The sequence below is a fragment of the Rhamphochromis sp. 'chilingali' genome, assembly GCF_963969265.1.
Source record: "Rhamphochromis sp. 'chilingali' genome assembly, chromosome: 5".
Classification (NCBI taxonomy): Eukaryota; Metazoa; Chordata; class Actinopteri; order Cichliformes; family Cichlidae; genus Rhamphochromis; species Rhamphochromis sp. 'chilingali'.
The window spans coordinates 2082747-2153931 of NC_137932.1; the positions used below are offsets into that span (position 1 = coordinate 2082747).

Here is a 71185-nt window from a genome sequence, read left to right on the forward strand (position 1 = left end):
AAGTTGTTCAACAATTTCCAGGTGGAGTTAATTGCAGATTGGTGAACTTCCCATTTTTACTTCTTAAAAACTCTATAATATAAACTTTTTTTTTTTTAATTTCATAACATTTCTTTTCTCCCTATGATATTTAGCTTCCATCTTCTTGTGCGTATCCATTGCAGGGTCATGGGCGGGGCTACAGGCTATCCCAACTACCTGAGAGGGAGGGTACACCCTGCACAGGTCACCAGGCCATTGCAGGACTAACACATAGAGACAGACCACCGTTCATATTCACGCTCTTGGATTCACCAATTAACCTAACCCCAGTAACTGCATGTCTTTGAAGCCATAGTACCTGGAGAACATGCAAATTTCCCACAGAAAAGCCAGATGGTGGATTTGAACCCAGGACCTTCTTGCTGTGAGGAAACTGTGCTAACGATCGTGCTGTGCAAATATTTTTATGACTGATTGTGTTTCAGAAATGATAACAAACCTTCAAATAAATGTGTCACAATAAACTGCTGTAAGCAGGAATAAGAAGCTCGACAGAGGCGACAGCACTATTCATAAATCTTAACTGAACACTGCATTGCGGTCACACAGAATTAAGCTTAATGCATGCTTGACTTGGACTGTCTGTCACGTATGGCTACAGAAGTTTTGAGTACATCTTTTAATTCCCTTTTTCACAGAGAAGAAGGGATTATTTCTTGGACATAACTCTGGTGGTTGATTAGTATTGTATCCAGTGGGAAGGAGCAGTTCGGCTGTATGACAGGGAATGTCACCGTTCACTACTTCAGCCTTTCAGTGTGGCTAACCTTGAGCTGAAATACGGGCAGAGCACAATAACTGCCGGGGAGGTGCTAAGACATTTGTTAAAGTGTGACAATGAGCGAGGAGTTAATGCGAGCAGAAGAAAAGTGAGCGATTCATTCGCTGGCTGACTACTGTGACTGTCATTAGTGAAGGGAATGGAGCGTCGAAGCAGACTGAAAAGACTCATGAAATATTTTTCCTTTCAGAAGGTGGCTACGTTTCTGCTGCAGTGCCTCTATAAGCATATAACCAGAACTGATGGATAAAGGAACACTGGTCAGTTTCTGCCTCACTGAGCCCCAGAAAACTTTCCACAATGGCAGATAAATATCAAAAAGAGCTTTTTGTGACGTAATAAGACTTCTAAACTAAAAAAAGAAAAAAATCATCATATAATGCTTCACAGCAAATGCAAATGGACAAATGCATCTGATCTAAAATGTGAGCTGCTCATGTACCTTCTACTTTAGTGCTAAAAGATGCTGAAAGGTTAGCCTCGCGCTGGCGGCTACAAACCACATGGGTGATGACTGTGGCACGCATCATATTTCTAAATATGAATCCTCATGCTAAGCTGACGAATAACAAGTTAACATGAGACAATGGTAGAAATAAAATTAAAAAAGCATCAGATCTGCTACTCATACTTTTCACTGTCAGAAACCACAGCCTGGTTTTCTTATTGAAATCACAGCGTAACATTCAAAGCTGGGAAGACGATCACATCCCTTTCTAAACTCACGTGTGCTGGTCTTTAAATAATGTCAAAAAAATCAGAAAAATTATCTGAAACATCCAAACTGAACAGTCTAGTAGTGCAGGCGCATGTATAGAGTAGAATAGAATAGAATAAACCTTTATTATCCCACAGATGAGAAATTTTGGTGCTACACAGCTCTTATAGCAAGGGGAATATAAAATATAAGAGGGAGACACAAGGTGGTCCTATAAGCAACTTATTGAGCCCTTATACTTTATACACCCTGTTGTCTTAACAACAGGGTGTATAAAGGTTGGTTTTATTATTATGAAACATGATATATATGCTAAGCAAGAATAATTCATAATTTCCTAATAATGTTCTGTTTATATCTTTAAATCTTGAGAACATGGAAACAGCTTAGCTACCCTTCCACCGCCTGCCTCATATACTAAACATCAACAATGACAAAGTGACATTATTATAGTCTCACATACAGATATTCGAGGGTTCAGGAGCCCAAAAAGAAAACTATATTTATGGCTTTTCTATATATAAAAATGGTGTTTTAACTTCCAGTTCAGGTCATGCAGTAACATTTTACCTGATCATAAATTCACATGAAACAACAGTTCTGTCTCAGTCGAGTGAAGCTTTAAACTCGTCCTTACATTTGTCACCGTGTAGAAGTTTGGAGATCAACCTTTAAAACTGCTGCAACTTACTACAAAAAACCAAAAAGGAGCCATATTAATGAGGCTGTTGTTAGATAGTGCAAATAATTTTCCAAACAAAATCAAAGTCGCTCCTACAAAAATGTACCGTTTCCCTTTTCTGATTTTCAAACCAGAGGAGCACAGATGATTGCAGCGTGGGGGTATTTAAAGTGTCACTGTGCAAAAAGCTAGAAAACAGAAGGGGGTTAAAAAGAGATCCATTTGTGTTGCGGAGGTTAAATTATGGAATAATTCAGATATCAGTTTTAAAAAGTTTCCAAATGTATTTCTGAGGCTTACAGGTGCCGTTTCATTTACTTCCATTTTTAGATGGTAGGGGAGCTTTAATAGAGACTTTGGGCCTGACATGTGTAAGTGTGAGCCTGGCCACTCACTCCTTGGTACACGGACTGTGGAGTTTATGCGATTAGTGAATAAAAGAAGTCTAAGTAATCTAAAAGTTAGAGTCTGAATGTGCTGTTAACGCCAGAGTTTGGAGAGTCCCAGCAGTGAGCCAGACTCTGCATGTGGATTTAAGCCATTTCTGCCACGTAACCATGTGTCAGACAGCGTATTTTTATTTCAGCTGTCTTGGTTGAATCATCACCTCTCAAGATCTCCCTTGTCTGTTCCCGTGTTTTGCAGAGCCGTTAACGGTACTCCTACAACCTCAATGAAAGGTATGCGCGAGGCCGTATAAAGCTATAACTATCTGGAAGCAATGGGCCAGCGAGAGGGATGATTCATCTCGACAGCAGAGCTCATATCACTCCGGGTGTAAAAGGGACATCGCTGAGAGAGAGCATGCCATAATATGGATGCCATCATGAAAAGCTGAGACAATGCACTCCTTAGCGAGGAGCACACATACCGTGCAGCGCACAGGATTGTCCTGCACACACACATCATTTCCACAGAGTTTGCTCGGAACACCTGAATAAACTTTGCTCAGGGTTTAGGAATAATAGCTCGGCGCAGTCCTAATATCTGCGATTATACTGGAACTGATTTCATAAATATGCTCTTATCCAGTCCGGGAAGTCAAATCAGTGAGTCCTTATTTAAAGCGCGAACAGCTTCTCTCAAAGCCAGAAAAGGTGAACACATCCACAAACGCAGGTTGTTATTTGGCTGCTGTTTTTTTAACACCTTATTTGGTGCAGCTGAATCAAATCCGGGACTGTTTACCCTCTCGGTGTTGGCTCCCGGCAGGAGTGGAGCACGAGCCAATCAAATCAGATCAGCATGAAACAACAGCTCCCCAGCCAGCCCGACACAGGTGATTTCATGCCACTTCCAACTGAATCCTGGAGAGGACAATTTAAGGTGAGGATCCAGTCAAAAAAAAAAAATTTTAAGTGCTCTCTCTGTAGAAAATCCAAAGCCTCGATCTCTCTCAAGTTTTAAAGACAAAGTAAAAAAAATGAAAATAACTTTTAAACTGTACCTACTTATTTAATAAGTAGTGCTGTGCAGCAATGCAAATTTTGCTATAAACACAGATCCCGTCTTTAAAGAGCTTACACAGCTTATGTAGGGAGATGAGGGTCACGAGATGAATCATCATTAATTTGGAAATTCTGGACACATTTAGTTTATTTAACATTAGTTAAACACACCTTGGTTAATTTTGAAACTGTGTTTTTATGAGCCCTGGAATGTAAATGTGTCTAACGCAGCTTCTGTTGTTCAAATGTGCTATAAGCTTTAAAGAAAATAAACATGACAGTCAACACAAAAAGGTTCGACATGTTCCATGCTGCATGTTTATGTTGTCATTTTTCATTTCCAACAGTAAGAATAATTTAGCACAGTTCACTGTGCTGTTTACTGAACTTAAAGGACAGAAACAAAGTATCCTATTCTGCTAGCATCTGCTACCACCTCTGTTAATTAGTGCTTTATTGGAGCAGGTATAATACAAAAATCCTTAGTGTGGTAGCAGATTCTTGGATCTGCAGTGAAACAATATGTAACAACTTCTAACAGCAGTGACCTTTTCCATAATTTTCCACAATGTTTTATCTGATTTCCAGCAGCCGACCTGAGTAATCGTGTGACAGATTACAAATGGCCTGTTTAAGTGCTATTGTCCGCTGTTAATGGGAAACAAGACTGAACAAATGAAAAACAGCGAGACAATTTATGATTTGCTCTATTTCAAGCAAACTAGGTGGGAAGAGGTAAAGCTGTGAATCCCGCGAGAGGGCAAAAGCAATATCCACAGAAAAGGAGGAGGATGTTAAAAGAACCTTAGCGTGAGAGGATCGAGGGACTTTCTAGATATGAGGTAGTCTAGTTTGGCTCAGAACTAATAAAACTGTTTTTAAATGAAGCTGATTTCCGACCTCAAGCAAACATTTTTGTGAAATCACAAAATGAGGCAGACAGGGATTTTTTATGGGGTGACTTTAGCTTTTAGATCTCATGACATCATAGCTGTGAGAGTTAGTGGCTGCTGGCCCCCTGAGCAAATCCTTCCTGTTGAAGTGATTTCTTTTTTCAGCTACCCAGGGAGGGAATTCGTGACTAAACAGGATGAGTGATTATTCGATGTGCAGATATTCAGGTTCCTGCTCGTGATTTGTATAAATTGGCACCCAGAGCCAAATAATTCACCACCGATTCAATTGCACAGCTGCCTCAGAGAGTTGGATGAATGTCTACTGACATCTACTGGTTGAAAATGTAATTTCATGAGTGGGACCAATCACAAGCAGAGATGATGCAGTCAGAGTTCTATCAGCTGTTACAGTTTTTTCTGAATGCTTAAACCCTAACTGTGATTCCTGTAGCACAATCTCTAAAACTATTCAGACTTATAGCAAAACCACTCACTGAGTTTGCAAAACTAAAAGCACAAAAACTGCTTTGCACTCAGTTTGCAATTTTGTAACACACACTTTGCAAAACTGTAGGCACAATTCACTGCACAACACTCAATTACCAAATTTCCAACACACTCCTAGCAAAAGCATACACATGTATGGCTATCATTAACACTAATTTGCCAACTGTCTGGCACACTTTCACATGTGAAAACTTCTTTAGATAATTAGTTCACTTTGCAATCAGCCTAAGCACTATAATACAGGTAAGCTGTGTGTGCGGAGTACAATGGAGGGAGCAGAAAGAGTGAGAAGTAGAGGAGGCCGAGGAAGAGGACGTGGAGGTGAAGAAGTAGGATGAAGAGGACAACAAGGACAAGGAGGAGCAAGAGGAAGACGAGGAGGGGGGAGAGGAAGATGAGGAGGGGGGAGAGGAAGGGTAGGAAGAGTAAGAAATAGAATTGCTGATGACATCAGAGCTACAATAGTGGACCATGTAATCAACCGTGGAATGACCCTGAGGGTAGCTGGCCAACGGGTCCAGCCTAACTCGAGCCGCTACACTGTAGCAAGCATCATAAGGACATCTTGAAATGAGAATCGGTGAGTACAGTCACTTCGCACAAAGATTTGTAGCACTGCCATATGCCAATGAGAAACACACCAATACCATTGATGTAAAAATACTGAAATTGTTACTTTACAGAATTGCTAGATGACCAGATGCTGGGGGCAGAGGAAGCATGTTCACTGCAGACCAAGTAACCCATAGAGTCATTATGGCGATTGCAAATAATCCTATACTTGGAAATAAACACTTGTGTTTGTTTTGATGTGGTTGAATAAACAGCAGTACTTGAAGTTTGGATCCCTCTATGCTTATGGATCTATGACAGAAGTATGAGCTCACACTGACATAGCCTACCTTGTGCACAGAGAAAGCAAAAGCCAGATGTGTTTTGTATTCATACCATCAGTGTGCAGTTGGCGCATTGTGTGCTTAGTAGATGATGGCTTGTGTGTACTGTTTGATACGGAAACACCATTTTTACGAAGGTGTGGAGTTAATCTAGCTGTGTTTGCTTTTGCAAGAGAACTACAATGTTTTGATTATTGGGTGACAGGTTTTCTTATTTGTGTGAAGAGTTTTGCAAAATTAGCCAATAGTTACAAAAAATGGGCTTAAGCAATCAGAAAAAACTGTAAACGTATTCAAAGTGCCATCAGTGTAAAGTGCTGTGCAGAAGCCGCCAGTCATGTCTTTATATTTTTCTTGCAAAGACACAGACTTTTGGGTTAAAGTGCTCGTGGTAAATAGTTCTTGAGGCTTCCTGAAGGTCTTTCAAAGTTTTTCTTTGGATATCGGCTGTTTTTTAACACATTTCAGGCCACTCCTGGTACGCGATCACTTTCAGAGGAATGTCTTTTTGTTTGTAAGCCACTGCCACTGACCTGTGAATCATTCAAGCATAAAAAGGCGCCTAACTCAAGGAATGAACCAGCATTGTTTCTACACATGAAAGATAACTTAGTGAAGAATTTTAAATTGTCGCTATGTTACTGTAACAAAAACATGTCATTTGTTTTCATTTTTTCCAAAGTCATTGAAAAATGCCAAAGATAAAACTGTTTGACAGACATAAGATAGTATTTTTCCCACAGTCAAAGAGCTATTAACTGAAAACTTGAAACATCTCTGCATGGTGTGGAGGGCAGGTGGGGGACAAAAGCAGAAGTGTCAGGCCTAAAGAAAACTATCTACAGCAGACTTTATCCGTCTACTGTTCACTGAAGCCTTATGGGCTCAGTGGAAAGGTGGCTGTCAAGAGGCCATTGTTAACTGGGACAAAGGGGTGAGTGTATGTCAAGATACACAAAAACTAGACTGAAAATGAGTGACAATGCAGTGATGAATCCAAATTTGACATTTTTGGTTCAAATTGTCATCAGTATGTCCAGAGGAGGTCAGCCGAGAGGTACAACACTGAGTGCCTACAGCCATCTGTAAACCACGGTATAGGCTCTGTCATGGTTTGAGACTGCGGTCAGCCAGTAGTGTTGGGAATGTTGTCAAATTTGATGGACGTATGATCCCAGAAAGGTACAGTCAGATTTTGATCCTGCAGCACCATCAGGAGAGCATCTGATTGCAGATGGCTTCATTTTGTATCATGACAATGATCTCAAACACACTGTCAATGCAGTAAAATCATACCAGGATAGAAAATCCACACAATGGAAAACTATCAGTCATGGATCGGCCCCCTCAGAACTCAGATCTTATCATTACTGAGGCAGCGTGGATCCTCGACAGAAAACAAAACAAAGGGCAGCCAGCACCCAAAGAAGATCTTTGAATGTCCTTCAAGAAGCCTGGAGAACTAGTCCTGAAGACTACCTAAATACATTACACGGAAGCTTGACTAAGAGAGTTCAGGCTGAAGAATAAAGGTGGTCTTACCAACTATTTGACTTTCAAGCTTTTTAGAATTGTACAAACCAATTTCAATAAATCACTGTAGCTGGTTCTTATGTTCCCAGCAAAACGTTGGTTTTAAATACAGTTGGTCTGGGACTTTTGCACAGCAGGGTAATAATATAGATAATTTATAATAATAGGCCATAATAATGTACTTATACATGAAATAAGGTTCAAAATGAAATGTTACAGCCACTTTAACAGATTCTTTGCCTCTTGGAATATTCCAGCAGGCTGTTCAATAATTCATTCATGGTTAATCCGTGGGTTAACATTAGTTTAAAGCTTTTTTAATGTTCTTTTTCTCTTAACTATAGCTGAGATTTAGTCCTATATTATGGACATGTTCTCTTCTTCCACTGTCTGTGATTACATGAACTAATTCTTTTGATTCCAGGATTGGAAAAAAGAACACTATCGCGTCAAGGCTTTAAATGTGAGTTCAAAGGGGACCAATTATGCTTTTCGTTTGTCTCTTTTATGTCATAAACAGTGTAAGAGGTCAGTGTATGCCTGTGAGCCTAAAACCCAGCGTGATCTAAATTCTCAGACTGTTTCTTCTACTCTTGGCTCGATAATGTCAGTGGGAGTGAATATCCTTAATATGGCCATCTGCCTGTGAGCACAGATGTCCCACCAGCGTGGCTGATAAACACTGTGTTTGTGAGGACAGACAGTCAGCAAAAATTTAAATAGGAGATCAAATGTATGTATTTATGTATAACTGTAAATAATGCAAACCTACTATAGTACAGTGCAAAGGTGATATTAACACATACCGTACAATATTTGTCTGAAATAAAAATTTTAAAAAGCCTTCCTGTTTGACATGTCCCCTAGATATTTAGGTTGATCCACGGATATCCCAGTTTAATGGCAGGTCTTTTCTGGTTTCCGTGACACTGAGCACAAAACCAGGACCCTGAAACTTCATCACAGTCGCCTTTATTTGAATCCTGTGATTTCTCTGCTGCTGCTGCAGCGGGGAAAGCCTTGTTAAAATAACATGTAGTTGTAATGTATATTTTTTATAATGTTACACCGAAACTATAAATGAAATCTAACAATAAACATTCAATATAAATAAAATAAATCACAACAAATACATAACAAGTCTGACAATAATTTACAGAAAGATTTCAGAATATTTACATATCTGTTTGTCAAACAGTAAAGACGCCTTTTATTTTCTTTTTATGTATTTTTTTATATTTTATTTTGATATTTGTCGAGGCGCGTGACGGCACTTCCGGGCCGGGCCGTACGGAGGCGCGGCGTTGCTGTGGGCGCAGCATCCCGAGATACAAAGAAGACGCAACAATGGCCGATATATCCCTCTATCTCACCAACGTTAATGTGTCGATAGGACGGAACATGGACGTGCGGCCGGTCGGTAGTCTCGCCTCCATAATTACCGCCGTTAGCGAGGTGATAGCAGCCTTGCTAACGATGAAAGTGTAGCTTGTTGTCACTTGTCAGCTGTGTCATGGTTGTTCTCCTTGGTGAAGATGTTACTATTAGATATTTGTCGTTTTTGTTTGTTTGTGATGTGTGTTTGTTCACAAAGGCACCTTCCAGCTCCTGGTTTCTCTTATTTCACTGACCTGCTGTTTAGTCTGAATATCTCTGCTTCCTTGCTATGTCTCCCCAGAATCACAGTCCAAACCCTCCCAACGACTTTGAGAGTGTGGAGCTGGAGGAGCTGGATAAAGGAGTGCAGCAGAAGGAGAAGGCACCCCGGCGGATCATCCATTTTTCCAGCGGTGAGACGATGGAGGAGTACAGCACAGACGAGGAGGAGGATGGAGAGGAGAAGGAGCAGGAGAGGAAGGACCTGCTGTCCTCCCCGGTCGATGCGGTGAGGGTGAGGACCAGTGAGCGGACAGTAGATTAGATAACAGAAACTGTGTCGTCTCTTTTTGTTCTTAAGTAACTGTTACATTTGATTCGTGCTGCAGTCAAAGATGACCTGGGGGCCTTACTTCTGGTTCCATATGTGGAGAGCGGCTACGTCCACCATCTCAGGTTTGTGTAGCAACATTTATTTTACATATGCTTTATTAAACTCTTTAGGACACTTCTGACATCTTAGTTTTACTATGCATCGCATCATTTAGGCTCTTATTTTAGGAAATGTTGCAGAGGTTTAATAGAAACTGGAAAAGCGGTAATATTGCTGATAATATTTACCTCTTATTTCTCACAGAAATAAAAAAAAAAAGCAGTGATTTGCATATATCTTTTAATTTTAGGAGATTATTGGTTTTGCACAGGTTCAGATCACCTCCAGGATGCGGTTACTTAACTTGCTTATTCATAAATGTGAAATTTTAGTCCTAATAGTCAATTATGGATGTTCTGCCACAATTGAAAGTTTTCCTGAAGAAGAAGTCTTGATAAAAAATAAAACAGAGTCTTACACAATTTACTGCAGCGTCCTCGGTTATTTTATATTTGGATGTTATCATTTTCACCCAGTAGCGGGTCGTTACAGATGTGTTTCAGCTCCACAGTGTTACAGAACAAGCAACAAGCCATCAGTTTCTAAACCAAGATTGTGTAAATTGATTTAAAACTGCTTTAAACTGGCTGCCCATCCGTTTTATTTAGCAGTCTTCCTCCACATCAAGTATTCCAGGCGGGACACCGAGGCCTTCCTAACCTGGCTGAGAGCTTAATCTCTACAACATGCACTGGCTCCGCCTCAGTTTCTGCACACATGATGCCACTCGCTTATTCCAGATGACGCTGTGGCTAGCTTCTGACTGTTAGTGGATATTGGGGAACCTTCTGTTATATTACCCATCACGTCATTTGTCAGTCGCCTGTATCTTTTGCTCCAGTTTGGGTTTTTTTCTTTCGCTACAGAATGAGATTGTCAAGCAGGCCAGCACTGTCGCTACACCTGCCATAAATGTTGCCATACGATGGAGTCAGTCTGCTAATCACTCTGTGATTTATGGTGTCAAGTTGGCAGTGAAATGTTTATCATAATACAGCAGTTACCTCGCCTTGTCATCAAAAGCAACACCTTCAAACTGCGGCCAATCATTTAATCGCCACAAGTTGCAGTCGGCTGCAGAGTGTCAGAAAATGAACAGACAGCGAGAGACAGAGCTCTGAATCAGCAGGTAGCTTTGTGGTGTTTCAGGGGCTCGGCTAACATTATGTCAGCATGGTGGTGTTCTTCGTAGTATTGACATTTATTTAATAAGATATCTGTATTTGGTGCTCCTCTATCAATACTATACGCGTGCAAAATATCGCAGCACTACGCAGTGATAAATTAAAGAAGCTTGCTTTGCGTTCTGCTGTAGGAGAAACCAGATTCACGACTGAAGAGCGAACACAGACGAGCTCCTGTCACAACACTGTCCAGTGATACAGGAGGGGCGGGTCTAACACAGTCCAGCTTTATCACAACAGACAGGTACGGCGTCAGCATCACCATCAACCTGCCAATCCTCTTTTTCATCCCTCCACCCCCTGCTTGTGAGGTTCTTGAACTCTTTCACTTGAGGCGGCTGTCGTCGGGCAGTTTGACAGGACCGTGACCTCTGACTCGGAGGTGCTAATTCTCATCTTAGCCAATTTGCACTCAGCTGCAAACTGTGCGACGTGCCAGCTCGAGGTCACCGCTTGATGAAGCTGACAGCCAGCTGTGAATGGCCGACCAAAGCTGGCTAACACTTAAAACCTGACTCACTGCTGCGTGACTTGATCAGCTTGTATTTTATAACCACGTATTCCTTTTGTTTCCACAGCTTGCGACTACCTCGGGGAGAGGATGGCCTCCCTGTTTGGGATAACATCAGCCAAATATCAGTACGCCATTGATGAGTACTACAGGATAAAGAAAGAGGTAGGAAGCTGTCTAATTCAGAGACGATGTTCATGATTATTCTGTGTCATTTAAAAACATGTTTGTGTCATTTGGTCAGAGGGAGGAAGAGAAAGAGGAAAACCGTCTGTCAGAAGAAGCTGAGAGATCCTTCGAACAGCTACGATCCCGGGAAGAGGTGGACGAGCCGATCACTGACCGCGTGGAGGAGGAGGCGGCGACCGCTCGCCCTGATGTCACCTATCAGGTGGAGAATGAAAATCAGGCAGCTCCGAGCACCATCCGGGTCCCTGCCATCGTGACAGCAACCTAACCATCCCTGGAAGAAGGAGAATCTCCTCCCGGTGTCTGTTTTTTAAAGCAGGAACACTGTCTTGGTTTGTGTACAGCACAGCTTTAGATGGGCGGCACTGCTGCTTTGTGGTTGAATGGCGGTGGCAGCAGAGCTGCGACAGTGCAGGAATTAACTCCTGGATAACATGTAGCGTATTTTGATCTTTGAATAAATTCAAATTAACAAGAGGTGTATTGTTAAAAAGAGAGAGAGAAATATAGCTTGGGGAAATGTCATGTGCCAACTGCTAACACAGTTTTCTTTCCATCGTTTGCCCTTTTAGAGCAGGTTTCCTCTTTGATAAGTTCATCCAGTGTGCAGTGAAGCATCGCTCCCTTGTGCCTCCACCGGTACTGTGCCTAAATCACCGATACAGCCAAGTCAGCGCCACGTGTTGTCATTGCAGACATAAAACAGCCTTGAATTTAGTGAGCGCACTCTACACTGGATAACGTGTTACACGTAGGTTTTGTAGTTTTTGTCGTTCTTGGAGCACCAGACTGCACCAACCAGCTGGCCTTCCTAACACTCCTCACACACTGATTGGTTCTGTTTTTGTGTTGATGTGTATTAAGCCTGCGTTACGTTTAATGTCTGTGGAAGCACTGAGCAGATTTAGTCCTGGTTACCAGAACAACTACGGATCACAGGACTGACATCTAATTTAAAAAACCAGTGGAAACAGGTTCAGCTGATCTGTGTGGCTCTTCTGCCTCATCCACTGTAAATGTGAACACAGATGTGGCGCATAAGCCTTTGGTAATGGCAGGGAGCATTGTGACACTAAGTCTGCAAAATGACTTATTTCTAACTGTTTTTATTACCATTTTTATATTTATGTATTTATTTTACTGAACTGACTGAGCACTTAATTTTTGGATTTTTCTATTGTTTTTCATGATAAACTGTTAATAAATTTATTGTCTGACTTTTAGACTCGTCTGTGTGGGAGTTTTTTTAATTTCAGGACGGCAAACATAAACAAGATTAATAGAGGCAGCTTTCATTTTAAAAGTCGATGTTGGCAGTGCTGCTGATTCGTGCCCTTTAAAGGCTCAGAGCGCGGCCACAGTGCGAGCGACATGAGCGATTGGCTTTGTCAGTCCTGACGAACAGCCCGTGTCATTGTGTATGCAGACCGCTCTGAGGTCACAGACCCTGTCCGCTCGCAGCACAATGTGCCCATTTTCAGGCCAGAGGAGGTTTCTGTGGTCATGAACGGCCTCCTCTGCAGTCATTCTGATGACATAAACAACAGTAACGCACGCTTAGCTCAGCTCAGAGGTGGGAGAATATTCAAAACTGGTAGGGTTTTGAATAAGAGGGTGGCACGAATATCCGTCTGATAATATTTCAAACCAATTCAATACCAAACCACAGCTTTAGCACATTACAGTCATTTAAGACGAGCGCCATGAGTTTCAGTAGGGCAGCAGGTGTGAAAAGGACACTGAGAAAAAATGAATATTTTTTAGATTTACAGAAAAAATTCTCCAATATTCTCTGAAGTTCTTATGGAAGAAACCCTGAATAACTTTAAGCTTATGAAGTCAAATAATTAATAGGAAGAAAAACCGTTTGTTTAAGTGAAGACAAAAAGTCTCCCTGTTATTGCTGCAAGCAATCATGAAATGAAAAAGGAAAAACTGGGGAAGTTATCAGGTCGATTCCTGCTCTATGCTCAAAAAGGATGAAATTCTCCTTCCAGCTGTTTCCTGTAGGGGTCGCCACTACGTGCCTCTACCTAGTGTCCTCTTCTGCCACAGCAAACCTCTGCATGTCCTCCGCTCTGCATCCATGAATCACCTTTGTGGTTTTCCTCCTGACTGGCAGCTCCATCTTCAGTATCCTTCCTTCAGCATGTGCACTCTCCCTCCTCTGCACATTTTAACATCCACGTTGTCTCCAAACCACTCCACAGTGAGCTTTCCCTTCGGATGCACTCATTTTCTTTCTTTCAAAGTCTTTTACACCTCCTGCGTGACCTCCTGTCTTTTGGTTAGTGCCGTCGTTTCCAAACCACAAATCACAGCAGCTCTCACACTGTCTTGTAAAACTTCTCTTTCACTCTTGCTGCTATTCATCTGCCACAAATCAGCCCCGACATTCATTTTCAATTACCAGAAATTAATGTTACCAAAAAAGTAACAACATTAAATCGATGTAACACTTCCTATTTAAAATAAATACACCAGTTCCTTTCTTAGCCAAACTCATCCCTGTGTACACAAGAAGCTAATGGGCTAACCGCTCAGCTTAGCTTAGCAAAAAGGAGCTAACCTTGTTTCACACAAAGCTCCTTGCAGCCTCCTGTAAGCTGTGCTTCAGTTTTTATGCAGATTAAAAGTATTGATTATCCAAAACTGTGTTATTCTGGAGGGTTTGGAGTAAGTAAGGCTAAACTGGACAGCTGCTGGTTTTAGCTCCATGTCATTTTTGACCGATATGCAAATCAGTATTTTAGCTTATACCACGATGAGGCATTCAGCTGTCTATGCACAATTCATAAGAATCTTTAATCTTCTTAGAAGTGCTGTCAGAATTTACCTTTCACATGAGGATCACGTAATGGGGGCTCAGTGCTCAAAGTCAAGGTCACGTGTGTTTTTCCAAGCAGTGAGAACTGTGAGGGATCATTAGTCAAATGAGATGCGTCATCGGCATTCTTGTTTCCAAAATGCTGAATTTTCCACCTCTGCAATCAAAAAGATCTTTTTGATAAAATATTAAGTTTCATTTTGATTTTTTATGCAAATCGAGTTTCCCCTTGACAGCGCCCGAAAAGACAAGGCCAGTGTGTTAAGGTTAATTAGTCAAAGTGGTGTTGCTAATGCTGAGAACAAATTTTAGAGCTCAAGAAACACTAACGTGACAAACCGGAGATTTTGAAGTGTGAGGAAATTCCGCTTTCAGAGGAGTTTCACTTATTTTCTAAAAATAAAACAGGGCTTGAAAAAAAGTAGTATGCCAGTATTTTGGGGCTTAATGAGAACCTGAATGACTTATGGTGTATGTTAGGTGGTGAGCACAGAATTTCCCCTTCAGCATAATTGCTGCTTTCTCTGTCCCTCTGGTCATTTTGACAAGCTGGGAAATGATATATGTGGACACCTAAAACTGCAAACTAGCAAACAAGCTAGGAAAGAAAAGCCTGTTGGTGCATGAAGCTCCATTTGGTGGTGGCTTACATATCACAGCGCATCATTACAGTGGTGCCATGATGAGACGGCTCATCTCTAATTCTCAGAAAGTGAAGTGAATTCACTCCACAGCCAGAGCCACACAAGGCATCCTCACACAGCACCCACGCTGGGAGACAGTACCACCCACCGACAGGCTGTGCAGCCCCGTACACAGTCATAGCACACTGATCATTCATTATGCTCATAATTCAACAGAGACAGGGCAGATTTTTAAATTGTTGTGAGTTAGGCTGCAAGATGAATATTTTTGTTAGGAATATTGATGTTGTTGCGAGCCTGAAGGTTGATCCATATCAGCGCTTGTCCAACCTGCTGTAAACAAACCAAAAACAGCTCCTAGCTCATTTGATCTATTATTTATTTATGTGCTTCTGTATCTCCGTACGCATACATTTCAAATCTCAGTTCAGCCTGGGGACCTTTTTATTTTAGCTGTAAAAGGCTGATGGGGCACTGTGGGCACGGTGGGATGGTTGTGTGGACATCCGATAACTTGAGAAAGAGGTCAGGTTTTCAAACATAGTCGTATCTAGTCCTCGGAATTTGTTGCTGAGGAGTTTCGGTCCACTCTTCCTTATAAAACTGCTTCTGTTCTCTGAGGTTTGTGTACATTTGTCTAAGCACAGCTTTCTCAAGGTCCCACCACAGCATCAGGCTGAGGTCTGAATTTTGTATCACCTTGACTCTTTTCTTTTTCAGCCATTCTGTTGTAGACTCGCTGCTATGCTTGAGATCATTGCATAAGAAATAAGAACCACCGGGGAACATGATATAAAAGTGTGTTATGTTGCATCAGCCATGAACCTCTCTGTTCTTTTTGTCTTTGGAAAGTGTGTCTAATCCAACCAAGCGGGGCACGTTGGCATTTGCTTGCCCTTTTTGTCATTAGCCCCCAATGAAAGGAAACAAAAGGCTTTTCATCTTTAAAAACCTCAAAATCTGATAAGTTTGCAAATATACTTACATTCGGTTTCAAAAACACTCAGCTCAAGGCTACATAATGGGACCTCCCTAATGAGGGGGTGACATCATGGCTAAATCTTTTATTCCATCTGTGGCGATTGTCGAAAAATCGAACCCTCAACCTAAAAGCAGAGTTGCACTAACTTCTCTTAAAAAAGGAAATGTAAATTAAAAATGTAATTCATTATATGTTGTTGTTGTTGTTATACATACACGCATGTGTCTGTGTGTGTTATATGTACATAGTGTATGTAATACTTACAAAGGCGCTGTTACACAAGCACACCAGGACAAATCTCAGGTTTTAAGTTAAATTCCCATCAGTGCAGTTTGCAGTTGCAGCACCAGACTCTGGAATAATCTTCAGAGTCAGTTCAGTCTTTTAAATCACGTCTTAAAACTCACTTTTTTACGCTGACTTAATTCAAGCTCAGTTTGAGTACCATCAGACCTGTTTTTTAATGTTAATTCATTCTGTGTTTGTTTTTCTACTTTTGTTCTTAACTGATTGTGACGCACTTTGGTCAACTCTGTTGCTTCTAAATGTGCTGTAGAAATAAAATTTGAATTGAACTGAATCAAAACATAGTATAAGTTAAAGTAATGGCAATATTTTAAATGACATGTGGACATTATTTACATCTACAGTGTACCCACTCACTACTACATTGCATTTCCTTCCTCTTGTACACCAAAAGTAGAGCAGCATCCAAACCAAACCACTAACTACCTCTTAGATGTTTGTCTTTGAGAATGGCTGGGCTATTTTTGTTTCCTTTACAAATTGAACAATTCCTTATGAGTCCAGCAGAGGGCAGCACTCTCTTTAACAGGAGAGACTAACTGAGGTTAGAATAGAGCGGGGGAGCAGCTAAGCTAAAACAGTGTAGGTGACACTGATCATGAAGTAAGTTTGTGGATGATATTGGGGTTTGTTTTCTTTATTTATTTAGCCTCAAATGCAACAAAAGCAAAACCTCATTAAAACTGCAAACTGAATTTTCCTGATGAAATCTAATCACGATAAGCAGCACTGACTAGCAGCTGGATCAACAGAGAGGAAACCGTCTATCTGAGCTGCTTCCTTCATGGAGATGTGAGACACGTTGCAGTCATCGGGCACTCAGTGATTAAGAGGGAAAATCCAGACTTGAAAATTCACAATGCTTTTCCTTGTGACTTGTGTGTTTACTGGCGTTGGCATGAATGAGCACACGTGCACAAACATCCGCATGCAAATGTGTGTGCACATTCAAAAGGGTCAGTCCCAAACTGCTGCTTAAACATTCATGTGCCAATCTCCTCCTCTCCCTTTCAACACGGCAGACTCTGTTTGTCTGCTGCTCCGAGCATACCTGGCATTTTTTGTGGGTTGTGAGCGGTGGGGGCTGGGAGAGAAGGTGTTTAGTGATCTGGAGGGAGCCATTCAAGCGAGCATTTTGGCTTCTGAATCACTCAGATGTGGTGCGCGATTCTAATCACGGATCCAAAAACAGAAAAGTAATACACCATGCTAGACTGCCATATGTGCTGATACCTCCAGTCTGCGATTAATCAGGGTGCACATGCTGTTTAGTCACTCGCAAATTACTGTTCTTACACAAGGCTTAGGTGCAGTTTGCACTCCAGATGTAAGACAACCTGCTAATCAGTCTGGCACCTGGCTGCCTTGTCCTTGAGATGCTACCATAACTCCTGAGTGTGAAAAAGAGGCATGTATATAAATGGAAACAGAAGAGAGGAGGTAAGGACATCAAGACTGTGAGACATATAGAAAGACAGAGAGAGGGAGGATGATGAGAACAGCAGCAGCCCCTTTGATGTGGGCCTCAGCGGGGCCCTGTATGTCTAAGACGAGGCTGAGGGAAGGGGATTTCCAGCACTGCTCGGGCTTCTGTCTCACCCCCTTAGCCTTTGCTTCCTCCGTGGGCTACAGTTTAAAAACAGAGAGCCTGTCTTCAAAGACGAAGCCCCTGCAGCCAGGACCATCACTTGAGAATGACAGCTATTGTCATCCCAGTGATAACACATGGTTACAGTCCCACGTTCCCAAAGGGGACGGGGGTACACATGATAAAGTTTGGTTATGTTTGCATGCCACACAATGACACTAAGGAATCATTATTGTTCCGTGTATGCGTCGCAGTGCAACATTTGCATGCTTTGTTGCACTTTGTTGATTTTTTTCAGTGATTTTCGTTTTACCTCAAACGCACGCACACAGACCCACACATATGCATGTGTTGATTTTTTGATTCTTTTTCACATGCATCGAAAACACACGATGCACGATTAGGATCTCCGCTTCACTACTGCCAAAGCTCTTTTTCTCACACATGTTGCAGTTCACACCACACTACACTCTCTGGCTGTCTGCACACAGTGCCCTTTGCACACCCAAACACACATGCACACACCCAAATGCAGAAACATGCACTTCACTGTCAAGTACTGTACGCACACACACACACACACACACTATGTGGTGGAAAGTCCCTGGCACTAGCTGCCTACTATCTCAGCTACAAGTTTGCTAGTACAGGTGGCTGCCACGGTGACAACAAGGCTAACACAGTATGACCTGTGAACCCACAGGGTACTTTACTGACCTGCAGGTGTAATAAACCTTGCAGGGGCTAAAATTAAGTAATAAACATCACATGTGCAATATTTTCATTACCTAGTCTATTAATTCATACTGCAAAAAAATAAAAAATACAAATTGCAGTGGGATAAATGCACAGAAATGTTTCCTAGTCTTTGCTTTGCACTATAGTTTTGGCAAGCAACACCATCGCTATAGTTAAAAAGTGCAAAACTCACTTTTACAATTCAAACATGCATCTGATACAGAAGGAAATGTCTGCAAACTGTATTTTTTTTCTGTAGGTCTTTGATGTTGATGTCTTCATGCTGCTTTATTGTTATATATATATATATATATATATATATATATATATATATATATATATATATATATATATATGAGTCAGTAAAAGCACCGGACAGGATATCATTCTTATCAAGCCATGACTCCGGCTCATAAGATAAGATAAGATAAGATAACCTTTATTAGTCCCACACGTGGGAAATTTGTTTTGTCACAGCAGGAAGTGGACAGTGCAAAAGTTATGAGGCAAAAATTAGAATACAATAAGAATAAATACAGTACACAGCTGTACAGAATAGAATAAAATAATATACTATATACAGTAGAATAAAATAGAATAAAAATATACAATAAGATAAAAATAGAATACGAATGCTATATACAACTGAGTAAAAATACAACGATGCCAGAAAAGATTATTGCACATGTGTGGATGTGTGTGTTTGTTCAGTTAAAGTCTTTGTTGTGGAGTCTGACAGCAGTGGGGAGGAAAGACCTGCGAAATCTCTCCGTCTCATGACACTAATCAAACCACTGTGTCCTTGATTACAATCTGTAAGTTGTCTTCATCTGGACACAAGTCATGGTAAGTGCTGACGCTTTGTGAAAAGTCCTGGCATGAGGCTGACATCAGTCTCATTTCCCAAAACCATTTTAAGGTTATAATGGTGGTAAAATCCGTTTTATGAACCCAATTTAACGTTTAGGTGTTTTCCAAAAGCAATTGATACATGCTATATCACAAAATAGCTCTCAGAGATTAGAAAGAGGATAAGAGCAGCACAAAAAACTCAGTTATTTTTTTTTTTGGCTCATGCACATTTCCTGATGGAACATATTGCGGTTCTGTGTTCTGTGTTGTTTGCCATATGCTTAAATACCCACTGCAACAAACAAATGAACAAAAAGGGTAGCATAAACTGTTGTTTTAATGCATTCATTTCTCACCCCAAATCACTTTAGATTGGATTATCAAAATTATAGCAGGAAATGCAACAATCTAATAATTGTGCATGAGCAAGGAACTGGTGACTGTGGGGAGAAAGAAACCTCTGCCAGCACTAGAAAGGGCAGCCACCTGTTGCTAACAGTTTCCAAGTGTTGCGTGCGATGAAATAGAAGAGAGAAAAGAAGATGATAATCTTAAATCTGATTGGCTAACCTTCCAGGAGCACAGACCTAATTGATTTTTAACTGTTATTGAAGGCAGTGCAAATGAAGCACTGCAAACACGAATAAACTACAAAGTGATGTAAAAACTACCACAATAGAAAAAAAGCTACAAAAATGTAGGCAGTGTGGCTGCAAAGTGAGAGACAATGTAATCACAAAGCGCTAAAAGACTAAAAGAAAGACACAAATTGACTGAAAAAGAAACCAAAAAACCACCACAGACAGTAGTTCAGGGTTTTTTAGGCCCTGGGTTTTCACTCGGGGTGTTTTGCCTCTATGTAGGAGGGGAAGGGGAACCATTTACGTGTCTGTTAATGAACCTACATTTTACTTTCACTATTCATGTGCTGCTGTAGTCGGGATGTAAAGTGCAAACAGGTTTAGCAAAGGTGTGCAAACTGTTCATCGTTGACATCTGCCCGACAGTTCAAGCGCCGTTAGAAGTTTGAAGGAGCAGCAGTGGGTCATTTTGGGCGTTTTGACTCTGAAAAAAGCTGAATGGTCAGCGAGTGCTGTGTTCTGCAGGGTGGAGGCCTGGTGCTTTTTTTCAGAAAGATTGATGTAACTGCTGGTCATGGCAAAGAGTAGTGAAACATCCTCTGCAGAATAATGTGCCTGCATGGGCGGAGTGTGGCACTACAAAAGGACATTAAGGTCCAAATGTAAACTTTAGGTACTTTCCTCAGTAAAGAGCAACAACCACCCCCCCTCCCCTCCCCTAACCTCCCCCCTCCCACACCTCCAATGGTGTCTGTCACTGCTGTCAGATCTGAGCAGCGTGAACACGGATCTGAAACAAGAAGGCAGTGAATATGTCAGGTGGCTTACAGGTCAGCTCGTGGTGTTTCGTGGGTTGCCGGTGACAAAAATAATGGGGGCTCTATTTGTGTGCACTCTTTGAAACACTCTCGTTTTTACCATTCACAAAACAAAGACAGAAGTTGGAATGATAAATGTCTACAAAACAAAAGAGAGATTCAAGTTCTCTGCTTCTTATCATTCATTTGATAACCATAGTCAATGAGGTTAAGAACAGTGGGCAAAGCAATTGTGGAGCTGTTTGTTTAATTGTTGCATTTTCTGCATCGTGAATATCCCTGCACAACATAGCAGCCCGCTGCAAGAGGGCTTTAGTTTCTGAAATGACCGAGATCCTTTAATATGTGTCGGATGATGTGTTTTGTGTATTCTGTGTTAAGCTGGTGCCATGTTCTGTGCTGTGGTGTGCTGGAGCAGCAGACCGAGGGTAAAACACACCAACAGACTCAACAGACTGAGCTGCAAAGTCAGTAACACTGTGGGTGTGGACCTCGCCTATCTGATTGTGGTGTTTAGACAGTCCTTCCCACCACAACGTGCTGGACAGTCACAGGAGGACGATCAACACAAGACTGTTTCCACGATGATCCGCTGCAGGATATCATTCCTACCCATTTCCATCTTGTTTATGTTCTACAATTTGTTTCATATGGAATACCTTTTATTTACAGGATTTTCATATTTTCTATCTTTAACATTTATAGGTTGATTGAGCATCTGTAACAAAGCAACTTCTCCCCTGGCATTCTGACTTGAATTCCAGGGGAGATTATGTAGCTTGTTTAATCTGTTATGACAACAACAGTAGCATAAAGTTAAACCAAAGTTAGCATAGCCTATCGTTTAATATCATGGCCCTAGCTGACCAAGTTAGCATTAGCCACCCATCTGCATTCTTGTTCAAATATGGTCATATTTGATGGTCATCCAGCTCTGCAAAGAAACAAAATGTAAATTGCTACGATGCAAAAGTCGAGACTGCCCATAAGCTACTGGGTGATATCACTGTGGATGCATCCATCTTTCATATACAGTCTGTGGTTATTTTCATGCTATAGCTCAGTTGTACACAAATGTAATGATACGTGCTATAAATAACATGATAATTGTCAAGGTCCTGAGTCTGGTGACCCAGTGTTTGTGTGTTTGGTTTAAGTTATACTCTGAATTATTCTGTTTGTATGATACTTAGAGTTCCTGGTTTCTAGGTTTCTGTTCTCCGTGTGCTCTATGCTTAGTCTTGGTTGTCTGTCTTTATGTCCTCCCTGTGCACCACGTCCTGTTACTTTTTGTCTCAGCTGTGTCTCCCTCCTGTTGTGCATTTCGCTCGTTACCTTGTGTGTAATTGTGCTTCTCTCTGTCCCTCGTTTTCCCCCATGTTGCCTTGGCTTGTCATCCTGTGTGTCTCCTCTGGATACCTCTTCTCTCCTTCCCCTCACATTTCCAGGTTTTCTACATTTTTGTTTCCAGTTTTCAGGCTTCATGTAGTGTTTAGTTTTCCTAGTAACAGTTCCTTTAGCCGCCTGTAGTCGTTCTTTGCTTAAATTTGTAGTTTTGTTCAGTTCAATAAAAACTCGCTTTCTTTTCATCGTCACCCTTTATCTCCGATTGCCTGTGTTTGAGTCCACGCTTCATTCATTTCATTTCGGCTGCCGTGACAATAATAAGAAATTAACAGGTAAAACTTCTCCTCCTATGTTAGATAACTAAAAAGCATATTCAAATAGGACGTTACTTTAAAAAGTATAAAAAGTGGTGGTGTGCAATACTCCAGATTTTGGCATTGATCCCAAGTAAATACAGGGCCAGTACTGACAATAGTTAATAGGAATGTATTTTTTCCTTTACTTTGGGTTTTCTCCTGGGTGCAGCACACCAAGCTGTAAAGAACAATTATATAAGCAACATCCTTCACTGGATTCTTGCTGAAAAGTGACAAATTAAAATAATAGGAATTCAATAAAAACTGGAAGTTTAAAGCAAATGATATAAGGAAAAAAAGCTAAGGGACGCTAAACTGATTCCATAGAGGGAGATCATAATTCTCATTAAGCAGCACACGTCACAGCACAAACTGAGATCTTATAAAAATGAAACAGAGTTCAGCTTTAAATGTCATTCATTTCCAGGGTGCAGCAGCACTCCCGTGCTTTCAGTAATGTGGAATTCATAGCACAAAAATAGCATCTGAAACTCTTTTCATTTCATAGTGAGATGTACTGATCTTGAAAGAAGAACGTCAGCTCTGGTATTTATAGCGTAGCTTCCTGTCTGCTAACAGAAACAGATGTGACAAGACATGGTGGACAAAGCGCCACTGTTTTGAACGCCCTTCCACGACGGGATAAAAATATGTCTTTACCGCATCCACTTTACTCAAACCAGGGTGTGCCCAGTCACCTACATGTTCCTGAAGGAATAACAGACAAGAAGGCCAAATAAATAGAGAGCGTGACTCTCAAGGAAGTGGTACGGTTTTATTAAAGGCCACGTGAAAAGGAGAATGGGAGCAAACCAAGCCCAGAGAGACACAACAGACCCTGATTTCTTAAACAAAGTCAGGTTCGTATTACTCGACGCCTTTTGTGCTCCCTGTTCCAAAGGAGTTATGCGAAGAGCTGCAGACTACGTTGACCTGCATCAGCGTTAACGAGAACATCCCGTTCCGAGTCTCAAAATGCTAATACAAGGAAATCTCCCGTCATCCTGGAGGAGAGGAAACTCCCTGCTTTTGTTGTGCTGCGGCCAACCCACGCAGCAGCAAAACAATAGATATTTTTAGCCCCCTTTGTCAAATTTAACCCACTTAGCAGTGCCGTTAAACTAAAATTGCTATTTTCATTTCTTGAGGGTTTTCGGCAAGCAGAGTCCTGTCTCCTGCTCGCTGCTTTAATGAAACACTTATGGCTGAAAAGCGTTTCTTGTTTTGCTTTTTTCTCTTGTCATAGGACGTGCGGTGAGGTGCACTCAGAGCCCACGGTACCAAACAAAGCTTCACAGTTAAGTGCTTGTTATGTCTGTGCTTCAGATGCTGCACCGTATATTTACAGAAAAAGATTTGGCTCTTTTATCCTCCCTTTAAATTTCCTTAACACAAAGGATCCCACACCAGCCTGTTTGTCTGTCTGTGGGGAAGCCGATCATGACACACGGGGGAAACATGAGAAGAAGAACAGAGGGAAGCAGTCGACCAATTCATTGTCCCGACTTGAGGATTCAGGGGGACGAAAACACACGGAGGCATGCAGTGAGAGAGGAATTCCCCTTAGTAGGTTCAAATGATTGCAGATGTGCGCCTGGCGGACCGCTACTGTGCACATCTGGGCCCAGAAAGCTGCCCCGCGCCTCCTCTTCCATCCGCCGAGCCCTCCACGTCTCATCTGTATAACGCTGCCCTGCGCTCTACCCTGGAAAAGTAATTAGGTGGAACACATGGCCGCGGTAAACTGCTGCTTGCCAGGCAGCCAGAGTACCGGCTGCGGTGGATCTGTAGCAGAGCGTGTATCACGGGAGTCCTGAAAAGGCCATTATCTTGGCAGCGGGGAGAATAGATTTTGGCGTGCGGAAAGTTTGGGGGATTTCAGAGAGGAGAGATGCAGCCTGTAAGCTTTGGTGCTGCTGGAGGTCAGCAGTAGTCTACAGCCTCTGCAGAATTTCAATTTTAGCATGTAGTTTTATGAACTCCAACACATGTGGGCATTTTGAAAGGCACAGTCTACTCTTGGTATTAAAAACAGAGGCATTAATGAGTAAGCATGCTTGCCTGGGCAGTTTGTTGCTAGATTTGGAGGACAAGATGTCCTCTTGAACAGAGAATTACTTTTACTCATCGACCTGTAATAACACTCATATAAACCGGAGTCATCGCCTGGCACCTTTTACCTGACACACACCTGTTTTATCTCCTGAAACGGAGCCGTGCACCTGAGTCAGGCTGGCGTGTTTGTGTTCAGTCAGAGACAACAGCCGTTTCACACGAGCTAAAAGTCACACGGCGCGCATGCACACCGCCGCTCGCTCACGCTGCTGGGAAATTCCCAGCAAAAATTCCACTCTAGCAGTCCTCTGTGAACACATTCCTGAGTTTTTCATAACATCTCACAGCTGAAATGAAAGCCAAACTTGCAGTTATGGGGCAGTTTTGAAGATCCAGTTTACCCTCAAGCTAGCAATAAATCTTCCCAGACCGAGGATACTGCATGTAAGCTCATATCCCTGCTAGATTTCCTGGATGCAGCTCACTCTGGGAATGTCAGAGAGCTTGAAGGAACAGGCAGAGGATGAGACGAAAGGAATTCTCTAGGTGCTTGAAAGTATTTTTTTAAATCTGAATGTGTATTAAGGTTAATTAACGAACCAGGGTCTATGCTTCTGCCACGCCAGCACCTTGTATGGTTTGTATAATTTTCAGGAACAGCTTTCTCATTCCAAATTCCCCTTGAATTCCCTTCACTGACTTCACAGCTATTTATTCCGAATCCCGTTTGCCTATCTAACATAACCAAATAAGGTCGATGAGAGCATGATTTCCATTTGCGGACAATGTGGATACACAATTAATGAATACATAAGTGTGCAAAAAGGGGGGATTTTTATAGGGGGGTAACTGGGATCTTTCATTTTCTCCTTATTAGCGCACCGCAATCTATCAAGCAGTGGTCACACTTCAAGGGTGCTTAATATTTGGTAGCACAACAGTATAATTTTCTTGTATGCTGCTGACACCGGTGTGATAGTTCTCTTTCATCCTCGTGTATATACTGGTCCAAAGCCCGGTTGGTTTGGCCGCTGCTGCACGGTACAGTTGGCATTGCTGCGATTGCAGCAGGGTGTTTCCTCTCTTCCTAAGCCATCAGGAGATCACTGACTTCAGTCTGTTATTACTGAGGCCACCACCAAATAATGGCCTCCAAAATTACTTGACATGGGCTTTCCAGTTTTTTTTGTATCTACCATCCCTCTTTCTCCTGGTATTGTGCAGTTTTTCCACTTTATTGCATTTCAGAAATGACCCACTGACTTCGACAGCTGAAATTAGAAATACAGACTGTAGCAGGCAATAGTCTCTTACTGTTGACACAAATTTAAGAGAAAGGCGCATGTTTTGTCTGTTGTTTTTTTTTAAATAAATACATAAGGGAAATTTTCAGAGAACTTTAATAACGTTTAAAAAAAAAAGCCACACACACACAACATTACTGCTTTGTATACTTTGATCAAATCGTTTTAAGAAGTGCAAAAAGTTATGCAATGCTAGCAACTTTATGCTAGTTTATGTAGGTAATTATCATTTAGCTTTGTAGTTGTCATCAAGGCTGCTGGGGCAGTAATTACTCTTTAGCTCAGTTTTCCAGACATGGCTTAAACATGGTCTTAAACTAAACGTTTTATTCAAAGTCTAGGACTAAGCTTAATTCATGTCTATAAAGCTGGCTAATACTGTTAGCTGACCTGAGCTTGTGCTAAGCCAAGCTAGCACTGGGGGCATATTTGAGTTAGCTTAGCAATTAGCTCACTAGATTTTCTTATTTTTATTTTCATTGTTCTTTTCATGCCATTTTTCTTAAAGCAGTTAGAACAGCAAAGTAACATTTGTTGGTGACTGTAGCGGAGCATAGCTGAGGCCTAGCTAGAGAGCTAAAAGCTTTTACAAGGTTTTGTTGTATTTGCAGCTGTCAGTGCCTCAAAGTTACCACAAATTGAGCCTACACTTTAATACATTGACTTCTGGTAATGAAAACGATTTAATTATCAGTCAACTTTGTAAAAAAAAAAAAAAAAAAAGTAGCATAAACAGGAGCTGATCATCCAGTTAAAGCCTGAGGTGCAATGACTAAAGTAGCACTCACTCAGCTTATGAGTAAGGCGTCTCAGCTGCATCACTGTACATTTGGCACTGGAAGTACACATGATGAGATCACTGCACACAAGACTGCAGAGGATGATACAAGGACAGGACACAAGGCACGGTTGATAAAGCCTACTTGGAAAACCTGTCTGAATACGTCTGCTGGCATGTACTGAGAGAGGCTCTGCAAAAGCAGGCGCGAAAGCCAGAGGGGGCTTTGAAAAAGAAAAACAGGGTTTGGGTTTCATGCAGTCCTGTGACACAGACTGAGACATGTTCACTTCCTCAGCTTAGGAGAAAAGAAGCTCAGGTTGTTCTTGTTGGCTTTTAAGTTTGCCTTCTTCATTTGAATTCTACACATTCAGGCCTAGCTCTAGCGTAGCAACGCCCATAGTCTATAGTAAGCCCAGATACAGGGCCTGTTTGAATATGTCCATCCTACAGGATAACTTGGTGATACATACAGGATAAAGGGGAAGTCTGTGGGAGTGAGATGGCTGTTTAAAACCGCTATTGATCTCACCCACCACTCTCACATCCAGGCATGTGGGTTTCTTTGCATATTTGCGTATTTTTAGATTAGACAGAGAATGCATTGACTTCAAAATAAATAGACTCAGCGCCTGTGAATGTCATTTGTTTTGTGTCTGTCCAGGGGATTTCATGTGCTATTCATGTGTTGTTTAAGGTTTTTTTTTTCCTGAGACTTTTATAATAGGATATGTGGGTTAAAACCACGGATACCTCCCCTCCCCTCCCCTCAACGCTCGCTCTATTGTTACCACAGACACCTGCTCTTAAACAGATCACTCAGAGAAACCCCTCAGCTCTTGCTCACTCGTCATATTATACCATATTGTACGATTCATAGACCCTGTTTTTACTGGAAAAAGAACAAAGAGCGGAGGTCATGTCAAAAAGCTGAACTTTACCGATCGTTACTGCACACTTACCATCACAAAGTCGTTAAGGCTGGAAACACGTCAAAGAAACCTCTGGGAGGTCACAGCCTTGAAATACCCCCTTACTAACATTTATTTTAAATCAGGAGAGGACTCGAGGGGGAACACAAAGGACTTGCATGTGATAAACTGCACAACTTGTAGTGTGCGGCATGATTGTGTAACCATCGTAATTTCTGCTCTTAGCAGTTAACCTGCCTTTGACTTTGGCTTAAACTGCACTGTCACTGCACCGCATCATTATCAAAGTTAAATTCTCAATTTTCCAGCTACAACTCAACAAAATGAAACGTGGATATTTTGGGGGCAACTGTATAAACATGTCCTAACCGCCTGACATAAACACTTGGAAAGTTGTTCATGCTGCATAAGAATTACGATGCTGGCCCCGTCACGTGGACCCACAGCACCAGTTGTTATTGGGTGGTGTGTGTTTATGTTTTCTGGGAGCAGAAAACCTGGATAAATGACAAAGTGCCATAAGTTAAATATATAATATTATAAAGGTGCAATGCGCATATTTTACACATCAATCACACTTTATCAGTGACAGTGAGTACAGATTACCTCATGAAGACACTGGCAAGCTGTCTTTATGATCACCATGCCAGGTTCTTATTGGAAAGGCAGGCATGTAGACATCCCTACAGACCCTTGTGCTAACCTTCTCATGACGAAATGTACTAAATTTTAGCTGGATTTAATAAGGGGGTCACCACCCGCACCAATGTTTTAAAAGCAAATGCAAGATAAACTGTAAATGGCTTCTCTTACAGTGCAAACTAAGAAAACTGTGGGTTTTATTAGCACTAGCCTTCTCACCTGGTGGTCCGTACCTGTTCACTGTAACGTGCTGAGCAGGATCCGATTTTTGGAGACGGATCGGAAACCAAGTCAAAATAAAATTGTAGAAATTCACTCACCATAACTGGAGCACAGACGTCTGGATCTGGATCATCTGTTACTGCAGATTTTCAGCACAGCAAAAGGTAAAAAGGCACCAGCACCCCAAACACAGTGTGACCCAAAGTCTTACTAAAATAAAGAAAGGATAAGATAAAAGAGAGAAACTTGTTATGAAGAGAAATGTTAGGTATAGCTACCATCCATCCATGCGATTTGTTGCACTTGTCCCTATCGGGGTCGTTGGAGAGGGCTGGAGCCTATCCTAGCTACCACAGGGGCAAGAGGCGGCGGGCACCCTGGACCCTGGACAGGTCACCAGTCAGGGCTAACACAAAGAGACAGACAACGCTCACACTCACATTCACACCTACGAGCCATTTAGAATCATCAGTTAGCCTAACCAAACTAACTGCATGTCTTTGGATGTGGGAGAAAGCAGGAGTACCCGGAAAGAACACCTTTTTTTAACATTGACCCCGTACAGGAACTGGCTTAACTGCAGAGCCAGTCTCACGTGGCAACTTCAGGTTTTGGCATGTTTACGTTCGCTTCATTCTTCACCTCAGAGTTTCCTGTTCGGAGTAAGAAACGGATTCAGAGCCTGCATCGTCTTACTATGCAAATCAGCTGGACATATCAACAAACCTATCGGGGCAAGCAAAGCTGCAAAGGTTCCGCCTGCTACAGCTACTGTCGTTGCATTCATTATCGTTTACAAAGTAATTATATGGAAAGAACTGGCCTTACTGGTATGCTACGCAATGGCTGCGCGGTGTTTCGCTTTCCATTGTACAGTCAGTTTAGTGCCCCCGTTTCCAGAAGAGATGAGTAGCAAGTGTTCCAGTTTGATCATCAGAGCAGCGCCGTAGTGAATAGGGTCACATCAAGTGGATAGTCAAAAAAGTGCAATTTTCTTGCTAGTTAAGTAAATACGAGCCAATTCATTAACTGGCAGCCGGCCAGCTCACCAAAGCTGGAGTGCAGACGTTTGATGGAGGGGAAAGTTTGCTCTTGTGTCAACCACCAGATCATCACACCAGACAGGAAACCAAGGTTTATTATAGCTATGATATAAACCAGCTGTGATCTTTATCTCACGCTTATCTTATTTACATCTCAAAACCACACTTAGTGCATACTGTACATGCTGATCCCTGTCCAAAGCACAGCCAAAAACAAACCAAAACAAAATGTTTGCAAACAGACGGGAACGACGGCATTCTCTGTTCTGCTTAATGCATCTCAGCACAACAGGCGAAAGCATTTCCAAGTAACTGTGGCACCACTAATTGCAACACACCTTGAGGCTGCTGTTGCAACCATTTAAGCATTTGCAACATGACAAATCACTCAACAATTTACAAAGAACAACATGCAAATTCTAAAGAATATGCATATAGAAGAAGGAAGTAACACAAAGCATTATCTCTCTCTTTCACACACACACACACACACGTTCAGCAGACTTATATCATCTTTGCATCACTCAGCACTTTAGTGCACTTTAGATAAGCCGTTCCCAGAAGCTGCTCACAGCACTGGGGTTCTTAGAACCTCAGTGCTTTGTTTTGGTTTGTAAAATGATTTTTTTTTTTTGCCTGCTTTATGTCTTTAGGGTTTCTCGCAATATGAAAAATTGAGGGGAAAAAAGTGATTTCAGGGAAAGTTTTTCAAATACACATTTAAGAATGTTCATTGTCATGGAAAGAAAACGTTTCATACAAAGTGAGTCAAAAAGTGCTGACATTTCATCTTACACCGTCAAGGTTTTCAGAGAAGGGCTTAATCACGCCGTTCCCCTTGTTGCTTAATATCTAAACTTTTGAGCTTGGAAAACATTAACCAGGCTGTGGCTTTCTGAAAAAGTATTTTCATCGACAGCGGAGATCCCCCTGCACTCCAGAAATCAGCCCCACGCCTCTTTGTGCTGGCGAGGGGGTGGGGGTCTTTCTGGTTTCAGATGCAAATGCTGCGAGCGTTGCACCGATGCAGCTCGAGCTAGCCGCGCTTTCACGCACTCAGAACAGAAGCTGGAGGAGACAAAGAGAGAAAGACAGCAGAGATGGGGAAGGAAGGGGACAGGCATTGTGATGGAGGGGGCATCTGCAGGGGACGGTCGAGGTCATGAAATGTCAAAGCAAAAAAAAAAAAAAAAAACGAGAGGTGCACAAGCTCAGTGATTTCATACCATCATCATTGCTACATTTGGCCTTCTTTGATAGAGTCATGTAAAAAGTCCTATTAATAGTCATTTTTCTACAAACTGCACATTTTGGAGTTTTTTTGTGCTGCACACTTAAAAAGGAGTGTTTGTGGTTGTGCATGAGTGGATGCATTTTTGTCTTTTTTGTAATACAAGGTTTTGAGCTCACATGATTAATCGCGTGGTCTTTATTTTTTACCATCGTATGACATCTACTGTGTGCGGGGCTGAGTCACAGGGTTAAATTCAAATGCCCTCCCATGTGTGACATTTATCACTAATTACTTTTCACTAAGTTTTTTGTTTTTTTTCCCCACAAAGATATAATCATAAAATTTTACAAGGAAGCCCAAGATTTGACTTCTGTTAATCATATCGACACGAAATCACACTGAACAGGTTTTGTGAGTCATCACCTGGATGTGGTAGTAACTCATAAAGAGGAAGTGATCATCTTTTGTTCAGCTGCATTAGACAGAGGGGAAAACCCGGCTGACACATGGACATTAGACGCTTCTTCATGAATAAGGAAATGGGAATTGGCCATTGACCAGGATACCCGACAGTGATTTTTGTTCCTTGAAATGATCATGTTGCCTCTGTTCGGGTTTTTTTTTTTTATTTTATTGTTACACCGTGGCATCACTTTCACCTTGGCTTGTTATGTGATAGGGAGAAGTTGAAATCTATTTTCATTTTCGTGCAGCAGGATATCATTTTGTTTCTTTTAAATATAGTCTGCGCCATATTTTATTGGTGTCCAGATATAGAAAAGGGGAACTGGTTTCATTTGTGACAAGGCAATATACAGCTACAGTTTTAGCCTTTAATCTCATGCAGTAGTGCACAGTGTAGCGCATGAATTCATGTTGTATGTATTCAAAACACCAATGTTACAGTGTACATCGGGACTGCGCCAGACACATGCTGATTACATTCTGCACACAGAACTTACTCATTACACTGTAAGGATCTGTTGGTGTATCTGGTAGTACTCGTCACAGTTCACAGGAAACATTAGTGATTATGGGAAGAACACATTTTTATAAATGCTCAAAAATCCTGGCATCTCTCCATGCATGCACAATGTTTCAGTCAATCAGCAGCCATTTAAAACTTTTCCAAGTAAAGCCCAGGTGTGAACGATGAAATGAATCACTGGCTCTATGTATTGTAAGTGCTACCTCACTGGCAGCTCACACTGGGACACATAATGCTTTTTCTTCTACAGTAAGACAATAACATGTAGAACTCTAATAACTTTTGCTGAGTTCTAATTCGGCACGACATGTTTTCTGCATGAGTTTCTCAGTCTTTCACAACGCTGGAGGAGTTTTGGGCCTCTGTTCTTTACAGCGTTGCTTCAGTTTTGGGGCCTGCGGGCGTTCATTTACGCACAGCTCTCTTAAGGTCACAGGATTTCAGTCAGGTTCAGGTCTGGACCTTAACTGTGTCACTGCAACACCGTGATTCCTTACTTTAACCAAATCCTCACACCCCTCCACCACTGTCCTTGACAGCTAGTATGAGGTATTTGTACTGATATGCTGTGTTTGGGTTTCACCAAGCATGGCACTTTGGTCTCCTCTGTCCAAAGGACATTGTTCCTGAAGTCTTGTGCCTTGTTAAGATGTAACTTTGTAAACCAAAGTGTTGCCTCCATGTTCTTTTTAGAAAGAAGAGGCTTTCTCCAGGTAGCCCTTCCTAATAATACTGTACTGCCATAAACTTGAACCTGCTAACTGAAGATTGTGAGATTTTATTCCTTTTTTTAGTTTCGCAATGGTAAATTTGCTGGGACGTCCCATCAGGGAGCATTGTGTTAACGCACACCTCCAGACCTGCAAACTGATGACATTTCTGCTTTTTACAGAGGTGCTCACATTTACTGATGGTCAATTAATCAAGTCCATTTGAATAGCAGCACCTGGCAGCTATTCATCTTCTTAATATCCATGGACGCAGTAAGGGTACACATAGTTTTTCTAATTTTATTTTCCCATTACTGATGCATACTTTTGTTGCAGGTTGCATGTAAGCAGTCAACATGCTGTAAGTGCTCCGTGCCAACGGGAAATTGTAAAAATCAGAATCAGAATACTTTATTGATCCCTGGGGGAAATTATTTTGTACATCACAAAAATACATCACTTCCTCATTGTTTCGGGTAATACAGACTATACTGCTACATATGGAACAGATACAAAGCCAGTTACTGTTACCACTATACATTTCTCTTTCTTTGGCCATTAACTGAACTTAATTAATGGCTAAAGAATTTTAATAAAGTTAAAGTTGGGGTGAAATAGATCCTTACAAGCCTTACAGACTCCTATGTTTTAGATATCAACATAATAGAAGCATATAGGATTAGTGAGATGTGGTTCTGCATCACTGCTGACAGTAAGTCAGTTGGTGATGATGTCGCGTGGTGATGTTTTAATGTTTTGTTTTGGGCTTTTTTAGATACCATACATATTTCATAGATCACTTTGTTTTTGGTAATCAACAATTTTCATTGCAATTAGTAATAATGACGTCAGAGTGTTGTGTTATGTATGAGTATAACACAAACAAGTGACAAGCGAGGTCAAAGAAGGGCTCTTAGGAAACTCTCTTATCTTAAATTATAAGAAAACTGAAATCGTGGTTTTTGATGGTAATTTTCCTCGCAGACAACTTTGTGATGCCTTTGGTTCCCTTGCCAGCTCCCTCTCTGCCACTGTTAGCAATTTGGGCATGTTGCTGGATAGCTCTTTTAAATTTGATAAACATGTGTCCGCTGTAGTTAGATCTAGTTTCTGCATCTCATTTCTAAGGCTAGGCATTATATTCCGCATAAGGACCTGGAAAAGCTCATCCACGCCTTTGTGACCTCTAGGCTGGATTACTGCAACTCCCTTTATTTCAGTCTTCATTCTGCGTTTCTTCATAGACTGCAAACTGTTCAAAATGCGGCGGCACGCCTTCTGACCGGAACTGGGAGGTTTGCCTCTATTACCCCTGTTCCAGCTGACCTGCACTGGCTACCCATTAAATACCGCATCCAATTTAAAATACTGCTGCTTACCTTTAAAATGATCAACAACACAACCCTGAGCTACCTTATCGAACTCCTTAGATCATACATTCCCACTCGGGCACTAAGATCATCTACTCAGTTACTCCTGGTGCAGCCAAGATCTCGTCTGAAGTCTAGAGGCGACCGTGCGTTTGCCTTGGCTACACCAGATTTATAACCTTCCTCTTGCTATCCACGCGTCTGATTCTCTCCAGTCATTTAAATCACGGTTAAAAACCCATTTATTTACCCTTGCCTTATTTAGAATAGAATAGAATAATCCTTTAATTGTCCCACAAGGGGAAATTTGGTTGTAACAGCAGCCAAAAAGACAAATATACAAACAAACAATACACAGGACACGGAACAGAAACATACACAATTTTTTCTTACATATTTACATTAAGGACAATGGTTACTATAAACAGAGAGTACTGTACAGTTATTAAATTAAATAAAAATAATTACAGGTAAGAGGCAAACCAGGTTGTAGTGCGAATCGGTTAATTAACTAACTTATTGCAGTTACAGCATTGACGTAAACATCTATGTTTGTTGGGAGCAGTTCAGATTGTACAGTCTGACAGCTTAATCTGATCCCTCGACTTACTCTATTTTACCTTTTATACATGTGCTTTTAACATGTTTTACTTGATATGCATTTTATGCTATTCCTGTGTATTAGTGACACTGACCTGTTACCATACCTGGTACTTTGTTATGGTCCTATAATATTTAATCATATTTAATATTTATAATATTTATGTCTTATTTTCTGTCTTTTATGTGAAGCACTTTGGTATACCATTGGTTTTAAATGTGCTCTATAAATAAAGTTGTATTGTATTGTATTGGATAAGCAAGTATGCTAGAAGAAGTACTCACACACTGTGTAGGAATAGGTCAAAACATGCGACATGCTACACTGAAATTATTTTCACAAATTTAAATTCAGTGTCTAAACCCATATGGAAAAGATATAAATAAATCTTATAAAGTTTGTATCTGTCTTGTGTGAAACTTGTATGAAAAGCATACAAGAGTGAAAACAGATATAAGATCCCTTGAAAAATTATATAATGAAACTTGTATGTTTTGGATACTTAGTAAAATAATATATGGAAGTAATGAGAAAGTGGCCACTTTCATGAGTAAATCATATACGTTTTTACTATTTCTTTTCCATATGGGAAATTTTGTAACAATAAAAATGTTTAGAGCTACACCAATTGCGCAGCCTCAGTTGTAAATTTGCATTATTCAACATCATGACAGTAAAATATATTTACTAATGCATTTTTGTGTAATGCAAGATCAAATGTAAATAGCATTTTTATGGTGAAGCTGAGGTGTAGCTACTTATAACCACTTCAATTTCTGATGGCAAGTTAAAACTTGTGCTCATAGAGCAGTCTATAAAGACACAATAGGCTTGTAATCTGAAATAATAAAACATTTAAAGAGATGACAATTAAAAGAATGTAGTGGGGAGACAAGACTGATGGATAATACTTGGAGAAATGCTCTCTTCACTGCAAAATAGCTGATAAGTGGACATGATGAGTAAATGTAACAAACTGGAAAACGAGCTTATATTTCTTTGTGAAGGCTTAAAAGATCGTATGTCATAAAAAGTAAGGACAGGTTTGACCACATGTTATTGTGTTATTGTACATTTTTCCTTTACCAGAAACCACAAACATCAGTAGGACCCTTGGTTTTATCACCATAGAAACGAAGCAAGCCTTTGTCACCGGATGAAGTTCACGTCCCTTCAGTTCAGTTCCGGGTAGAAATAGTGTGCATCAAGTGAAGTCTGCTTGCAAATTCATTTGGACGAACTTCTCGGCCAACTTATCCTTGTAAAATGTCCCGAGGCTCGAGTGCAGGGTTTGATCGACACATTACCATCTTCTCTCCTGAGGGCAGACTCTATCAAGTCGGTCAGTATGGGGATCTGTTTACATAAAAAGCCGGTTCGCTGGCTTACTTGTTTGCTAGCTAGCTAAATGCTCTGTCATGGTTCGCTTAGCCGAGGTTATAGTTAATTAAAAGCGACCCGCCAAATCGAAAGTAGTATGATATGTGACCACCACAGTCTTACTAATCCTGTGCGAGTTGTTATTATGGGGCTCCTTTTACGACGCTACTATCAAACTAAACACAGGGGATCAAAATAGCTAGCTGGCTGTTAGGCTAGTTAGCATAGTTAGCATTGCAGCCAAGCAAGCTGATTCATTGCTGAATGAATCAACGTGTTATTCAGTTAAATATATTGGCTAAATAAAGTCTTTTTTGTGACTGCACTACATTTAGCTTTTTTGCAATTTTTCTTAGTCACAGGAATATTATTTTGTCTGAGAGCTGCTAGTTGGATGGATTGAAAGAGACAAGATAACATTTAATATTGTAAATTAGCGGTTTTTCCTCTAATAAAGCTGAACTGAACATGGCCATGAATTTTGTTGCTGTCTTCTAATCAGCAGTCATTCTACAGATGCCCGAGCACCTGCAGCAACAGTTAAAATCAAGTCAAAGGTTTGCAAATTTACTCAAAGTGAAGGGTTTTAAATGACACTATTTTACTACTACTGCTTTGGATGTAATGTTTGAAGCCAGACTACACAGAATTGGTACATAATTCGCTGTCAGCTGCTCAACCAGATGACATCTGATAATAGTTCTTCACTTGTGGCCCCAATTTTCCAGCTGAACAAAACAGCTCTCTGTGACTGTTAACCACGAATCCTAATGCTCGTAGCCATTGTCAAGCAAACGTGTGCTTAAAGACACCCTCTTTGTTTTTCTTTTGCAGAATATGCTTTCAAGGCCATAAACCAAGGTGGGCTCACGTCAGTAGCAGTCAGGGGAAAGGATTGTGCAGTTGTTGTAACACAGAAAAAAGTACCGGTGAGTTGATGTCAGATTGTTTGTTGTTATTTTCTTACAGCCATAACAGTAGCAGTGTTACGAGAAGGGCTATAGATGTTCTGAAATTTGGAGTAGTAGTTAGAAACAAATGAATAAATAATGCAACCGTCCCTCCATCCATACATGCTGCTTCTACTGCTTTCTGTGCTGAGGTTGTGTGGCTTTTCTCCTGTTACTCCAGCTTCCTCCCACAGTTCAGAGACCAGCATGCGTTAGGTTAGTTGGTGATTCTAATTTGGCCTTGGTTGTGAGAGTAAGTGTGAATGCTTGTTTGTCTTTCTGCGGTGACCCCATGACAGACTAACAACCTGTCAACGGTATACCCAGGCTCCCAAAACCGTCTCATATTCATAATTCTGGGATAATGTGGAAAGTGACTCTCTTTGCACGAAAATATGGTCCAAGTAGTTGAACTGTTCCTAAGGCTCTTCGTCGCCCAATCTTTAAACATTTACCCAGCACAAAGTTGATGTCACACAGCAGGTAAACATCAGCATCTACCATGTGTAAATGCCACAGATGTTTGGCTGGTATATCTGTGCATCCTAAGAACTAACCGTTAAAACCTGCACCAATCAGGAGTCGCCACAGCAGATCATCTGCCTCCATTTCACCCTATGCCCAGCATCCTCTGTCACACCGACTCTCTGCATGTCCTCCTTCTCTGTGGTCTTCCCCTTTTCCTCCTGCCTGGCAGCTCCAGCTTCAGCATCCTTTGTCCAGTATATCCACTCTCGTTCATCAGCACATGTCCAAACATTCTCAGCCTCAGCTCTCTATGTTCGTCTCCAACCTGCTAAACCTGAGCTTATGTACTCATTTCTAATCCTAATTCTAATCTAAGACCAATTAACCATTAGAACTAGCAGTGGAATTTGTACTTTACAATTTGCATTTAGCCCGGGTAACAATTGAGAACACAGATGGCCGTAAAACAAACAAACAAACAAAAACAACTTTTTCAGAATTAGTACTGGACCAAAGCGCCCAGAGCTCCTGATTGGCAGTCCAATTAAGCTCAACAAGTAATTCGGGTTGGCTCATCACAGAGGTTTAAAATAGCTGATTCAAGTCCAACACCAGAACCACAATAGAAACTTCCAGTTTCCCTTATGTTGAGCTGTGAATGATTGCTCACAGCATGTTAGTGTGATGAAAGCTGCAGTGCTTAATGGCAATAAGTGACCTGGAAATAAGAGTTAATTTAGTTCATGATGTAATCATTTCGAAGCGATTAGAGGCCCTTCTGCAAGCTGACCTGTAGTTACCAGCACGTCTGCCCAGCTTTCACGGCTCAGCGCGATATCCTGTTCATCCGATGGAAACAGTTTGTGCACTGGCAAAATGTTTCAGGCACAACTGGTGTAGTTGGGGATAAACAAACAAACGGGTTACAGTCCAGCCTGTGAGAGAGAAACCTAAACTCTGAGGGGAATTTAAGAGGCTGTGTTTTACACGGCACATCCCAGTGTAGATTTAAGGAGATTTTTACAGGTTTTAAATAAAATGAAAAATGTCACATTTTTTTGACAGAATGCTTTTTTCCCCAAGTCGAACTGCTAATTTGCTTCGTTTGTCTCTCCAGCAGCTTGCTCCTTGTTGTGTTTATTTTCTCACGTAATTCTAAAAAGTTCAAACCTGATTGTTACTGATTATATTTACACTAAATGTTTGATAAGTTATGTAATACACTGAGTAATTTGTCAGTTTCACAGTTCTGTTCCTTTACATGTTCATGCTTTCCTCCTGTACAGGACAAGCTTCTGGATGCCTCCACAGTGACCCACCTTTTCAGAATAACAGATAATATTGGATGTGTAATGTCTGGGATGACAGGTAAGAAAAAGGCTCAAAATGTGTAAAATTGTATCAAATCTACTATTGTTACATAAAAATTGAACATTAAAACACCCAAATCCATTTTGTCTTTCAAATATACAGAAACAGCTGTTTAGACAAAGGCTGGTTTTTGATACATAAAAGGGGGGAAAGCATCAGGGTACTTTTCTGAGTTAAACTTGGCGAGCCTTTCTTCTCAGTCCGAGCTCTTACGGCAGCTGACACTTCCTCTTTCCAAGTAATCATTTCTTTTGCAGCAAGAACAACTTTCTTACATAAGTGTGATGTTAGAGACTGGAAGTGTCACATTTATTGGCTTCTTTGGGAAAAGAAATTGACCTTTATTTTTTTTTCTGGTCCATCTTACGCATCATTTAATGTGTTACAGCCGATAGCAGGTCCCAAGTCCAGCGAGCTCGATATGAAGCAGCCAACTGGCAGTACAAGTACGGTTATGAGATTCCAGTGGACATGTTGTGTAAGAGGATTGCTGATATCTCACAAGTCTACACGCAGAACGCTGAGATGCGACCACTGGGCTGCTGTGAGTATTGCGCATTCACATTCACATTGCTGATTCTCCACGTAGCACTTCATGTCGTTTGAGCGCCCTTTCTAAATGCATGCTGACACGCAGGTATGATCGTGATCGGCATAGATGAAGAGTACGGCCCTCAGGTGTACAAATGCGACCCAGCAGGCTACTATTGTGGTTTCAAGGCCACGGCCGCCGGCGTGAAGCAGACAGAAGCCACCAGCTTCCTGGAGAAGAAAGTGAAAAAGAAACTGGATTGGACCTTTGAACAAACGATCGAGGTATCATAAAATATTTTCTTTTGCTGGTGTAGCAAAGGTTCATACGGAACAAACACCAATGTGAAAGTAAAGTGTGTGCCTTTGCGGTGGTGGTTTCCAGGCATCCAACATTCTAAGAATGAAAATATCACCAACTTACCTTTTTTCCCCAACCCTCCTTTTTTCCCCTTCAGACGGCAATCTCTTGCCTGTCAACTGTTCTCTCCATTGACTTCAAGCCCTCTGAGCTAGAGGTGGGCGTCATAACAACACAGGATCCCAAGTTCAGGTAAAAGTTCAGCAGCACAACTCTGTTGTATTCCTTTGAGCACTATGAGTCATTAGAGCACACAGTTAGGTTTATTTGAAATAGTATATTTGCACCAACAAGGTGATTCCCAAAGAGGCCTATCTGCAGCAGATGAACAGCATCTTAAAGTTATGTCATTAAAAACTGAGAAGAAATTCAGACCTGCAAGATGTCTCTGGTCCTGTGACAATTTTTGCCCAAATTGTCGTCACTATTTACAGAGCAGGTCAGGAGAGAGTGAGTGTCTGCAGCCACCTGTAAAACACGGTGGAGGCTGTGTCCTGGTTTGGGGCAGTATTGTTGGAGATCTTGTCAAAATTGATGGAATTGTGAACACAGAAGAGCATCATCAGATTGTCCATCATGCAGTACTATCTGGAGAACATCTGATTGACAATGGCTTGTTTCAAAAACACTGCCAGTGCAATTAAAGGATACCTGGACATAAATAGACACAGTGGAGCACCATCAGTCATGCATTGGCCTCGCCAGAGGCGGACCTCAGCATTATTAAAGCAGTGTGGGATCATCCTGACACAGAACAGAACAAAAGGCAGAAACCTCCAAAGAAGAGCTTTGAATGTCCTCCATGAAGCCTGCAGAACTGCTCCTGAAAACAACTTAAAGAAACTGCATGAAAGCTGCCTGAGAGTGTTCAGGCTGTGCTGAAGATCTTCCAAATATTGACTTTTATTTAAATTGTGCAAACCATGTGTTTGCCTTATGCACTTTATTTCCATGAATGTTTGCACATGGTTAAACAAATTGCTGCAGCAATTTCACATTTCCATAGTAAAACACACAGCGACGAGACCTTCGTACAGTATTTGAAATGCTGAAGTACTTAAAAATATTTGAATTTAAGACATCATGTGCTACAGGTGTTTGGCATTAAGTGAAATATGACTTCATAGGGACATATTGTGCTTTTCATCTCATTTACTGTTGCTATGGTGGATGCCTAAATATGGGACGCCACACGAGCAATTGACCCTAATGGGAACATCCCTGTGTGCTCACAGTGCTTTGTTAGAGACCCTTTTTTTCTTAAACTTAGCCCATGTATGGTCATTAAGAGCGCAGAGGCCCCACCCACCTACTGTTCAAACCTTCCACTTACTAGAGTTAGCCAATCAGAAGAAAGTTGTTTAAAGGTAGAGTCAAGATAAACAAAGAGGCTCCACAAGAGCTAACTATATGATAAGTACGGCTTATATTCGACTGTGAATCATGCAAAGCCACCCTGGTAGAGGCCAAGAATAAAGATATGGAGCTGAAAGTGAGCATAAAATGTTCACTTTAAAAACGAGTTAGATTTTGGAGTCTTTATCTTCATCTCATTTTTGTCCTGCAGGATCCTCGCAGAGACTGAAGTGGACACCCACCTAATGTCCCTCGCCGAGCGGGACTGAGCGAGCAGAGCGGCGTCGCCTGTTGGATTTAGTTAGAGCATGATGGGAAATGCAGTTCCCAGATTGGAGGCTCGTGTTATCTTTGTTTGCTGTACATTTACCCCACTGTTTCATTCAACAATAAAAAGAGGTTTTTTGAGTAAAACTATTATAAATGGGCTGTTTGCATTTTTTATCATTTCTTTTTAGGTCCTCTGCTTGTCAACTGAAACCTTTTACCGTCTGTGTTTAGCAGCAGGGGAAACTGTTTGTGGGAACATGCAGAGCTTCTACTTTTGAGCTTCCTGTTGTGGCTCTTGGTGCACAAAAATCACATGACTTACAAAGGTGCTGCGGAGAGGTTATTCTACTACAAACTCGGTGATGCAGACTTGATTTGACCTTGTTTTCTCTACTTTTTTTGGCTTTTTTTTTTTTTCTACGCACATGTCAGAAATAGAATACTTTAACTTTCCGGAAATGTCACACAACACAAATAGTTTCTCTTTGCGAGGGGGAACTTTATAATTCAGAAAAAGGGGGGGACTTGTCTTTCTCAGCTCTCTTTGTCATCCACATGAGCAGAAATGATGGCGATGTGACCTCAGTGTGTCATTGTGAGTGGCTTCTAAAAAAATCCCCCTTCCATATTGGAATTCTTTGCAACACACCAGTTTCTTTTAACCAGAGTATAAGTCTTCACGTCTTCTTCTTCTAATCAAAGAGGAATCTTAAGTCAGTTACTCGACCAAATTTCCAGGCTGATATTCTGTCTGAAACTTCCGCTGTCCTTGACAAGTTCTGTAATCACTGGAAACAAAAAATCCCCATCCTACTGTAATAGTTAATGTTTACAAGCCAGAGAGGATACAGCAAACACAATTGTGTAACCGAGTCATTCTGGGGCATTCGAGCGTTGCTTCAAGGATAACTTTACTGGGAAATTCATTTCGGTTGCTTCAGATAATTCCTTTCTGAAAAATTCCTAAGTACCTGCATGTGTCGGCTGACAGGGACAGCCTGGACTTCCTTGTAAAGCAAAGAAAGTCTCCTGGTCCTAATGACACGGCGAAAAAGAAAAAGAAAGGGTCACTGAGCTCTCTGGAACGCTCGCCCATATTTGTAAAACATTTCCTCCTTGGTATTTCTACCCAGTAGCGCCAGTTCCTAGCTGCCACTCACAGCCATTCCAGGGGAGGGTGGAATATTCAAGCACATCATGTTCCTCTTATGCCGCCCAGGGACTTTCAGCGCGGTGACTCAGAGACCCTGTGACCTCGCCCAACAAAAGGAAATCCCAGACTGTTCCAAGCGGCTGAGTGTGATCTTTTTGGGGGTTTTTATGTGTGTGTCTCTCTCTTTCACAAGTCTGGTTGGTGACTGTGCTTCATCACTATAAGTGAGAAATGATGCTCGTATTACAGCGTGGAAAGGCCAAGACAAAGTCATCATCGTCATGAGGAAGGAAACGCACAGCAGCCGCTCAAAGCAGTTCATGTTCATAAACTCCTTTTATTTTTCTTTATATAGTGTTTAAAATTCACACACATGTACAAAAATAGTCTCTGTATTTACAAAATATTACACTCGTCTGTTCTGGTATATACACATTATTTTGTACAGTTATTACAGTAACATCAGGACCATACAGAAGTCATGGTCTTGCTTTGGTGTGGGGTCTTTTGGTACGGATCGTTCAGCGATCCCGACCAGACTGGGCGCCACCTTCATACTCATTCGTGATCCCAGGACCAGCACCTCTGGACTTGGACGGTAGAGGGTACGGAGGGTGGAGAGGGAGGGACGTGGGTTGAGCTGTCCCCCCGTTTGGGAGCCGTGGTTTCGACTAACCCAGTAGCAGCTTTACATCACCAGTGGACAGGCTGTTCTTGTTACTTTCCAAACTTTATGTCATCATAGAGCTGTAGAGAAGAAAAAAAATGTTATAGATTCACGCCTTAAAGTGTTTTGACTCCATCGGATCTCAGTGTGATATTCAAAGCTGAGCAGATACTGACCTCGTCTTCTGACAGGTCCAGATCCTCCATGTCGCTGTCGTCCGATTCGCTTTCAGGCAGCTCCCTGAGCTCCTGTGCCGTTCTCTCATACAGCTGGCAGCGGATCTCCTCGTTCTGCCGCCCGTAGGTGAGGTGGTACGGGGCGAAGCCACCGTAGTTCAGGCAGTTGACGTCTGCACCGAGGTCGAGGAGGCGACAGACTAGTGTGGGGTTCTGGAGGTCAACGGCCAGGTGGAGCGCCGTCCGTCCACTGCACTGTTCCTGCAGGAAGCAACAGAAACACGAGGTCAAGTTTCTGCACGTGTGTGAATAAGAATAATAATCATAATAATCATAAAATAATCCAAATGGCTTCCGTGTTAGAGACACCTACCTGTGCATTGATGTCTGCACCAAGCCGAACGAGGCTTTCCACCAGAGAAATGTAGCCATTGATGGATGCCAAGTGGAGACAGTTATGTCCTATGGAGAGGGAAGGAAGTAGAGCAAACTCAGTTACACACACTTCAACAGCTGTGTAAGTGAAACATAAGAGTGTGTTTGTTTCTTAGGGCGCTATTTGAACTCGATGCTTACCACTGTAGTTGGGGAAAGACACAATGGAGGTGAGGTGACGTTGGCAGTTCTGGGTGATGACGCCAAAGCAGGCCAGGGAGCCCTTTTTACAGGCGATGTGGAGGGCTGTGTTTCCGCTGTCGTCGGCCAGCAGCGGGTCAGCGCCGGCCTTCAGGAGTCTGTCCACCAAGTGGGCCTGCTCTGTGATCACTGCCAGGTGGAGGGCGGTCTGTGTGGGACACAACAGAAACATATGTTAACCTGACTGCAAAGTGTGCAGGTTTCGGAAGGGATTCGTGGATCTGGCACAGTGCCGCTTATTACCTGTCTCTGGTGGTTCTGCACATTGAGGAACGGGTGATTATGAGACAGTTTAATCATCTGGACGGCATGTTCGGTGGCTTCGTGAATGACGGCCAAATGGAGCAGCCTGTGTGGGGAGGACAGAAAAAGAGAGGGGAGTTAAAATAGAGCCCTTCAAAGAAAAATTACGCACAGAGGAAGTGGTTCCAGTCAAATATGAGAGAACAAAGCTTGAGCAGTGGAGCGTTTCGCAAGAATGGAGTTTTGTCGGGTTATTTCCACCAGTTGTGGCTTGACACATCTGATGCTTTATCAGTTACTGGCAGCAGGCCAGGGACTTTCCTGAACGCGCAGAGCGGACTTTAGCACCGCCCAGACTGCACGCTCAGCCAACACACGCACACACACACACGACTATGCACTGCGCTGCCAACACATGCGCACAAAGTATTTTTAAGACCTTTAAAAGATGTTGTTTCCATGCAACTTTTCCGATATTTCTGTGCAGCTTTTCAGATCTTTCATGTGCACCGATCCTGCGCTCTGGTGCAAAAGCCGATTTCAATTTACGCACAAAGCGGAATTTTGCAAATGCGCAATTAAAGTTCGACTAATCGACGCACACACACATATACATGTTCATACTAAATAAATACATTGATTTTTTTTAAAAACAATAATAATCCACTTACGTGTCACCGTCTTCGGTCACCACAGTTCTCCAAGGCTCGTATTCCTGCGAGTGATCCTCGCTCGGCAATCTTAGCTCCTCGAAGTCGTTCGCCAGTTCGTCTTCCTTAAGCGAATCCACACCGCTGTCAAAACGGTCCTCTTGGCAAGGCAGCATTTTCCCGTGTTTGGGCTCCATGTTGTCCAAGTTATAATCCATTTGGTTGTGGTTAGAAACTCTGTACATGCTGGCTTTCCTTTCTCCTATAAGCAAAAGCTCCGTCTGTTTCAGAGGGCGAGAGCAAAGTTGTGCTACTGAGGGAGGGCGCGCTGGGTTTTGTGTGCGCGTCTGCCGGGGCGGCGCCTAAGTGGGGATTTCCAATTGACTTATCTTAGCAAGGGAAATCACATCGGGCCTGTGCTTTTGTGAGAAAAATCCCCCCCAAAAGACTCAGACTGAAAACTTGTAGTTTCCTATTAGACACCTTTTTTCACCTGTGATGTAGGTTAGGGGACATAGATTTAATTTCAGTGAATGAGACATGATTGGCATGAATGATAGGGAGACAGCCCCTGACTGGCTCTTGAAGAATTCCCTACTGCACTGGGGAAATTATCTGTTTCAAGTGGCTAACCAAAGTAGCACTGCATACTTTCCTTCCTATGCTTTCAACCAAATCTAAATACTTTTTTAAATAGACAGACATCCAAATTTCCTGTGTTTCAAAAATTACGCATATCACGGGCTCTTCGCAGTTAACCTCAGCGTGAAGCCTATAAATATTCTGTGGTTGTAATTCTCAGTAACAGACAAACCTAATATTGGTGCAAAGTACAAAGAGCCAAATCAATATCACGTGCAGCCTGCTATACGTTCAAATGTACAGCTCAAATATTTATTATTATTACTATTATATTATTAAAGATTTAGGACTTTGGCACGAAATACAAAGACTGTATTAAAAGCTGGACCTTTTTATATATGGTCTTCCATACATTGAATCCATACCTAGACACCTGTCATTTAGTCCCGAGTTGCACGCTCAAAAAATACCAACGTTTCACTGTCCAAAACTAAAACATAAAAATATTAAAGGTTGGATTCGTTTCAGTTACAGTTGTCACGAAGGCAGAAAATAACTGCAGAACTCAAAACTATATTTTATTTACTTGTTTATGTGTCCTGTAAACACGTAAAGTTGAGCACTTTAACATTAGAGTCTATGGAGACTTGGAGCTCGCCTGATGGATATAATCAAACAAAATGATAAGCACCTTAATGTTTCTCTTCCATAATCAAAATAGCACAGTTATGATCACACATCACATTTAGAGACGTGAAAAATCTTCTCATGTTGTTTAACTGGGACAGATTTCGGTTTACGCTACAAAGTGAAGTTATGCAGACAGAGATTCTGGGGGGAAGATTCTAAAGTTTCCTCATGGAGACTCCCTTATGAAAGCAACACTGCATGTTCCACAATAGGATGTTCTGGACTTGCCCATTCAACATTGCACATGCCTGACACCATGAGCTCCTGGAAAACACTGTGTTAACTCATGCAGAAAACTCTGCTGAGATTTTTGGGAGGAATTTTAGGAAGTTTTCTTGGTTTGATCTTGCTTGGGATCTTTTTTTTTTTTAAAGGAAATTCCTTTCTGTTACACAACAAGGTAGAAAGGTGCGTGACAGAGCTACCTGTATGTGCTCTCCTGACATTTCACATGAAAAAAATCCCAGGATCACTTCTGTTTGCATTGTAAAAGGTAGGCTTGGTGAAAACATAGCAACAGTATCCAAGCGCAGCGAAGCTTTCACACCTCTGTGGGGCGATTCTCAGTAGAGATTGCAAAGAAAGCACACACACCCGGAGGAGGGTCTGTGATGTCACTATCTAGAAGCCTGCTGTATCCCTGTGTGTGTGAGAGTGCGTCACATCAGAAAAACGTCACCGCTGCAAGCATGCACGGCTTTTTCTGTGTCCTTTAGAAATTCCAGACATACTTTAACCGCTGCCAAGTATCAGAATGAGGAATCTGTGGACAAACTGTTCTTGCAGACCTCTATGTTTTCTTCCTGTTGCCGTGATTGTGTGCTTTTGTGTATATATGGTCACACATTCACCGTGTGTGAGAAATGCCGGGACTTCCACTTTACGTTTATGAAAGCTGCCTTTTTTTTTTTTTTTTGGTGAAGCTATGCAAGCGCTCTCGTCTCCACGGGCCCTGTGTTTACCGCTGGTTTCCATGGACACCAACCACTGACGCTGTACATTGCCCTCTGTCTGTGTGTGGGTAAATTACCACTTATCTGAGTCAGTAAAATGCCTCAAGGGGCTTCACACCTCGAAAGTCATGAAACTTTCCCACTTTCGTAACTGACCAACTCCAACCTCACCGGTGCCGGTGTATTAAGTCCAAGCTGAAACCGATGTGGTCTTACATAACAGCTCTGCAATAAATACTGCAGCCATGGAGGTGATAATGTTTTTTTTTGCTTCCATCAAAAACTGCTAAATGCAACAAAAAACATCCAGGGTAACTTTGGAATGGCCACAAAGGGAACAAAAAAAAGCACACAGTGTGTTTTGAATTTTCTGAACTTGTTTTACAGTAATACCAAAAGTCTGGTATACAGATGACGTGCATGGCTACTTTTTTTTCCAGTAAAAAGATGACAATGAGGAAGTTTTGGTGTGCAGTGCATGTTTTATGTAAAAATCCTGGAGTTGCAGGACTATATTTAGAAGCCGAAACAAGGCAAATTCTGGAAAGTATCTATTTTTGTGGCTTTAGCTTTCAATTTGGGGAAATGCACGCATTTCCTTTCCCACTGATTAATGAAAAGCATCGAGTTCTCTGTACACAAAGTGTGAGTCTGAAGCCAGTCGATGGCCAACTCGTCTGGAGCAGGGTTACAGTTGGCCTGCATTCAAAGACACACCTCTCTGCACCTTTCAGACACGAGAGCTATTATGCATAATCTGTACGCAAACCTGTTCAAGATCAGCCCTGATTCCTTCATTAGCATAAAGACACACCCTTATATTTGTTAGAATGGTTTCAGGGCATTTCAGCCTGTTGCCAGGGTGTGTTTGCAGCCTCAGTTTTCCTTTCTATTTTTTTTGTCTCGCTGTTGTTTTGCCCGTATTTCTGGTTGCAAAGCATTATTCACGTCACCTGCACTGTGTGACTACTTTCATTTAAAAATTTTACTAACTTGAAGACATTCTTTGTAGGCAAATGGAGTCTGGAGGTCGGTGGATTAGCCTCTGACTCCCGACAGTGTTAGTTACCATTTCAGTCTGTTCTTGTTTTTAATTTTTTTGGGCAATTCAATTTCTTTTAAGTTGGAAATACCAATTTACCAGTCCTACCACTTATCAGTTTCTCATTCCATAATTAGCCTGCATACAGTATATTCTTTCACTTGGACCAGATATTATAGACGAGATAAAACATGATGCTCCAGCCACCAGATGGCGATAGCTGTGGCTGCAAAACCCTTCTGATCCTATAGAAATCGATGGGGAAACAGCTCTCCGTCCTGACGTCTGTAAACACTTAAATGATGCATTAAAGGTCTCAGTTCCTCATTTTGGGTCATACTGAACAAAAAATTAAGTGTGTTTTGTAAATCTACCATGCATCAAAAAATGGAGGATAATTCGGGGGGGGGGGTGCCCATTAGCCAGTGAGCGTGCAGCTTCACAGTAAGACCCACCACTCTTTACAACACGCAGTTTTTCATTTCAAGGCTGCAGAAACTAAGGAATGATGTCACCTTCCATCTTTTATTATATATTATTTTTATTTTTATTATTCGCATTTAGCTGATGCCACGTTAGTCTAAGGCAGTGGCTCTGTTGGAGAGAGTGGTGACTTTTTATGACTAAAATGTCATAAAAAGCATATTGATCATTTTCCCATCCATTTAGCGGGTTAGTTTATCCCCAGTATATCTTTGTTGCTTTCTTCTGACCACTGCTCATGCTCGGGCTTCATCTGGGTCCGAAGCTTCTCCAGGACTCAGGTCAGACTGACCACTTTGTCTTTTCAAATATTTATCTATTGCTATTATGCGCTGCGTCTCACAGCATGACTATTATGTAATTTCGTCTTCTTCTGTTTTACTGGAAGTTGGCGACCCGTTTAATTAGAGCAGGTAGTTGTACTGCTCTCTAATGGAAGAGAATGTAATTGTTCAGCCCGTTACTCACGCTGGTGGCTTAGAGTACTAATCAGGTGGAACCAGATAATCTTCCACGGCACACCTGATCGTTTCTCACGGTACACCTGTGTGCCGCGGCACAGTGGTTGGGAAACACTGCTCTAAGGAGCTCATAGAGGAGGTGTCACATTAGTTTTTGAAGCCAGAAGTTATCGTTTATTTGGATAGCACAGTAGAGTGCCCTGGTTGGGGTTTGAACCAGGAACTTTCTTGCTGTGAGCTAGCATTGCTGACCACTGTGCAGTGGTACAAAAATAAGATAAATGCTCTCTTTAGCCTAAATACAAGGATGTGCCAGTGGCAAGCCCCAAAATGAAAGTAAACAAGAAACAAAAAATCCATACATGCATCTAGCCTCATTTATTTATTATTTTAATTTTCCATGTTTCCAGCTGATTTCTCAGCCATTTCTGACTGAGTGTCAGTTCAGGGAGTCAGCGTTCAACATCACAACTAAGAGTGTAACTGTTCAAAGGTGGATGTTTCCAGATTATTTATAGTTTGTAACCTGAAGGCTACATGTTTCCTCCTGCCTGCTACCTTAAGGCTTCTAATCTTACTTGTGGCAGGAAATGAGATGTTTTTTTCTCTCCCCAAATGTGTCAGAGTGCAAGTCTCTGAAGTGCAACATAAAGGTAAACTGAATATAAGATAAGCAGAAAGGTTTTTTGTTTTTTTTTACGTCGCTTGCATTAGTTGGTTGTATTCAGTTTAGCGTCTAAAAATAGCCTCAGCTTCCCAGATGTGGACCTGTCATTCATGACGACTTCCCTCCTGTTTCAGGAGGGAGCTATTACTTCATTTTTACAGTAATCACTCAGTGGACAACCTAAACAAGATCCTTTTTTGTGTGGGCATACTGACACAGCAGTTCTACACCCAAAGTTGACACAAACTACACCCACCTTATGTTTTCATAATGTGTGGCTTGATGTAAAAAAGGAGTATTTTACTATGACAAGTTCACACATTGCTGTTTTCCATGGGTGATATTTGATAATGGGTAGGTAGGGTTCAATGATATGAGTCAGGATGTTTCTCTGTCAAAGGGACTTCACCGCACTGATGCAACATAATTAGTTGTTAGTGCATAACCGTGTAGATAACGTATCAGATATTATATATAATGCGCTTTAATAAAATCATTAGGATTAGATTAGTTAATGTGAGTGACGTTTGTACTTTTCCAGTGATCTCACTGCATCTGCATGGCCGAGGAAATGCACTGACCCTGTGTGTTTCCCATAACAAATTGAGAAATGGTTCAAACAGGTTTCCATACCTGTTTCAGTGGTGTGTGCGGTCATAAGATTTTGCGTTTCCTTCTCTTTCTTCTGCTATAACTTCTGAAAAAGTTGACAGAAGACATCTGAGACTCAGTGTATTGACTGAAACTTTCAAAGTGAGGTGAAAATCTATGAGATCCTCCCCTTTCTTGACTTAGTTTCGTGCTGAATGCGCAAATGCATATTTACTTCGGGGAAGTGTAGGCGTTATTCGGAGAAGGGGTAATACCTTTGTTACCCTTCCCAGGCATTCCCACGGTGTTATATGTACATGCATATTGTAGCTGTAGGCTATATATATATATACAGAGCAGGAATAAGGATCCATTAGATATCCTTTCCTCCTGCCCCACTGCCCTACTGCCACAGGCATCTCTCACAGTCAAACTACCAGGTTAAAAACACTTAGCGCAGCACGCAAACACATGAGAGGCTCTAACATCAGCTCTATGACAATATGACAGTTGGGGACAATTTTCTGTCCATTTCAGGACTTTTTTTGTTTTGTTTGTTTTTTTGGTCTTTTAGATGTTTGAGTTTCAGAGATTTATTGAAATTGTTCGGCATGTTGGGAGAATCTCATGCTTGTATGTATGTAGGCTACAGCCAGTAGCTCATTAGCTTATTGTAGTCTAAGAAACAGGAGCAGGGGAAACAGCTAGCCTGGCCAAATTGTACACAAAGTGTACAAACAGCAACTAGTACTTTTGCTGTTGTCATAGTCACAAGGTTGCCAGGCAAATTAGTGGGGTTTCCAGGAAGTCTTTGTCGTCAGCTGAGGAAAAGTTCCAGCATGTGACTCCCAGTAAATAAAAAAGGGGAAAAAAGAAAATAAAAAGAACTTCTCTGCATTAATCAAGCCACACCAGAAATTAATTTAAAGGTGCTTGTAGATCTGTTTTAACCATTCAGCTAAGCTAGCTGTTTCGTCATATTTACAATCGAAGCTATGCTAAGCTAAGTTTATTACTGCTGGAAAGGAATCAGAGGTCACAGATGAAGTGGGACAATGGTCTTCTATTCAATGAGTCATCATTTTAATCCCTCCTGGCTATTAAAAACAGTGTAAGTTTAGCATAAGTCGCTTCCACGTTAGCGTAAGCGATGTCTGTCTGTGCTCTTAATGCATAATTAAAATCACTTCCTGCAGTCTGGTTTGTTACAAATGTTGGAACTGTATTGGCGATGTGGGATACATACTAAAAGTTTCTATAAATATGCTTATCTTGCGCTAAAGGTAACTGGCATGTATGTAACGTTAAAAATTAATGTGCCTATTCTTCAAAGTTTCACTCGAAATGGGAGCTGCTACCAGTCGTTTGAACAAAGGTTTAGGTTCCCCTTCACCACCTCGACATGTTGCAAAACAGCTTCTTACCTGGGAAACATTAGTCCTTCTTCTTCATTCTTGGCAATTCATTCACTGGAATGACTTCAATTGAAATGAAAACATGAATTGAAATTCAAGGTTTTACATACTGGGACATTTAAAAAAACCAAACAAATAAAAGGTCCACATTTTACAGCAATAACTTAAAGCAATTTGCTTTCTCATTATGACTTTATCAGTCTCTCACATCATTATAGAGGAATTGTTATCTGGGCGTATTTTTGATTCTTTTCTTTTTCAGCCATTCTGTTGTAGATTTGTTGCTATGCTTGGGTTTGTTGTCCTGTTGCATGATTCAGTTTGAGCCAAGCTTTAGCTGTCAGACAGATGCCTTCACAGAGGAGGTCATGGTTGACTTAATGACTGCAAGGTTGGGTCTGCAAAACAAGCCCGAATCCTTCCCCTCCACCACTGTGCTTGACAGTTGTTATGAGCTTCTTGTGCTGATGTGCTGTGTTTGCTTTTGACCGAGTGTGTTGCTGCATTTGGTCCAAACATTTCCGCTTTGGTCTTGTCTGTTCCAGGAGTCTTTTGCTTTGTCCAGATGCAACTTTGCATATCTACGCTGCCATGTTCCTTTTTTTGAGGCCCGAGGCGCGCTCCCAGCAACCCTTCCTAACAACCTGTATTTGTTCAGTCTTTATCTTATTGTACTGTAACGAACTTTGACATTTAACATGCTAACTGAAGCTCATAGAGTCTGAGACGTACTTCTTGTTGTTGTCTTTTTTACCTTGGGTTGGATTTGCTGCGACATCCACTCCTTTGAAAATGGGCAACTCTCTTGAATATTTTCCACTCATGATAATCCCACATAGTTTGTAAATGGCCTTATAACTCTACCTACATTGATGGGCAGCAATAACTGCACGTTTGTCCTCTGTACTATGTTAGCACACACCTGAATGCTCCACACCAGCAAAGTACCAAAACCTCTGCTTTATAAAGGTGCTCCCGTTTACTGATGATCACTTTATCATGTGCATTTGATTAGCAGAGCCTGGCTCTAACTTACCCTCTTAATTGTCACAGAAGATGTAAGGGTGTACTTTTCACACACTACTCCTACATTCAATAGCTCAATAGGTCACTTAAATAATTTTAGAACCTGCTAAGGCCAGAATAGAATAGAATAGAATAGAATAGAATAGAATAGAATAGAATAGAATAGAATAGAATAGAATAGAATAGAATAGAATAGGCATCATTTTATCTGTACAATGAAATTATGGGTGCTCCACACCAGCTGTGCCAGAATAAAATATAAATAATGGACGGCAGGAGCAAAAAGCAAACAAGAGAAATATATACGAACGTGATGGATAACCATGCATATTTGTGTGAGTGTATAGTGTTTGTTAACAGTCCGAATGGCCCAGAGGAAGAAGCTGTTTGAGAGTCTGGAGGGGTGGAACCTGATTGACCTGAGGCGCTGACCAGAGGGCAGCAGGTCAAACAGGTGGTGGGCGGGGTGCAAGGGTCACCTGTGATGGCCTGGCTTTCCTGAGACAGGAGGAGCTGCCGATTGTCTCCAGGCATGGCAGAGGACACGGAGGAAGTGCAGCCGCTGCTGGGCCTTGGATGAATTATTTTGTGTACTAATACATAAAAACCTAGTGTACTTTCACACAACATGTAGAATCCTAGTCTACTGGTTATGCCAACATGCAGTTCAGCTTAAGACAGCTGTGGGGCTGTTGGAGCTCTGCCTTTACACGTGTAGTGAGTGAAACAGGCTAACGGCAGTTAACATTGTAATAAAAATTTCAAAGTGTTAAGCAGAGGAGGAATGCTAATGGAGGGGATTTACACCATTTCAAAGCTTCCCACAGCACAATGAGCCCAAGAACTCAAACTGTCTTTAGAGTGAGACGATTAGCTCCAGTGGTTCAAAGGAGACAGAAGAGAAAACGCTTCAAGTGAAGAATAGATCATAATTACAACTACAGGTGATTTCAGCCACATTTTAATGATGTCAGAAAATAGGCAGGGCAGTGACCTGTGCACACAAGTATGATCTGAGCTCATGTATTTACTTTGCTTTACACATTATTATCACAGTGCTGACAGCCATGTGACTGGACATGCAAAGCAGTTAAAGCAGGTGACAGTGAGCTATGATTCTTCCAGCAAAGCTTTAAGTAATACAGTTGGAAGGAAATTAGGAAACATGCAGCCCGACCACAAACTGTGATTCTCTGTTTAGTTTTCTTTCTCTTCTCTCGAGTTTCTCGTTGATTGTCTGTTGTGCCAACCCAGCATTGTATAAGACTATGAGAAACAAAAAAAAAACATTACAAGTGTTCTGAAATAAACCACAAAGACAGCTCAGACTTTCTGCCTGAGTACTATACTGCGCTAAATACAAATTAAACAAGCCAAGTTTCCTGACACACTTAGAGCCGTGTGAAGCGCTACGCACTACGGAAATAGTGAGTCTACAAGATAAGCCACGAATCAACTGAGCAAAATCTTTTACCGTCTAACACTCTCCCGTATATTTCTGCATCTGCCGAACATCAGGCAGGCCTCCTGTCAGCTTTGGTGTCGTGCACTAGCTCGTGCTGCTAGAATGACCCGTACTGTTAAAGGAGTTCAGAGAATCAGCAGTCGCTGGTAAGACGACTGGAACATTCTGTGTGTTTTTGGAGAGAGGAAAAACAAATGCAGCCAGCAGACACATAATGGATTCATTACTGCGTGTCAGACCACCCGAAAAGCCACAGCGTATTTTTGGCCTCCACCTAAAAAGTACCTTTGTGATCTGCTACAGCCTCCCCCTTCAGTCTAGCTGCAGTAACGCAGTAACAGGAGACGCAGTTAGAAAGCATGGAATGGATCAGATTGCATCCGAGATGTGGAAATCATGAACAACAGGCTTAAAAAATAAAGGAGAAACTAAGATGATTTATAAAGGATAAACTCAAGAGATAAGGGGGGAAAGGAAGGGGGGAAATCTTGTTTATCTACAGTTATTTAAATGTTTTGATTAATCATTTATTATCACTATCAAAGCAACTATAGCACCAAGACCAATATGGCAATGTGGCCAGTAGAGGATGCTGTGGATGTGGATAAGGACTGGAAGTTCCAAAGAAAGACTTAATAGACACAGAGGGCCAGGAACAACTGAAATCACAGCTGCTTATAGATTATGAACACAAATGCACTGATTCAAGACGAGGCCCAGATTAAATTAGAAAAATCTTTGCTTACTTTTCTTTCTTCTTTTTTCCACAGATAAAGAGTGAACTGAGCCAAAGGGATCAACACTCTCTTAATGTGCTTATTGTACTGTTACATGGGCAGCAGCCTGTCTCTGGGGCTTTACCCTCTGCAGGTCGTATCAGAGGGTTCTTATTGCGCTCTTGACATTTATACCTTGTGGAGGCCAGGCTTGAGTTTCTGGGCCTGAATGTGATGGTACAAAAATTACCTTTAAAAAAATGCAGCAGTATGTATTATTTGACATTATTAGTAGATCTGCATGTGCAGCCACCACACAGAGAATAAAAGCTCATTAAATGACTTTAATGTAACTTTAAAAGAACATTAAAAATTAAAAGGTTTTTCTTGTCTGTTTCCTGATAGTGCAGAAATGTTACAAATGTCTACACGGGGAACTTAACACACCTCTTTAGCCCCCTAAAAATAGCCATGTGCCGTCACCTTGAGGCCTAATAGTCAGCTGATTGTGAAAACAACCGGTTTAATTCCCTGAAAGCTCACCCACTGCCTTCCTTCTTATCCCCCCCGAGCATATGATACACTGGGTCAACCTTTATGAAAGGAAAGCCAATAATGCCATCCCACAATGGGACACACTATCCACTTGTTTACAATGCAAAAATGGATGTGAGACATTGTTATTCAGGTGACCCTCTTTATTCATGATGGCTAAACATAAAAATGCGGTGTGAGTGCAGTCGGATCGTGTGTTACCGAGTCCTCTCTGAGATCTCATCCTTCGCCACTGTGGACAAAAAAAATCTGAGGAAAGACACAGAATGTAATTTTTAGCTCAACCGGCCTAAAGACAGACGAGCCCACGCCGTGACACATCCGTCATCCCACCGGTTCATCTGTAGTTCACAAAAATTGCTACTCCTACAAACACAACGAGCACCTAATGGGGTTTTTTACTCCTAACGTACAGAACAAGATGCAATAGTTAGCACGGTTGCCTCACAGAAAGAAGGTCCTGGGTTCAAATCCCCCATATGGCCGGGGCCTTTCTCTCTGGAGTTGTTCTTCCTGTGTCTGCGTTGGTTCTCCACCTTCACACAGGCCAAAGACATGCAGTTAGTGGGGTTGATTTAATTGGTGATTCTAAATCATAGGTTGACTGTAACGGTTGTCTCTCTGTGTTAGCCCTGCGACAGAGTGGCGACCTGTCTAGGGTGTAGTCTGCCTCCCAACATATGGCAGCTGAATAAGAGCCAACAACAGAATGTATGTATGGAAAATGATAAAGAAGGAAAGTCATCAAATGCCAAATACTGATCATGGAGGGAGTGGTCCAGCGCAGCGACATGCCGTTCACATATTTCCATGTATTTTATGGTTACTACTGATAATACTCTTGAACTTTGATTAATTCGGTGAATTAGATTGAACTGTTCAGGGTATGAGCTTACTGGATTTCTTTGTATCCTAATTCTCATTGGTTTGTGCAACACAGCCAAACAAGTATCACCGTCTTTCTTTTTTTTTTTTTTTTTTTTTTTTTTTTTGGCCTGTCCCGTTTGGCTCTTTTGCATCAGAATTGTTGTCTAAAGGCAAAGAAAGAGGCCCAACGGATTTACTTTACCAAACTGACCATCCCAGCCTTGCCGTAATGGTCCATTTGATTCACCTTTTATTGTTTATTTTATTTTCACTTACTGAATACGGGACAGACTTGACTGGGGGAAAGAAGGGGAGAAAGAAAGAGGGAAAGAGAAACAGCTGAGAAGAGGGACGGGGGAGAAGGGCAAAAGACAAATCACCGTCTTTCTGTGGAGTTGTTACACCTCTGCTTTTGACTGTACTCTCAGGTAAAATCCTGCCTAATCCTGAGACTTTTGTTAAAGGGTTAAGAAATTCACAATCCCTGTCTTGGGTAAAGCTTTGCTGTTTCATATTTTTGTACCATTTGTGCAGCCAACAGCAAGCATATTAAGTTTATTTGTCTATTGTGTAATGCAATCAGCTATTCGTAGTTAAATTGTGTACTATTTTATTTGTTTGAGTTTATCATTATTCTTAATTGTTTCTCTTTCACTTGAGTGATTTCAAGAACAGAGGAGCTTTGGAGAACCACTGTCAAAGGCCTCTATCGCCCTCGTGTGGTTGAAAGGTGAAGATTGTGGGCTCTGAGTGGATAATGTGTACAGCACTATACTAAGTCGAATATTGTACATTTCATGAAAGCAAATGTTTAAAAAACGTAAACTACCTCATTACAGGACACCAAAATCCATTTTATCAGACATCAAAAAGCTGCGTTTACATTTCCAACAAATGGATCACTGTATAGTCAAAGAGAGCTGTGCACAGATCTCTCCTGGCAACAAGTAAATTAATAACCGAAGGAGCTCAAAATAAAGACAAGACTATCACAAGTGAGGGATCATTAAACTACGTTAAAAAGCAACTTCTTGTCAGGTAATCACATTTTCTGGCTTAGTTTCTGTCTTCTAAAGGTTGCAATTTCATGGTGCTTATTCTGTAAATACCTAAGTTTAATATCTGTATGAAAGCCTGTATGGGGTTTGTCTCTTATCCCTGCATATGCAAATATTAAACAGTGAAATTGAACACCATTCGGCATGTACTGATTTTATTTTACCGAAGTGCTGCAATCTTCTCCAGTGAAAGAAAATGCACTACTTTCATTCTTCCGACTGTCCATCACCGCACAACACAACATCACGACTGCAGCCTCCTCTCGCTCCTCAAGTCATCCTTCACTGCCACCCAGGTGAGTGAGAATAGAGTCAAGCGTCGAGCCGTGACAGCTTGAACCCCGAGGTGCTTGAATCATCTGCCACTCAGCTTGCAGAGGCTCTCTAACACCTCTGCAATGTGTTCCTGCAGCTGCACCGGGTGCTTGGAACCTGTCTGGTTCCAGAGCCAAATAAAGGGTCCAGACCTGCAGGACTAACACGCTGTCATTCATGAGTCAGCTCTGATGAGACTTTCTCTGTGCTTCCAGTCTCCATGTTCATTAGAGCTCCACACCTGCAGCTCTCATATTCCCTGCAGATGTGAGTTACTTTTAACTCCTGTGAAAACACTTCACAGAGCCATAACTCAGGTGGTATTTACTATTTAAGTGCAAGTAACAACACAAAGAAACATGAATAGTATCCATTTCTGTTGAGATGGGTTTTTTTACAGCTTTAAGGTGGAAATAACAGCCTTAAAGGTTAATCGTGATCTAACCAAAATGTCATCTTGCCTTTTGAGTGAGTTCAAGTTATTGAATATATTATATTACATGCTTTTTATATTATATAATAATAATAATAATAATAATAATAATAATAATAATAATACATTTATTTGAGGGCGCCTTTCAGAAACCCAAGGTCACCTTACAAAAAAACACAATTAATAAAAGGAACAATAGTCATAAAATACATAAAATAAGTTAAAATTACAAAACAGAGCGTGACAACAGATAAAATCAGCATTAACAACACTTCCCACAATACTTTTCCAACAGCTCGTAGGATGTTTGAGAAGTTTCTTTTAGATGATTTGCATTATGAAGTAAAGAAAAGGGGCAACACAATAACCATTTGGAGGAACTTATAAACCCCTACAGTTGACTTACACACTGATGAGGTATAACATTATGACCACCTGACTAATATTGGTCCCTCTTTAGATGTCACAACAACCCTGACCCACTAAACCTGAAGGTGTGCTGTTGTATCTGGCACCAAGATTTTACCAGCAAATCCTTTAAGCTGTGAGGTGAGGCCTTCATGGATCAGACTTGTTTGTCCATCGCATCCAAACGATGGTCGACTGGATTGAGGTCTGGAGAATTTGAAGGCCAAGTCAACACCTCAAAGTCATTGTTGTGCTCCACAAACCTTTCCTAGACCATTGTTGGTCTGTGGCAGTGCGCTGTTCCTGCTGAAAGAAGCCACAGCCATCAGGGAATACAGTTTCCATGAAACCATGTTAATGGTCTGCAACAATGCTTAGGTAGGTGGTACGTGTCAGAGTAACATCAACAAGGATGGCAGGACCCAACAAACTGATGCACGGTGTATTCTGACACTTGCATTAACTGTTTTGGTCATTTGAGTTAGCTCATCTGTTAGATTACAGTCATGAGCGAGCCTTGGCCGCCCATGTGCCTGCTGGTTAACCACTCTCCCTTCCTTGGGCTACTTTAGCCAACTTTCTTCTGGTTGGCTGCCCATCACAAACTGTCTGTATTGGTGCATTCACAGAAGCCTGAAGTCTGGGATTACACAAATACGTCCAGATACACTAAACTTATTATCTGAAAATGTGGCTGTGTAACTATCAGACAGAAAATAGGAAAGAAAAACTAATACAGTAACAGTATAGCTTAGATACTACAAGTAGCATCTAGTTATAGTAAATTGATGGGTTAAAAAAATGACCTCCAAAGATAGAAAATGAAAAGGATACAATTTTTTTAAAGGTATGGATTTTGATCAGCACCAGAGACTGCAGTGCCAGCCTGTCTAAATCAATTAAAGATTTGTAATATTAACAAAAGGTGCTTGTCATGAAATATAAATATAGACGCATTTGTGAGAGTCTCTAAATTGCTGTCAGGAGTTAATGTTTAAGTTAAGTGTACAAGAATTAATCTATGGACAAAATAAAGAATTAATCCTCACAACAGACTTGATATAAAGAGACGTTTTGAAAAAAGTTTTTTTTAAAGACTACAAATCCCTGCAAGCTTCCGGTCGCAAGCTCGTTCACAGAAGCATTTGATTGGACAAACTCAGTAAAGCGCCTTATGATTGGTTGACGGTGGCCATGTTTCTATTTCCAGCTGGTAGATGCGGGCTAGCTAGCCGGTTAGCTACCGCTGCATTTGGCTCTTTCTTCGGGGTGAAACATTGAAGAAAGGCCGTGCCACCCCGTTAACACCGGCTTATCTGACAGTCGCAATGCCGGTCCACTCGCGGGAGAAGAAAGAAAGCAACCACGAAGAAATGGAGGTGGACTTTCCCGAGCAAGACGGCAGCACCACAGACGAGGAGGATACCGTTAGCTCGTCCGTGTCTGAAGATGGAGACAGCTCGGGTGGGAAAAATAGGCCTTGAACATCAACCGACAGTTAAACTCGTGTTACATACTCGAGTGTAATTTATATGTTTAACAGTGCGCGTGATTTCTCTTAAAAATGGGCTGACAGGTTGCTTGGGTGTGAAGTGCAGTGTGGGGTTGTCATGTGGATGAGGATAAAAAGCAGTTGTGGTGTGGAGGGGTTGTCAAAGCTGTCATGTCTGTATGTGAACAGAGATGGACGATGAAGACTGTGAGAGGAGGAGGATGGAGTGCCTGGATGAGATGACCACACTGGAGAAGCAGTTCACTGACCTGAAGGAACAGTAAGCTCTCTGACATGTTTCACACTGAAAGCAGCTCTGACATCTGGGACTCACACTCTGAGGTGTTTGTCAGATTCACTGGGATATTCCCAGTGACATGGACCGTGGATCTTGGTCCATTTTAGCCAGTATTACTGGTCAATATCATGGATTTGTCTTGTTGCCTTCAGGCAGTTTGTATAAAGTACTGGTTCTGAAATGGTGTTCCAGTATGCTGTGAGGCTGTGAGTCTAGAGGCCTATACTACAAAATAAGTTCAACATACCCACGCAGCCATCTACCAGTTTGCCCCAACATAGAGGTTTGTGGAGCGAGATCTGGAAACTATCCCAGCTGTTACAGGGAGGGGGAGACATGAGCGTAGTGATGCTCAAACACAGCTATAAACACTGCAGACTCGCTCACTATCTGCACACTGAAATCCACACACGATAGTTTGACATAACCTGCTCTGGAGGAGGTTGTAGATTACCATGGCAATGTACCCCGCCATGACCTGACTGGGACTTCTGTGCATGATCTTTGCTGAACCTACGACGTAACCTATACAAGTGGCCGATGTCATTGAAACATGCTTGTGCTAGTGCATTACATGCTATTTACCATGTCCTTTCTCCCCTCCGTCGTCCCCCGCTCTTTGTTGTGGTCGGTTTTTCCAGGGTTAACATATTTGTCCCTCTAGTTTTCCCACTGCTTTTGTCCCACAGCCCTTCTGATAGTAACAGCAATCAGTGCTGAAGGCCAGTTGCAATAGTTGTGGGCTGCCTCAACTGGTCGTGTAGCTCCATTTCTAGAGAGGTGCTACATTTCACACCAGGTTGTGCCATAGATTTCCTGCTGAAGCATAATTCCCCAGTAAGAAGTGAGTCATAACACACCCTCGTAACACTGAAAACCCAAAGGGTGAACCTGGATTTGCATCAATAAGCCCCAAATCTTGCTTCACAGTACAGACCTCCAGTGTGCCTTTGGATTCTGTGTCATTCCTGGGTTATTACTGTCCAGTCCAGGTACTTACTTATGTCATATTTGGAGAGATTTCTACCTGTCATTCACCGGGCCGGGCCATGCCAGTCACATTTATACATCAGTTCTAAAATGGGTTTGACAACAGACATTACAACACAGTTTTAAAATGCAACTATCTGCCGTTCAGGTTGTATAAGGAGCGTTTGAGCCAGGTGGACATCAAGCTCCAGGAGGTCATGGCCGGTTGTGCCCAAGAGTATCTGGAACCTTTAGCCAACCTGCAGGAGAACATGCAGATCAGGACCAAAGTGGCCGGTGAGTCTATAGTTGTCATGGAGACGTATAGGTCTGACTGTGACCTTGACATACAAAGTTTACATTGTAGTTTGTGAACCCAGTTGGATTAACAGTATTTCTGCAAATATTACTTACAAAATAAGGTCTGACCTCCATCTAAGTCACAAGTCCAAGCAAAGATGGTCTGACTGAACAATACTGAATCATGCAGGCTGGAGAAATTAGGTGCATCCCTGAAGTGAACTTGTTTAACAGCAGTAATCTCCATCGGAGTGTTTCTGTAGCTTCTTCTCAGATTTCCACAGATTTCATCTGTGCTTCAAGCACGTGTGTATCGATCTTGATTTATGTGTAGAGATCCTGATCATTTAAAGGGTTCACTATATTTTCTTGGCATTTTAAATGGGAATATAAACTTTGAAATGCTATCACCTCCTTTATGTACAACTCTCAGCTACAGAAAAGGATCTTGTCCTTCCTGCAGATTAGATTTGTATGATTTTTTTCCAGGGATCTACAGGGAGCTGTGCTTGGAGTCAGTAAAGAACAAATACGAGTGTGAGATCCAAGCAGCGTGCCAGCACTGGGAGGTGAGAGGCCAAGTTAAAATACATCTTGTTCAAAAACACAGAATTCTTTATCTTTTTTCTTTCTTTTGAAGTTTCAAATACGTCTGTAATTTTAGATTTTTGAGATGTTTTGCTTAATTGTGGAGTAAATTCAACTCAATCCTACTAGTTTAAGCTATTTGACCATTTTTGCTCAGTATTGTTGTGTGTGTGTGTGTGTGTGTGTGTGTGTGCGTGCGTGTGTGCGTGTGTGCGTGTGTGTGTGTGTGTGTGTGTGTGTGTGTGTGCGTGTGTGTGTGTGTGTGTGTGTGTGTGTGCGTGTGTGTGTTTTCTGCCTTCTAGAGTGAGAAGTTGCTGCTGTTTGATACTGTGCAGAGTGAGTTGGAGGAAAAGATCAGAAGACTGGAGGAAGACAGGCACAGTATCGACATTACCTCAGGTAGCAACAAGAACATCCTTTTTTATTATTCTGTATTTTTATCAGGTATTTATCCAGAGTTTAGTCAGGAATTACCAAACATTTGTCAGAAGTTGGGTCTATGGTGACCAGAGATGGGCAGTAACGCGTTACCTGTAATCCGATTACTTTTTTCAAGTAATGAGTAAAGTAAGGGATTACTATTGCAAAAACAGTAATTAGATTACCGTTACTGCGTTACTAAAACCGTGATTTTATTGCGAGAATGTCTCACGACAGTGACGTAAGCGAGTGCGATGTTAGTGACAGCAGCTGTGTGCAGATCAACAATGGATCATATATCGAGTGCAGAGAGAGTATGAGCGTGCAGCGTTTAAAGCGTGGAAGTACTGACCTTACTTTGAGTTTGATTCCATAAAAAGTGACAAAAACACTAGTGTCCGCTGTGGGTGGGAAGAAAACGTCTAAACTTCCGAGCAAGCACCGAGTAGCTACGACGTAATGGGAAACTCACAGAGAAACTCGCGGATTCTTCCACTGACCGCTGCACACCTGCACCAGGGTAAACCTCCGCCTGCCCCACTCCTGCTTTACAGGTGAAAATAGAGCAACAGGACCGCTGAGTCTTTGACTTTATTTATGTTCTGCTGTGTTTTACTTGCATCTATTTGAAAGACTGAGTGTAAACACACACAAAAAATTATTTTATGTGCTGGAATGTGCAGAAAATAGGTTTAAATGTTAAACAAATTTCTTCCAGTCAGAGAATGTTGCATATAATTACATTTTTGCTTGATGCATAAAGTTAAAAGATTAAAACTAATAAAACAAGGCAGAAAAAGTAGAATTGGGCTGAAAGATCTATCGCTTTATCACCTATTCAGGTTGTAAATCGTGTTTTTACAAAGTAACTAAGTAATTAATTACTTTTGAAAATAAGTAATCAGTAAAGTAACAGAATTACTTTTTGGGGGACGTAATCAGTAATTAGTTACTCATTATTTTTCAAGTAACTTGACCAACACTGATGGTGACTCACATTTAGGTTGCCTAGCTGTACTATACTGTAAATAAAAGATGGACGGGTACAGCTTTAATTCTGCAATCCTCGTGATGACCTGCGGGGACCCACAGCTGCACTGCTCATCTGATTTATAATCCAAGTAATGACATCGGATGAGTTTATTGTCAGTTAAATCTACACTGTTTCAAAACAGACAACCCCAAAACAGGACTGTTGTTTCACTAGTTTTGCATTCGACCAGGGTCAGTGTCACTGCTCGTAGGTGATCCTACACAGGTGGCCTGAGGGATGGACATTGTCTGGTGGAGCCTTCCTGTTCTTATGAGTATAGATATCCAGCATGATTTTGATCCTTGTTGAAATCTGATGTGTTGTTTTGAGCAGTGTAGAAGGAAGTGGTCAAACGCACAGCTGTTTTCCGCTCTCTCTCCGTTCTGCAGAGTTGTGGAATGATGGATTGCACTCACGGAAGAACAAGAAAAAGGACCCGTTCTGCCCGGTCAAGAAGAAGAAGCCCGTTGTTGTTTCTGATATCCTTCGCTGCTGTTCTGTCCTTGTCTCATTCATCTCCACACACAGACGTGCTGTTAAAACCAATGTTTTGTTTGTTTTTCCTGTTTTTTTCCTCAACTTCTATCACGGCCTTATATTGTTTACATGCTGCAAGACCTGGATATCCTTGAAGACTGGACTGCAATAAGAAAGGTATTCTTCTGAAAGCAGAGTTTGTCACCTGCTGAATGTGTCCAAGCTGTGATTTAACCTTTCAAGTTGTGTCTGTGTCCTCCCCTCACAGGCAATGGCATCACTGGGGCCCCACAGGGTGAAGGTGGATGGTAAGGTTCAAGGTTCTTCAAGGTTCTTTATTATTTGTCACATGCATAGTTATACAAGTATAACACACAGTGAAATGTAGCCTGACACGCTAAGAGTTTCTCCTCGTCCTTGGTTACAGTCGATACCTGGCTGAGTGTGGCGATCGACCCGCACTTACACACGAGGGGTTTTGACTCAGTACTTTGTGCTCAGAGGAGACTCCCTCCTTTTTTAGAAGACTTTTTATTTCTTTTAACCTTACTCTGTCCCCGTCGCTTGTCTTGAAACCTCTCCGTCTCTTCCTCTCTTTCCTGCTCCTTCTCCAGTGCCTGCAGTAAAGCCTGACAGACATCACCACGTGGCACGCTCCGAGGACGGTCGACTTTTCTATGACAACCAGTGGTACTCCAGGGGACAGGCCATCTGTATCAACAGGAAGGACGAGTACCCAACTAGGTGTGTGGGAAGGGGGTTTATTGGAAACAGCTTCTAGTATGAATTCTGAATGTGTGTGCGTCTGCTCGTGACACACTGTGCAAGGCTATGTGACTGAATGGCTCTCTAGTCACATGCTGGGGAGACAATGTGCCTACGAGGCTGAATGTGGCTGCACATTCTGCGTCGCGCCCTGTGTGCCGTCTGGAAAGGATGCGCTGTCAGTTGAAGGCACGCAATGATGCCACATCACCTCCCCCTCGCTTTTACCGCCACCACTGAGTGGCGAAACAAGCAGGTGGCTGTTATGAGCAGTTAGAGCTGTGATATGGCAGCCATGCACACCAGACAATATACCCCAGGGCAGCTGTGGCTACGACTGTAGCTGCCTCCACCAGTGTGTGAATGTGAGAGTGAATGAATAGTGAAATTGTAAAGTGCTTTGGGTGCCTTGAAACGCGCTATATAAATGCAATCCATTATTATAATTATTACAGGTAATGTACTTAAACTTATACAAATACACAGGGGCCAAGTTAAGTATTAAGAACTGTAACAACAAATGCAGCTGTTTTCTGCAGATGTGTTCCAGCACTGTGCTCTTGAACTACCATCTTCAGCAGGCTGAGGACGACAGTGTAGTTGGAGTAGCTCTGACCATGTGATGAGATCCTTCCTGTGGAAGCAGCTCAGTAATGAACCTGAACATCACTTCCTTGTCTGTAGTAGAAACTCATTTGTTTTATGCAGGTGTGAACAAATTCTTCCTGTGTCTGCCTTTCACAGAAAAGGTGCTCAACATATCTGCTGTACTGCAGTCGTAGAGGAAGCTCTTCTAATAAAGGACTGAATGAAACGTTTTACAGAAGGATGATGAAGCAATTTACAAGCAGTTAAACATCTGGTCCTTTTTTAAACCCTTTACCAGGGTTAGAAATGACTAATCTACAGTATATTCCACTTCCAGATCTCATGTAACAGTAGTACAGTAAAAGGATATTGCAACAGTGACAGAAGTACAAGCAGTTTCATCCATGTGTAGAATGAATCGTGTTTCCAGTAATGCTGCAACAAGGAGCCAGTCAGAGCAGCAAATGAGCTGCTGAAATAAAAGCCAGGAGAAGTGCTCACATGACCAACACTGCTAACAACAGACACCTGATATACTTGGACAGCTATTAATTAACTGGTCAAAACATCAGAAGGATAAAATGTTCATGTTGTTATTTAGGTTTTAGTCCTCCTGTGCAGCTCTGGACTCGCAATGATCCAGTTATTTTTGTTCTCCTGCATCAGGGATGACCTGTAGACACCTGAGGCTGGGTGTATGAAATGCTCGTATGTTTGCAGCTCAGATCTGTGAGATCCAAAGTGTGGACACACGGTCTCAGATTTATAAATCTGTGTACACTCTTTGTTATTTTAGATTTAGAACTCATTATTAAACTTATTAAACCACAAATTAGGCCACTACTTATTAAATTGTTCTGCCAGTTTTATGGTCAGTTTTCTTCATTCTTCACTATTATTTGCCAATGATTGGAACACAGAAGTAACCCAATGACAACAAAATAAAAATATGTGTTTTTATAACTGTCTTTAGGAAACTTTGGCCATTCAGTGGAATATATGAAATGGTTTGTTGCTGTTTTTCAATGCCTTAAGCTCATCTACTCGCTCCTGCTCATCCTAGTTTCAACCCGTCTGTCCACTTGATTGTATAATGTCTGTATTAGAGCAGTGTTTTTTGGTGTTAGTGTTTTTTCTCTGCTTATAGAAAGTGTGCAAGCTAACGGCTCAGGGAGAGTAAGTGAGGTCACTTCTGCACTATAGACTGTATTTAAAAGATGGAGCGCTACCACGATGCCTCCAACAGTTTAGATACTTTCACTGTGCAGCAGGGTTTAGGTGTGCGAAGACGTCTGGAGCAATTTCCTTTGGACAGATGAGACCAAAGTGGAGATGTTTGACCGTAATGCACAGGTCCAACATATCAGCACAAATGCCTCATACCAAACGCACAGTGGTGGAGGTGTGATGGAAGGAATCAGTTTGCCCAGTCACAAGTCCAGAGATTATATCAAAGTGATTGATATGCTGTGGCGGGATATTTAGGACAGCTGTGCATAAACGAATGGCCACGAGGCTCTGTTGTAAAGACGAGGGCCAAAAACCCTGAACGACAATGTGAAACACTGATAAACTAATCAAGAACATGTTTAGGACGCATCTATTAAATCTTTATTGTTTTCTAACCAGAAGCCTGCTGAGCATTACAGAGCAGGTTTGACTTTGGCTTCCTGCTTAGTAGCTGCGTCCTCCTGTGTGTTTGCACACAGTCATCACACACGTCTTTGGCATCTGAGAGGACTGGGGGGCGATTGTTCACTGACGTTGTTGTTGTTGTTGTTTTTTGTGTGTCATGCAGTGCCATCATCACCACCATCAACAATGATGAGGTGTGGTTCAAACGACTGGATGGTACCAAGTCAAAGCTGTACATCTCCCAGCTGCAGAAAGGCAAATACACAATCAAACACTCGTAAATGAAAAACACGGCCACATACAAAAACCATCATCTCTGCTGCGTTTGTCTTTCTCAGTGTCCTTTTCCATGTGGTATTTTTGTACATTTTACTACTACTGCAACACACATACACATCTCATTTCACTCCCTCTGTGCACAAGTTGCAAATACATAAACTGACCCTTCTGCTATAAGGAGACGATCTTCTCTGTAAATATGTATATGTATCTTATCGACAAGGTCACAAAGTGTCATTTTCTCTGGAACGGAGATCAATGCAAAGTGCTGCTAAACAGAAAGGTGAAGAACCAGAGCATTAGCAAACTGTGAACCACAGAGCTCAGTCGCGTGCCTTTCTGAGACTAGACAATGCCTCGGCTGATGGAGGGGTTTTGGGGGGGGGGGACAGAAAGTCCTGAACAATATCAACGCAGTGAAGCCATACTCTGTACTGGGTTAGCACCAGGAGCGGGAGAAAAGAAGCGGGTCAGCGAATGTGTGAGTGAGAAACACTAACGCCATCAGCAGTGTGTTTGATTTGCCTCTCCAGACGCACCAGTTACACTTGAATTTCATGCTCGTACAGAGCCTGATAGATCTGTATTGGGATCCCCAGGGACCCCAGACCAACTTTAATTTAGTTTAAAAAGTGTAACAGAATCAATATTATGTGAGTAGTTATATTATGAACACCATGAGATTAAAGCACCCCAGAGGATTTATTGAAGGGCACTGTACTAAACAAACTCTTGGTCTTTTAGGATTATCTTTTTTTCCAGCACTACATTTTATTTAACTCCAAAGTAGGGCTGCCACAAACGATTATTTTGATAGTCGACTAGTCACCGATTATTTTTGCGATTAGTCACTAATCAGATCATCATCCATTGGATGTAAAACGTACAGCTTATTGCACCAGCAGCATCTGCTCTTATATAACTATCATTAGCTTACAGCTTTAAGTGTTTCAGGTCTGTGCTAACTAACAATAAAGACAAGATGATAGTTTATTAAATTTTAATGACATTTGCAGATTGTTTCGGTGAAGTTTAATAAACTCCTTGCTATCTAAAATATAACAGGACACCGGAGTAAATTCTGAGCATCTCACACTTCTGATAATCAGCTGTCTCTTTGATGTTTATTCAGCTGTGTAAAAACTATAACTTTAATCTCAGCCAAACCGATTTACTCAGGAACAAATAAAATACTAAAAAAAAGCCAAACAATAACATTTTTAAGTTATCTAAGTGACTCATATATCATGTTTAACCTGAGTAGTGAAAGACGGCGGTGGGTTTGAAAACGATTTGCCGGGAGTCCGGTGTTCTCACGGCTCTAGTTAGCCTAGCCCCCGGCTAGCTATCGAGCTAGTGGGTAACAGACGTCTCCGAAAACGTCGGAGCGCTTTTGAAAATATGTGGTGTCTTGATAAACTGAGCAGATATTTGAGGTTTACACAGCTACATTCCCGCCTGAAAATATGTTAAACGTTTATTTTGTGACCCAGAAAGAATAATAAGAGTAATATTAAAACTAACTAGCTGCCGCCATTGTTGGAAACTGAGCTGGGCTGCGCTATGAATTCTGGGACAGAGCTACTTCTTCTTCTTCTGGGTTTAATGGCAGCTGGCATCCTTGTACATGCAGTGCTGCCATCTTCTGTTTCAGTCCGTTATTACACTCTTAAATCCTGCTACTTATTCCTGCGTCTTTTGGGATCTTACAAAGCTTCAAACGACGCGTCGACTATTAAATCAGTCGTCGACGATTTTGATAGTCGACGTAATCGTGGCAGCCCTACTCCAAACCGATCAGCAAGGCAAACACGACAGTTTAAATTTACGACAAAGAGAGCTGCCCTGTACATACAGACGTCTGTGTGGTTTGTGATTCTTCTGTCTGCCTCCTGTCATGTTGCCATTTCTCTGACAGTGCCTCAAACTTCCAGACTTTAGGTTTAAAAAAGAAAAGAAAGAAACCTCCACCTCCCAGGTTCGAGCTGCTTTTTTTATGTGCTGGTGGAGTCACAAAAGACTCAAATCTGTAAATCGTTCCATTTCATGCAGTTTTTATGTTGTGTTCCCCGTCCTCCCTTCTTGTCCTTCATGTCACCCCTCTGTCCTTATTCCACTGTCTTCTTCTTTGCTGTAAGTAAAAAACAAAAAACAGTTTGTCAGCATTGATGTATTTGATGTGATTTTGGTTTTCTTTTTTATGCGTGTGTACGATCCATCCAATCAGACGTCCCTTCATACGTGTAAATTAGGTTCGATTAACTGAAGGAGATCCTGCTTTGCATTGCGTTTACCGTGCTCTTTGTTTTTTATCTTTGCAAACATGTTTTTAAATGATGACTTGCCAACAGTATTGTAAAGAGAGGTGCTTGCAACATTCATAAAAGATGAAAAAAAGTATGCGTAGTCCTGGCGCATCAGCGTACATGTTTTTCATTTGTTTTTTTTAACCTTTTTATGCATCACGGTTCTTTTTTTCACATCACAGCTAAAAAGAAAAATAAATAAAAATGTGATATTGTGCCAATGCATGTACAACTGATTAAAGACTTTGTGTCAATATGATTTGAAGAGTCTAATCTGCACATTCACATCACCGTGGCCTGACCTTCATATGCTAGTGTTAGCTTCACTGTTCTTTCTATACTTTTAAAGAAGAAGGAAAAGGAAAGCGTCTGTGCTTTGAAGTGATTACAGTATCACTGTGCACTGCTCAGCTTGAGTCAAGCTAACTTCTTTTGATTTTGCAGCTTTAGATGAAAAAAGAAAAATTTGAACTTTGCATAGAACTGTTATATCCTATTAGATTTGGCCTAGCATGCACAAAAAGCCCAGATACAATCTTACATAATACGCCACTGAACAAAGAGAGAAAGTCCCTGACGGTGCTCAACCCAAAGTGACCTCTGAGGTGCGGCGAGCCAGGCTACGCTCCTCTGTGATGGAGGGAAAAAAGTAACGTAATTTGAAGGTATTTGCTGATCTAGTGTTGTTGGATAATGGCTCTTTGCTCTGCTGTGCTGTTCAAACTCTCAGTCATGTGTTTCTGCCAGAGGGCCAATCACTAGATTAACACCACATTCTGATATTGATTGAGAATTGGCGCTGATGTACCACTTACCACATACAAGAAACCACTGCAGCCTCTGATTGATCTATCGGGAGTATTGATCAGATGCAGCAGTGCAGCCTGGAATTCAAAGGTACCATTGTAAATCAATATTTACCATATTTTCTATGGCATATATGCACCAATCGGGTATAACATTATGACCACTGGCACATCTGAATAAGACTGGGATATATTTGGAAGCAAGTGAACATTTTATTTCAAAGTTCATGTGCTTAGAAGCAGGAAAACTGGACAAGCATAAGGATTTGAGTGAGTTCAGATAGATGACTGGGTCAGAGCATCTCCGAAGCTGCTGGAAAAATAAATGCTGGCTTTGATCGAAGGGTGTCAGAATCATCACAGTTTGTATGCTGCAGACCAGTCAGGGTGCCCATGCTGACTCATGCTGGTCTGGTCTGATGAATCACGTTTTCTTTTATATCATGCAGATAGCCGGGTGCATGTGCGTCACTAACCTGAGGAACACCTGGCAGCACTATGGGAAGAAAACAAGCCAGCAGAGGCAGTGTGATGTTTGGGGCAATGTTCTGCTGGAAACCTTGGGTCCTGCCATCCATGTGGATGTTACTTTGACACGTACCACCTACCTAAGCATTGTTGTAGACCATGTGTACTCTTTCATGGAAACCCTGCCAGCACAACAAGTTTGAGGTGTTGACTTTGCTTCCAAATTGCCTCGATCTAAATCCAATCCAATCAATCATTTGTAGGATATGCTGGACAAACAAGTCTGGTCCACAGTCCCACCTTACAGCTCACAGGACTAAAGGATCTGTTGCTAACATCTTGGTGCAGATATCACAGCACACCTTCAGGGATGGTGGAGTCCATGCCCCAAAGGGTCTGTTTTTGCAGCAAAAGGGGACGAAGAGAATATTAAGAGGGTTGTCATAATGTTGTGCGTGATTGGTGTATATGCTCTTGCAATCCTGAAT

At 41.6% G+C, this 71185-nt stretch overlaps 4 protein-coding genes across 7 annotated transcripts; 3 read left to right on the plus strand and 1 right to left on the minus strand.

Moving 5' to 3' along the window:
* The first annotated feature begins 8785 nt into the window (after positions 1-8785).
* Positions 8786-12628, plus strand: LOC308396528 (protein FAM177A1-like). 4 transcript variants are annotated; one of them, XM_080881900.1, is made up of 5 exons: positions 8786-8919; positions 9182-9394; positions 9489-9555; positions 11295-11392; positions 11472-12628. In XM_080881900.1, the coding sequence occupies exons 1-5, from the start codon at positions 8851-8853 to the stop codon at positions 11682-11684; spliced, it is 660 nt and encodes a 219-aa protein (XP_080738026.1). In that variant the 5' UTR covers positions 8786-8850; the 3' UTR covers positions 11685-12628. The 4 variants fall into 4 exon arrangements, with proteins under 4 accessions (XP_080738026.1, XP_080738027.1, XP_080738028.1 ...); XM_080881901.1 differs by having other exon boundaries at positions 9182-9388; XM_080881902.1 differs by having other exon boundaries at positions 8791-8958.
* A 22876-nt stretch (positions 12629-35504) lies between these two features.
* Positions 35505-41175, plus strand: LOC308396802 (proteasome subunit alpha type-6). Its single transcript, XM_080882386.1, has 7 exons — positions 35505-35676; positions 36549-36643; positions 38419-38500; positions 38892-39047; positions 39141-39319; positions 39493-39587; positions 40963-41175. Exons 1-7 carry the CDS (start codon positions 35601-35603, stop codon positions 41018-41020), a joined length of 741 nt encoding a protein of 246 aa, XP_080738512.1. The 5' UTR covers positions 35505-35600; the 3' UTR covers positions 41021-41175.
* A 1322-nt stretch (positions 41176-42497) lies between these two features.
* Positions 42498-44864, minus strand: LOC308397222 (NF-kappa-B inhibitor alpha-like). The gene is made up of 6 exons (XM_080883024.1): positions 44568-44864; positions 43897-44002; positions 43594-43801; positions 43391-43479; positions 43018-43278; positions 42498-42921 (listed from the first exon to the last, which is right to left on the minus strand). Exons 1-6 carry the CDS (start codon positions 44789-44791, stop codon positions 42892-42894), a joined length of 918 nt encoding a protein of 305 aa, XP_080739150.1. The 5' UTR covers positions 44792-44864; the 3' UTR covers positions 42498-42891.
* A 14598-nt stretch (positions 44865-59462) lies between these two features.
* On the plus strand, positions 59463-69682 carry LOC308397787 (breast cancer metastasis-suppressor 1-like protein-A). Its single transcript, XM_080883897.1, has 10 exons — positions 59463-59737; positions 59955-60045; positions 61202-61329; positions 61822-61901; positions 62223-62319; positions 63763-63852; positions 63963-64027; positions 64119-64158; positions 64465-64594; positions 67002-69682. Exons 1-10 carry the CDS (start codon positions 59602-59604, stop codon positions 67117-67119), a joined length of 975 nt encoding a protein of 324 aa, XP_080740023.1. The 5' UTR covers positions 59463-59601; the 3' UTR covers positions 67120-69682.
* The last annotated feature ends 1503 nt before the right edge of the window (positions 69683-71185 follow it).

Bases quoted from the DNA above. Each gene is read 5' to 3' on its own strand.
- LOC308396802 (XM_080882386.1), top strand. From the start codon at position 35,601: ATGTCCCGAGGCTCGAGTGCAGGGTTTGATCGACACATTACCATCTTC. The intron at 36,644-38,418 runs GTGAGTTGATGT...CCTCCTGTACAG, and splicing joins TAACACAGAAAAAAGTACCG to GACAAGCTTCTGGATGCCTC. The intron at 39,048-39,140 runs GTGAGTATTGCG...GCTGACACGCAG, and splicing joins GATGCGACCACTGGGCTGCT to GTATGATCGTGATCGGCATA.
- LOC308396528 (XM_080881902.1), top strand. From the start codon at position 8,851: ATGGCCGATATATCCCTCTATCTCACCAACGTTAATGTGTCGATAGGA. The intron at 9,395-9,488 runs GTGAGGACCAGT...TTCGTGCTGCAG, and splicing joins CCCCGGTCGATGCGGTGAGG to TCAAAGATGACCTGGGGGCC. The intron at 11,393-11,471 runs GTAGGAAGCTGT...TCATTTGGTCAG, and splicing joins ACTACAGGATAAAGAAAGAG to AGGGAGGAAGAGAAAGAGGA.
- LOC308397787 (XM_080883897.1), top strand. From the start codon at position 59,602: ATGCCGGTCCACTCGCGGGAGAAGAAAGAAAGCAACCACGAAGAAATG. The intron at 63,853-63,962 runs ATATCCTTCGCT...AACTTCTATCAC, and splicing joins GAAGCCCGTTGTTGTTTCTG to GGCCTTATATTGTTTACATG. The intron at 64,028-64,118 runs GTATTCTTCTGA...CTCCCCTCACAG, and splicing joins ACTGGACTGCAATAAGAAAG to GCAATGGCATCACTGGGGCC.
- LOC308397222 (XM_080883024.1), bottom strand. From the start codon at position 44,791: ATGTACAGAGTTTCTAACCACAACCAAATGGATTATAACTTGGACAAC. The intron at 43,802-43,896 runs GTAATAAGCGGC...TGTCCCACACAG, and splicing joins TGCAGAACCACCAGAGACAG to ACCGCCCTCCACCTGGCAGT. The intron at 42,922-43,017 runs GTCAGTATCTGC...TCTTCTCTACAG, and splicing joins TGGACCTGTCAGAAGACGAG to CTCTATGATGACATAAAGTT.